The 72,089-nt window shown below is 39.6% G+C and overlaps 1 protein-coding gene and 1 pseudogene across 1 annotated transcript; both read left to right on the top strand.

Annotated features, from left to right (window-relative positions):
* Positions 1–17,109: 17,109 nt before the first annotated feature.
* LOC139474773 (pyrokinin-1 receptor-like) lies at positions 17,110–56,888 on the top strand. The gene is made up of 4 exons (XM_071257898.1): positions 17,110–17,559; positions 53,251–53,790; positions 54,930–55,061; positions 56,199–56,888. Exons 1-4 carry the CDS (start codon positions 17,226–17,228, stop codon positions 56,765–56,767), a joined length of 1,575 nt encoding a protein of 524 aa, XP_071113999.1. The 5' UTR covers positions 17,110–17,225; the 3' UTR covers positions 56,768–56,888.
* Positions 56,889–63,494: 6,606 nt separating this feature from the next.
* On the top strand, positions 63,495–64,375 carry LOC139474000 (uncharacterized; annotated as a pseudogene).
* The last annotated feature ends 7,714 nt before the right edge of the window (positions 64,376–72,089 follow it).

The following is a 72,089-nucleotide window of genomic DNA, read 5'->3' as shown; positions in this document are numbered from 1 at the left end:
ACAATATTACTTCATTCTTTTTAATGACACCCCTAATCATTGGAGCACAGCTCCGTGACAATAGAAATACATAAAAAACGTTTTGAATGCCTTCAAAAATGCTGAATGCTGTAACTCTGATCAAATAACTTTTGATAAAAGAGTCGTATGACATCTTCGAATTAAGAGCATGCTCGACAGAACATGGCTGTGTATTGTAAGGGGCAAACGACCCAGAAAGATGACACCGGTGTGTGGTTAAATATGGACGTTTGAGATCACTTCAACATGTCATTCCCTTATGATTGGCCAAACAGTCGTTTGTACGAAATAGTATGGTCCGAATCAATCTCCCATTGGCAATTTGAGGGAGTCCCCGCCTTGCCCAGTTCGAGTAACGTAGCCGGTGGTATATGAAGCCTGCGCACCTGTCTCTCGATCACGTCCCATACGTGCGGTATGGGGCAAAGGCCGGGACCCACGCTTGGCCATTGCGTTTTGATGATGTTTTCCTGCTAGGAGATACACAGTTGCGATACATGCACGGCGGGGAAGCGTAAACCAGCATAGCGCAAACGGGAACACATTACAACCGGTAGTGAAATAAGACAGTTGATGAGTTGACAGCCAACGACTTTGAAGGACGATATGGGTAAGGTGGGAAATTTGAAATTTGACCTTATTGAATCATAAATGCGTAACACTGACATGATTTTTCAAACATTCGTGCATTCAACGAGGCATTCTTGTATGAGTTTCCAAATGGTGATTTAAGGGAGTATGCCCCACTCATCTTGCAGCGCCTGGCTACGTTCCACCGACCTATGGCGTTGACGCACACGTTTCCCTATCCTGTCCCAGACGACGCGTTCAACATGGGAAAGGTGTGCGGTCAAAAGGTAAAAGAATCGACCCACACGCCTTGCAAACGGCACACAAAAGGTGTTAAAAGCGACGTTAAGCTCAACTCACTCACTTTCCCAATATGGATTAAACACCACAACTGATCCCTCTCCGTGAAGATCCGGGGTAGAATAGATCTTCAGCAACCAATGCTTGCCGTAAATGATGACTATGCTTGTCGTAAAAGGCGACTAACGGGATCGGATGGTCAGGCTCGCTGACTTGGTTGATGCATGTCATCGATCTAAAGTGCGTGGATCGATGCTCATGATAACAATCACTGGATTGTCTTGTCCAGACTCGATTATTTACAGACCGTCGTCTTATAGCTGGAATATTGCTCAATGTCGCCAAACGACCGCGCCTATCAAGAACCTCGAAAGTGAATCGGGACTGAAAACATGCACATGACCAGCGACGATTACCCTAGTTTGACGCTGTTTACACCATTGATAGCTGTAATAAACGAACTAAAAGCAATGTGTATCGCGTAGAATTTTAATGGACAGGCATACAGAAACACAAATTCTTTCTCATATTTGTTGTATTCGACACGCGGTTTGCCATTTGATTGTATGTACCACTGTTTTCAAACTTCAAGGGCGGTGTTGTAGTCTGGTGGTTTAAGCGTTCGCAAGTCATGCCGAAGACCCAGATTCGAATCCCCACATGGGTACAGTGTGTGAAGCCCATTTCTGGTGTTCCCCAGAACTCTTCGTACACTGCATCCCCACAACTAAGATTCCTTTGAAATAGTTTTTATGCTCCCAAAAGACTCCCCAAACCCCAGAAATATTGAATGGTCGCACCATGTCAGTCACATGACACAAAAAGGATAAAATTACAATGATGGTACCAGGTGTCACCTACCCAGTGGCAACCATAGTCTATGGAGGTGCAGGTAGTAATGCTTCATGACATACGACCATCTTGCGCTTTAGGTGATGGAATTGCATAGTATTGTTTTTAGGAAATCATTATCTAGTTAGATAACGGAAACATTGAGTGTCCAACAACAGTTACGCATATATTTGTACCTTGATTTGAGATATGTTCTACAAAGCATTCACGAGCCACGTTCACGGTCAGAGTCAGTGAGTGAGTTGCTGTTTACGCCGTTTTGAACAATATTCCAGTTATATCACCGCACGGTAGCTGAATGTGGGTTGAAGGCTAAATATGATGCAGGTCAGAGATGTGGATGAAACGCACGAGAAGGAATATTCGAAGCCACGATCATAGGTGTCCATTCATATAATTTTCACAGCTATTTTACCTTTACGCCAAGTGTAATCTGTTTCGGTAGACAATCTAGGCTGGTTATTCTCTTGCATTGACAATTTATATTTACTATCTTTACACATAATTTATTGGCTTGACGTCCATTTCAACGTCGCCAAACGACCGCGCCTATCAAGAACCTCGAAAGTGAATCGGGACTGACACATGACCAGCGACGATAACCCCAGTTTGTCGCTGTGTACACCATTGATAGCTATTATAAATAACACGCTATGCCTCATGTCTTCGCAGTATTAATTGAAGCGCTAGTAAAATATACGCTATTTTGCTGTTGGTGCCACTGTTCCTCGAACTAAAAGCAATGTGTATCGCGTTAGAATGGAATATGTAGGTGTTAAAGTCTACGACAGGCATACAGAAACAAAAGTTCTTTCTCATATTTGTTGTATTCCACATGTGGTTTGCCTTTTGATTGTATGTGCCACTGTTTTCAAACTTCCAGGGCGGCGGGGTAGTCTGGTGGTTTAAGCGTTTGCAAGTCATGCCGAAGACAGTTTGAATCCACACATGGGTACAGTGTGTGAAGCCCATTTCTGGTGTTCCCCACCGTGACCACCGTGACATAGCTGGAATATTCTAAAAGCTGCGTAACACCATACTTGCTCTCTCAAGCTGCCAGATATCCTGGCGAAGAGTAAATAATCCGGTCAGGTGAAACCAGTGACAATGAACATGAGCAGCGCTCCACGTCAATGAAGCACGAAGACACAGTCAACCAGATCACCGACTCTGGCCACCCGTTTTACTTCAGTCGGCACTTACGACGTACATTGGATACTGGGGATCTCTTCCGACACTGAATCCCCACAACTAAGATTCCTTTGAAATAGTTTTTATGCTCCCAAAAGACTCCCCAAACCCCAGAAATATTGAATGGTCGCACCATGTCACCCACATGACACAAAAGAGTTAAAATTACAGTGATGGTACCAGGTGTCCTGCCCAGTAGCAACCATAGTCTATGGAGGTGCAGGTAGTAATGCTTCATGACATACGACAATCTTGCGCGTTGGGTGATGGAATTGCACGGTACATGTTACGAACAACCTTTTCCGCCTGTTTAACAGTGTATTGTTTTAGGAAATCATTATCTAGTTAGATAACGGAAACATTCAGTGTCCAACAACAGTTACACATGTATTATTTACCTTGATCTGAGATATGTTTTACAAAGCATTCACGAGCCACGTTCACGGTTAGAGTGAGTGAGTGAATGAGTGAGTTTGTGTTCAAGTCGTTTTGAACAGTATTCCTAGTAGCTGAATGTGAGTTGAAGGCTAAATATGATGCAGGTCTCAGATGTGGATGAAACGCACCAGAACGAATATTCGAACCCACGATCTTAGGTGTCTGGCGTGCCCAAAGGACGCAACACTGCAAACGAATTGCGGCACCTTAGACGACGTGCTGCAGCAATGTTAATGCATGGGATACGAGCAATAGGCTTCACACACTTTACCCATGTGGGTATTAAACCATGCATGGGCACGCCACAGTCCTCAAGTGATACAGGACATAGGAAGAAAACTCACATACCGTAGGTGTAAGGAGCTTCTATGAGTCAAATCATGCTGGAATCGACTCGGTTGCTTTGTGACAAGCAAACGCCGTTACCGCTATACCACCATACTGCCCATACTTTCGTGAGTTATGCTTACCCTGTTCGCGAACACCTGGTCCATTCATATGATTTCCACAGCTATTTTACCTTTACGCCAAGTGTAATCTGTTTCGGTAGACTATCTAGGCTGGTTATTCTCTTGCATTGACAATTTTTATTTACTATCTTTACACTGAATTTATATGACAATTAGAAGGGTTTTCAAAATATTAAATATCACAACATGTCCTTTTCTGACATTTAAAGTGATAAATATATAACAAGGTCGTCATGGACACAGAACCGTTGCACAAAATCTATTATTTCTAGGAGAACACTGCGTCCAGAAACACAAATGTCAAGAGAGTCATCTATAATAGAACACAATCACTGATTCCTTCAGTTAAATCTCCTCAACCTTCCCATCCATGCAGCAAGTATGGATGATGCAGAGTAGCCGTCAGAGAAACAGACGGTGCATACTAATCTGTTTACATGTATGAAAAAGGTTTACATTAATCGCAACGGTGAACGTGTTATTTCAGGTGAACAATTGACTTGCTTTTGCATGTGCCACCGGTGGGATAGGATAGTATGGTGATTCATAGATGCATGCTTATGACATGGTCGGAATTGTACAATCGACTGTGCGTTTGGCAGATATTGCTTGTTAATATGAAAAGGTTTTTGTCGCATTTATTTATTAGATAGTCCATGTTTAGAACACTGGTACTTATATTAGTTTGAAACGGACCTATGACGATCCGGGGTAGAATAGGTCTATATAACTGGAATACTAGTTCTAAGAGGCGTTAATTTAAACTCACTCACTCGTTTTGGGGTATCCGTCACAGGTCAAATTGAAACCAGGTAAAAACTACTCTCTCGAATCACAGTGAAATTACTTTGTTGACACCAGTGTCTGCAAAACTGGCCTTGAAACGCCTGATCCCATTTAATATATTATCCCGGGTTATTAGAGGTCGTCGAGAAAGTCATTAGACAGGTGTATGTTACACCATTAAGTCTCCCTGCAATAATAGGACCAATTTATACTAATAGGACCGCGATGTGTAGTGAAACAGATGCTTTTTACGGACATTCTAGCTTTGACAATGGGCATACTAATGTATCTATGGTGGGAAGATCCTGTTAAATGACAACCTTGTTAAGTGTCTTAAAAATTTCACATATGTCGAAAAAATCAATGTCAAATTAGATGTTAATATTTCATCTAATAATGTTTAGTTTATTGACTGACTCCAATATTATCTTCACCATTTAAAGCTATTCGGCCACGCCTTGAAAGCTTAGAACAATTGCAGTTACGCTAAAACCTAGAACTCCATTAACTGGATATATCGTCTAAGCTACATACATGTACCTATAAAATTCTAGACGAACCCGTATCGGTATTATCGCCTACATTCGCTAACTACACGATATATATCCCATAAACCACTTCGAGTTAACGATATTTCACTGTATTTCGTATTAGATTTTGTTTAGGCATGTTATAGAAATTTATCGAACTTAAACTCAAGTCGCTAAAGGTGGTGAGATAACGCTGAAGTGTGGACTCTCTCATCAGTTTGTCATTGCGTGTTATCTGAAAGAGAGAGGAGTAAGTGAGGTAGTTTTATCGCAACTTTTAACAGTAAGCCCTTTAGATCACGGCGTGTCAGCTTAATTTGAGAGGAAAGCCCGAAGTAATGGAGGTTTTAGACGTTTAACTTTTTGGTAAGACCCCCAATCATGGGTATAGTTTTGACAAACCTAGAAACATAATCAGGACGAACTTTGAAACAACGATCATAGGTTTCTGGCGCGCCCAAGGGACGCCTTACACGAATGACCCACCCATGGCCCCTAATGTGCGAAGCAAGACCGATATTTGCCACTTCGGAGGAGTTCGGTTGACACACCACAGATAGTCATCAGGTAGTTATCAGGCCAAATCTGAGATTCGAACCCACGACCAACTGATAATGATACCTGACACAATTCTCCACAGCACATTTTCGAAATGCGCCCTACACTGGGGGGCATTTTAGAAATATGTTTGTAATAATGGTTCGTTTTTGGACTGTTTATCAATGTCAGTTTACACTATGACATCCCTTTATTCTTATAAAACCTGTGAAAGAGAGAACCTGAGGGATCCATTACCGATCCATTTGCTACTCTGCATGGTGTCGTTCGTAATGCTGTGACATGAAAGGTGTGATAATGCCATTTGGTTGACGCCAAGTCACTCCAGCCATGGTCGTATATTGTGCACAACCACAACCCACGACATCACTTCTGTCATTGCCATCTGTTTTTCTGTTGCATTTCTGTTCAGAACAATGAATTCTTTTAATGAAGGGTATCTGAAAGACTCTGACCAAGAAAACAGTTAAAGGAACTCGGTTAAGTAAGGATGTAATGGTTTCTTTACAAAAACAGCCAGGCAAAAGAAAGTACACACCACTATCAATATCATACTGGTGGCAGTTAAACTACGGTTATTCGAACTCAAAAGGACTATGTGACGTTAAATATTATTTAATTAACTCACTCACTCACTCACTCACTCACTCACTCACTCACTCAAAGGGACTACTAATTTTAGTTCGCAATAACCGTAGTTCGTTATAAACATATTCGATTGTGATGTACAATGTATTTGATATGGATACAATAGTTGTGTTTTGGACCTTACATGTGTCAAGCCTTGTAGCGTTTTGATAACGTTTGTAATGTTTTAGTCAAATCCAAATTTCAAACGTGTACATTTGATGTCTGGCAGTGTACTTACACTAGGCGATAATGGCACATACAGACGTTTACCACTTTCCCAAGATCACGGGTATGGTTCTGACAAACCAATAATCTAGGATTCGAACCCGCGAATCTCAGTACTTTGAATTGTGGCACTTAAGACTTCCGGACCACCCGTGTAGTTTAGATTGGGATTGAAACGGTTGCATGTGTTCTGCTAAGTGCAAAACACGTGCATGAGAGACCTGGCAAATGCGTTTCTCCTTGAAACACTCTACTTCACCACAGGCACACTGTGGTTAGTGCCCCTGTAAACTAACATGCTATTTCCACGTCACTCCTGAAGGTCAAACATGTATTCCACTTTGTTAGATCCGTGTAAAACTTCAGAACAGAATGACATTTGATGAAGGTACATGAAGGTAAAAGAATTGTACATCTTAAGTTATTTCGTTTTGAAAGCTAAAATGTCATGAGGCTTTTGAATCGTACATTCATAATAGTTAGTGACGGGGGATTAGGAGCGGGAGTCAGTTGTGTAGGCTTGGGATGTTTATTATGGATGCAATATTTACTTGATAAACAAAATCTCATAAATTGTAATGAACCCAAATTACCACTGAATCATCTGTATGGCTAAGATCGATATACATGAATCTAATCCGTAGACATAGGTACTGGTGTATTTGAGAAGAGTAATTCCCCATGTACTGCATTTTTGACGGTCTTGAGATCAAGATCATTTACTCAGCGAGTATGGTGACTCGTGCAAAAGACAACGACGTAGAGGGCTGTATAATGTCATCTCAAAGGATTATAATGTACTGACGTTAGTGGCGGAAGGTTGTACACGTCGACTGATGAGTTTTGTTCAGTTGTGCCGAGACTTTCAAGTACACTGCTGAGATTTGTCTAAAAGTGTCGAGATGTACAGGAACACGTGATGTGTTTGGTTCAAAAGTGATGAGTTTTACACGTACGCTGATATGTTTTGTTCTCACGTCTTGAGTCTTACACATACTCTGATGTATTTTATTCTCAAGTGTCGAGTCTTACACGTACACTGATGTGTTTTGTTCTCACGTGTCGAGTCTTACACGTACACTACTGTGTTTTATTCTCAAGTGTCGAGTCTTACAAGTCGACTGATGTGTTTTGTTCTCAAGTGTCGAGTCTTACACGTACACTGATGTGTTTTGTTCTCACGTGTTGCGTCTTACACGTACACTGATGTGCTTTGTTCTCACGTGTCGAGTCTTACACGTACACTACTGTGTTTTATTCTCAAGTGTCGAGTCTTACAAGTCGACTGATGTGTTTTGTTCTCAAGTGTCGAGTCTTACACGTACACTGATGTGTTTTGTTCTCACGTGTTGCGTCTTACACGTACACTGATGTGTTTTGTTCTCACGTGTTGAGTCTTACACGTACACTGATGTGTTTTGTTCTCACGTGTTGAGTCTTACACGTACACTGATGTGTTTTATTCTCAAGTGTCGAGTCTTACACGTACGCTGATGTGTTTTGTTCTCACGTGTTGAGTCTTACACATACACTGATGTGTTTTATTCTCAAGTGTCGAGTCTTACACGTACACTGAAGTACTTTGTTCTCACGCGTCGAGTCTTACACGTACACTGATGTGTTTTATTCTCACGTGTTGAGTCTTACACGTCGACTGATATGTTTTATTCCAAGTGTCGAATCTTACACGTACACTGATGTGTTTTGTTCTCACGTGTTGAGTCTTACACGTACACTGATGTGTTTTATTCTCAAGTGTCGAGTCTTACACGTCGACTGATATGTTTTATTCCAAGTGTCGAATCTTACACGTACACTGATGTGTTTTGTTCTCACGTGTTGAGTCTTACACGTCGACAGATGTGTTTTATTCTCAAGTGTCGAGTCTTACACGTACACTGATGTGTTTTGTTCTCACGTGTTGAGTCTTACACGTACACTGATGTGTTTTGTTCTCACGTGTTGAGTCTTACACGTACACTGATGTGTTTTATTCTCAAGTGTCGAGTCTTACACGTACGCTGATGTGTTTTGTTCTCACGTGTTGAGTCTTACACATACACTGATGTGTTTTATTCTCAAGTGTCGAGTCTTACACGTACACTGAAGTACTTTGTTCTCACGCGTCGAGTCTTACACGTACACTGATGTGTTTTATTCTCACGTGTTGAGTCTTACACGTCGACTGATATGTTTTATTCCAAGTGTCGAATCTTACACGTACACTGATGTGTTTTGTTCTCACGTGTTGAGTCTTACACGTCGACAGATGTGTTTTATTCTCAAGTGTCGAGTCTTACACGTCGACTGATGTGTTTTATTCTCACGTGTTGAGTCTTACACATACACTGATGTGTTTTATTCCAAGTGTCGAATCTTACACGTACACTGATGTGTTTTGTTCTCACGTGTTGAGTCTTACACGTACACTGATGTGTTTTATTCTCAAGTGTCGAGTCTTACACGTCGACTGATATGTTTTATTCCAAGTGTCGAATCTTACACGTACACTGATGTGTTTTGTTCTCACGTGTTGAGTCTTACACGTACACTGATGTGTTTTATTCACAAGTGGCGAGTCTTACACGTACACTGAAGTATTTTGTTCTCAAGTGTCGGGTCTTACACGTACACTACTGTGTTTTGTTCTCACGTGTTGAGTCTTACACGTCGACTGATGTGTTTTATTCTCAAGTTTCGAGTCTTACACGTACACTGATCTGTTTTGTTCTCACGTGTCGAGTCTTACACGTACACTGATGTGTTTTATTCTCCCCTGTCGAGTCTTACACGTCGACTGATGTGATTTATTCCAAGTGTCGAGTCTTACACGTACACTGATGTGTTTTGTTCTCACGTGTTGAGTCTTACACGTACACTGATGTATTGTGTTCTCAAGTGTCGAGTCTTACACGTACACTGATGTGTTTTGTTCTCAAGTGTCGAGTCTTACACGTACACTGATGTGTTTTGTTCTCACGTGTTGCGTCTTACACATACACTGATGTGCTTTGTTCTCACGTGTCGAGTCTTACACGTACACTACTGTGTTTTATTCTCAAGTGTCGAGTCTTACAAGTCGACTGATGTGTTTTGTTCTCAAGTGTCGAGTCTTACACGTACACTGATGTGTTTTGTTCTCACGTGTTGCGTCTTACACGTACACTGATGTGCTTTGTTCTCACGTGTCGAGTCTTACACGTACACTGATGTGTTTTATTCTCAAGTGTCGAGTCTTACACGTCGACTGATGTGTTTTATTCTCAAGTGTCGAGTCTTACACGTACACTACTGTGTTTTATTCTCACGTGTTGAGTTTTACACGTACACTGATGTGTTTTGTTCTTACGTGTCGAGTCTTACACGTACACTGATGTGTTTTATTCTCATGTGTTGAGTCTTACACGTACACTGATGTGTTTTGTTCTCACGTGTTGAGTCTTACACGTACACTGATGTGTTTTATTCTCAAGTGTCGAGTCTTACACGTACACTACTGTGTTTTATTCTCACGTGTTGAGTTTTACACGTACACTGATGTGTTTTGTTCTCACGTGTCGAGTATCAAACGTACATAGCTTTGTTTGGTTCAAAAGAGTCGAGTCTTTCACGTACACTGATGTGTTTTGTTCTCACGTGTCGAGTCTTACACGTACACTGATGTGTTTTATTCTCAAGTGTCGAGTCTTACACGTGCACTGATGTGTTTTATTATCAAGTGTCGAGTCTTACACGTACACTGATGTGCTTTGTTCTCACGTGTCGAGTCTTACACGTACACTGATGTGTTTTATTCTCAAGTGTCGAGTCTTAGACGTACACTGAGGTGTTTTGTTCTCACGTTTCGAGTCGTACACGTAAACTGATGTATTTTGTTCAAAAGTGTCAAGTTTCACACGCACACTGATGTGTTTTATTCTCAAGTGTCGAGTCTTACACGTACACTACTGTGTTTTATTCTCACGTGTTGAGTTTTACACGTAAACTGATGTGTTTTGTTCTAACGTGTCGAGTCTTACACGTAAACTGATGTGTTTTGTTCTAACGTGTCGAGTCTTACACGTACACTGATGTGTTTTGTTCTCACGTGTCGAGTCTTACACGTGCACTGATGTATTTTGTTCTCACGTGTCGAGTTTTTTACGTAAACTGATGTATTTTGTTCAAAAGTGTCGAGTCTCACACGTACACTGGTGTATTCTGTTCAAAAGTGTCGAGTATCAAACGTACATAGCTTTGTTTGGTTCAAAAGAGTCGAGTCTTTCACGTACACTGCTGTGTTTTGTTCAAACGTGTTGGGTGTCACACGTACATAATGTGTTTTGTTCAAAAGTGTCGAGTTTTACACGCACACTGATGTTTTTTGTTCAAAAGTGTCGACACAGACACGTTGCCCTCCTCGCATGTCGCTGGTGTGGTCACGTCTCAAATCAGAAGTATTTTTTTATGAAGTCTTTGGGGAATCCTATAATATGTATTTCGAGTTATTCATAGCAGAGTATCGTTGGAGAGATATCATGTAACTTTCGAGGAGTGAGAGCGTGTTTTTTTCCGATTTCTGAATCAAGAGGTGTTTTTTTTCTCAGAAAATAGGAACAATTCAATTGTAAACAAACAGATATAAAGTATTAATTGGTTGGTATCTATATGGAACAACACACAGATCAGTGAGAGTGTGAGTACGGTGTTAACCCTGCTTTTAGCAATATTCCAGGAATTTCACGGCGGGGGACACCAGAAATGGGCTTCACACATGTCGGGAATCAAATCCGGGTCTTCGACGTGACGAGCGAACGCTTTAACCACTAGGCTACCCGACCGCCCCTCACAGAAATAAGGAGTATTCCCGTACCACAACACTACATCGTCATAAATGATATATCGACTCCATGGTAACGAGGTTCCAGAAGTGTACAAGATTCGAATGGTGAATGTTCGTTAGAGGGGTAATGCGGGAAATGCCCGATGTGGTTTAAGTTGTCTCATCTTCAATTTAGACTTTTTATCCCTTGTGTAAATTGTCTATGAACACGTTCCAAATCCGCCCCTTCATTGGCAGATATCCCAATGACAGTGTTAGTAGCTATTTCGCTGGAGCTTGTAAATACGTCACAGGCGAATCTCATTCGGGTAAATAAATGCTGTGTTTCAATATGGTACACAGCTTACAACTACGCTATCGAAGGAGGGGTAGCCTAGAGGTTATTGCGCTCACTCGCCACGCCTAATGCCTGGTTGGTTTGTTTGTTGTTTAACGCCGCACTCAGCAATATTCCAGCTATATGACGGCGGTCTGTAAATAATCGAGTCTCGACCAGACAGTCCAGTGCTTGATATCATGAGCATCGATCCACGCAATTGGGATCGATGCCTTACGCCTGGGGTCGAGTCCCTTCATGCATATTGATACAATGTGTCAGGTCTATTCCTTGTTGCCTCCATCCTAATATTGCTGGAATATTGCTAAAACACTGCGTAAATCCATTCATCCACCCAGCAACCCAGTCACTCACACACGCACTCATATTTAAGGCTTCTTTCAACAATATGTCAGTTATATAACAGCAGATCTGAAACTTATAACTATCAGTTGAACCAACGAGCACGCTTATTGTGGCGACAAATCAGTGTGAATCTGGTCCAGGTAAGATAAACAGTGTTATATCATTGATATTATAATAACATCCCAATAACAGTGAAACACCTGCATTTAACGAAAGAAAAGGTGTCCCCAAGAAAGAGTGATTTCTAGAAAAGATCAATCATAAGATGAGTGCGTGAGAAGGGGTTTCCGCCGGTTTTGGCAATATTCCAGCAATATCAAAGCGGGAGACACGGGAAAGGGGCTTCATACATTATGCTTATTTTGGAATCGAACCTAGCACTTCGGCATAACGAGCGAACACTTTAACCATTAGGCTACACTAGCCCCCAAAAGGGGTGGAACGGAACCGTCAAAGCCGTACAACGAAATAGATTAAACTATTGCTGGATAATTCTTCTGGTCGTAAATCGACGTAAAATGTACACAATTATTGTGTACAAAGCTCCTCATTTTCTATAGCAAACGTTGTATTACTAAAGTTGTCAGCGTCACTCTTTGAAAGGCATTAAGAAGTTGGAGTACTAAGGATGAGCAACTTCAATATTACAAATAGGAGCGACGAAAAGGTTCACCATTATCAAGCAAGTGATGTCAGCGAGTGAATACATACAGTTGCTTTGCAGGGTTGTCCGATATATAAACCAGCGAGAGGGAAAGCTGTGAGTCTTTAGATCAATGAGTGATCAGATTAAACAGATTATATGCCAACAACAATCTCATTACACATTTGCCACTGCCCCGAAAACCATTACTCAACAAACTGCTTCAATATCATATCGACCGTATGTATGCACGGATAATATAGGATCTGACATTATCTTCAAAGGATGAGATAAAAAAATCTGCGTTAGAATTTCTCAACGTGATTTGTTGTCACGAAAATGTTTGAAAGTGTTCAGACTTTGTGCGACAAAGCCTCAAGCAAAAACATCATGCTCACGGGATCTTCGAAACGACATTAAAAGATTGAATTACTTACGGTATATAAAAGGCATACCTTCGGCAGAAATGTTAGATCCGCTTCTACATCCGCGGACTATTCGTTTAACTTTACCATACGTGACTAACATAAAGACTGGAATTTTCTTTCATGAATATTAATGCTCAATTGATACGGTTGTAGTCGCCTATTATGTATAGCCTTGAACTAGACGGCGATTACGTCTCACGAATACCAGAATACGTGTCTGACAGATACATTTAACTTGGGTTTAAAACCCAGGAAGTATTGCTAAACAGTCAATACCACGAAGCAGAGGAGCAGTCGACCCACAATCTGCTCACAGCTAATTCGGAAACGGGTACTTTAGTCACAGACTATTGGGAGTAGGGGTGATCTTTAAACATTAAAGGAGGAACGGGTAGCCCAGGCGCCGCGATTCGCTGTGCAGAGTTGCATCCCTTGGACACGCCAGAAACCTATGATTGTGGGTTCGAATCCCGGTTCGACCCATTTATGTTTCTAGGTTGAAACCCGTGCTCGTGGGTTTCACCGAATTGGTAAACGTCTGAGACCTGCATCACTTCGGGCTTTCCTCCCGCCGTGATATAACTGGAATAATGTTAAAAGCGGCGTTAAACCCAACTCACTCACTCACTTAACATTAAACAAATGCACTGATTGGGTGTCCTGATCCCTCAACCAAATATTGACAGCTTAATTAAAAGGTTACGACCATCCGGTCTTCAAACGGAATTTACCAATGGATTAACGATAGTGAATAACCCATCTAACGTTTGTGACAAATTTCGGTATCACTGGCTCTTTAAGGACAATTCCATGTCCTTATCTTAGAATACTCTTACAAAACACAGATTATTCCGAGACGAAATTAACACTGGAGAGGTATCGATGACGGTGCCCCTTTCGTTTGATAGATCATTGGCAAGATTGGTGGTCGATGGGTATATTGGCTTCGTGTAGCTCAGCTGCTTCAATATTGATCAGTTAACACTGATGTCATCTGTGTAAGTGGCTAAATTGAATGAGACTGAAAAAGGACACAAGGGACTCTATGTCAATCTCAGATCATGTATAAGACGCAGGACGATATTCTTCAGACAATTAAAATGTCGAATTCATCGTCCTTGATGAAATTTAAAAAAAGGTTCAGATGTCTTGGAACAAACAATTAGAATCCCCAAAGACCATTTCTGTAATTCTGTTGAATGTCTTCAGATGATTGTATGAGAATATAAAAATTGAATATGATTTTCTCGAAGAGTTCTAAAAAGGCTTCCAGAAGAATAAATTATTCAGAAGGATGCCAATCAAGCACACAGTCACGTTGCCGTTCCTGTGGTTGCAAGACCTTCTCTTGTGGGCATAACTATGTAAGGCGGCGCCAGAAAGAGACACAGTCTACTACGGTTTCTCAGTTTGGACATTTTAACGTTTTGTATGAATGAATATTAAAGTCTCAGTCTCAGTCTCACTTTCAGTCCTGTAGAGTAACTGTCCAGCGTCTTGTATCTGCGATCAGATCTTACAGAGTTACAGAATATACGGTGAATATGTTGGCACATGTATTGCCAAACTGGACTCAACTCAACGGCATTGAAGGTCTTATGGTAAAGTCGTTATGATCAGTCATATCAAAACGTAGTAGATAATGTGCGGCACGCCTAATGCACGCAACTCTGCGCAATGAATTGCGATGCCCAAAGCGACTGGGCCACACATTCCTTCCGTTATGATAAGTAAATAGGTAGCAGGTATTTGGGGATGATGTGCATGGGTTTATTGGATCTTTGTTTAACAACACTGTCATCCCTTAAGCTTTCACCTCTTGTAGGTTTTATTCGTAGAGCACAGTTTTAGTGTACTTTAATTACAATGTAAATGGGGGCGGTCGGGTAGCCTAGTGGTTAAAGCGTTCGCTCGTCACGCCGAAGACCCGGGCTCGATTCCCGACATGGGTGCAATGTGTGAAGCCATTTCTGGTGTTCCCCGCCGTGATATTGCTGGAATATTGCTAAATGCGGCGTAAAACCATACTCACTCACTACAAAGTAAATGAACGATAATATAGGAATTAAGACTATCATCATGTGATTCATGCATTTAATACCACAATTTTCACCTTTTCCTTTTCCGCTGATAATCGAGGCTGATTGTTCTCTGGCGTTGACGTATTGTATCTGTTATAACCATCAAAGACATTACCCTTTCTTAACAGGGAGCTTCATTTTTTTTTCACTTTTGATGACTCCAAGATCACCTTTGTTTCGTTTTCTTTATGCCTATAACGCGCTCAAGGGTCTAATTGAATTCCAATATAGTTGAGAGTAGTGTTTTTCTTCGCACAAATAAAAACATAAAATAAAAAGAAACTGAATGAAAATGTACGATGTCGGAAACTAAGAACCACGCCGTCGGGGCACGATGACACAACATCATCTCATCGATCAGCTTTTACGGCGAGAGCTGTATATCGGTCGTGGTGATGAGGAGGCTATTCTCCCAACGGGTTGAGTGAGTGAGTGAGTGAGTAAGTGGTGCTTTAAGCCGCATCAGCAATATTCCAGCTATTCGCGGCTAGAAAAACAAAATTACCTTCAGACAACATTATTTAAAAATGATGACGAAGATCACTAAAACTTCAGTCCTTTATCACAGTAAACAGTTAAAAACTGACAGTCAAATCTAAAATCTACAGCTTGTCATACAGTTTAATTTCTTTCAAATATGCTAAAACTAAGTGGTTGGAAATGGTATTGAAAAGTTCAGAAACAGTTTGAACAGTATAAAATCGTTGACGAATAAGTGCAAAATCCACACATTCCAACAAAAGGTGCTTGATAGTCAAAGGACTATTGCAAGGAATACATTGAGGAGGGTCCTCTCCCTTTAATAAAAAAGAATGAGTCAAATGACTGTGTCCAATGCGACATCGTCTGATAACAACTTCATCTTGACGACTTAATCCAGTAGGGCCATGATTTCCAATCAAGGGCTGGATGGCATGAAGCTTATTCAATGTTTGTTTATTCCAGTTTTGTTGCCACATACTTCCAACATATTGGCATATAGCAGGTTTTAGGTCTGTGTACGGGAAAATACCCGTCGAGAACGATTTCCCAAGAGCAGCTTTAGCTGCAGAATCGGCTTTGGTATTTCCACTACTGCCAACATGACTGGGGAGCCAACAAAATACGATGTCATTATTTGCCACGGACAAATTCAAGTGACATTGCAATATTTCAACTAAAAAGGGATGGTTATGAAACGGTTATGAAACCGAGGACATGACAATGTGGACGCTTTTGTCTTCTCGCGGTAACTGTACAGCTGCCACATTGTCCAATGATTCTGTTCCATCAATGTTTTCCTTGACAGGTATTTACTTGTGAACCTGATGATAGGGTTTGATTAATGAGTAATAAGAAATGGCAAAGATTCGGACATCTTGACAGATGCCTTTGAACACTGCTGCTGCCTTGGTGACATAGTACAATTAGGCTCACATCGGTAACTGTTAGCTTAGAACAATAGCGTGGTGGTCGAAGCCTGAAACGTTGATGCAAAAAAGTCTCATTTCGTTATTAACATAACATCGCTGTAGCCAAACACTTATGCTACGATCAAATCCACACCGCCTGCTCCAAGGCATTTTGCACTCAATAACACACGCTACTCGTATATACTCTCCTGTTGCACCATTCATCTGGTGTGGAGAGCCGACTGATCTCGCGAAGACTATATAACCAGCGTCCCCGCTTTGCAGTCGTTCGTATTGATCTTTAATGGACCTAATTCAGTCAGAAGCCATGCGTTGTCGCCAGTTCTCCCATGGATTAGACTCGGAGCGGCCACAATTGGAATAAAATCCGCTGCCATCGTCCCTGTACTCCACAGGACGGAAACTAATTGAATGCTTCTGCGCATGTGTGCTATGGTGGGAGTTCATATTCATACAGACGCGCAGACCGGTCCAAACAAATGGTGAAGTTGCTTAAGGGGGCGAGAAAGTTTCACAAACTTGTCTCAACGGCCCGTAAATGTTTCCAATGCACACACTAATTCTCGAGCCGTCTTAGGCACATTGGATGTACACCATGGAAAGGATAATTGTGTCTATGAATGGAAGCAACAGTTCGGAGCAAAACCTATCCAGTCTTGATTTAAGTGGATTACTGAGCATCGAAAATGAGACTCATTTCACGTACGTGGAGAATGTTCTCACATCAATCCTTGGTGCCAAGAGAAAGGATCTTGCTTCTGTTACAGTTCTGACTGTGGTGTATTGTGTGATATTTCTAACAGGAATGATAGGCAATGTGAGCACCTGTATTGTGATAGCAAGGAATTCCTACATGCATACGGTTACCAACTATTACCTTCTCTGCCTTGCCATATCGGATGTGTTGACACTCATCTTAGGTAGGTATTGGGTTAAGTGTGAGCAACTGTATATATTTATCTTTGAAATGAAACCGTTAATCCGTAAGATGCCTTTCTGAGAGATGTTGTCCGGCTTAACACATTTCCGGACGGAGTCATAAACACCTGTTACAATATGTAATGGTTTGCGGGATTTCCGGATTAACTGGGTCTGGACTTTAGCTTTCCTTGTATATGCTCTTGTGTGTTTAATGTGTTGAAGGATCATATTGTTTACCTTTCTCTTAATATAGTCAGTCAATGGTTCATGTTTCTTTGAAGGAGAAAAACGGTGTGTATTGAGATGACATCAATTAAACAACTGCTGTCATAGTAATGTGACACGCCACCGTAATCTCATCATTACATTGATGTATTATATTTACATTTATTTCGTATGTGAGTAAGTTAATGTAATCTACAGACATGTTTGGTGGTTGAAAATGATCAAGTATCACTTTGCTTTTGCGTAATACGAAAGGTGCAACATTTGTCGACATATTGCATTTTGATCGGTATAGCACAGATGTTTCACTGTTATGAATACATGAATGGACAGTTTAAAACGATCGATGATTGCGACATATGTGGCAAATGTGTTTTGTGGCAGCATGAGTTGTTTGGTAATTACATTTTCACCTCGAATCTACAGCTGGTGGACTATATATCGATTCAGAGGATGAAACAGTTGGCCATCAATAGTAGCTTGAAGACGTCGTGGCATGTATGAATGATTAGAAATATGTTACATCCCATTAAGTTAATTGGGGCTTTTGTTCTTAGATGCATCTATTATTCGGCAATTTACATCAACATTTATTAACTGTTGCCATGTACATACTATATCAGGTAGCCGCCTAGTTAAAGTGTTCGCTCGAGACGCCAGTCAATATGTTCACACACTATTCCCACTAGATGTATACGGATCAAAGAGATAGGTTTACTCTATCAGCATTGTGAAAGAACAGTGTTAATGTACTTTTGTATTTGGCAGTGTTGTAAATTTGTTAGTTCATATATATGTATTTACATAGCAATAAAGATACATAGTAGGACTTTTTAACTACCGCCGATCCACTGCGGCTGAGTGTATTATTGTCCGTAGATAGATAGTGCTAACAGTTTTCGCGTCTAGGTGTGAGTTTCACAGCAAAGGCATCGCGCTTGCTATACATTTGTACGGAGATGTGTCCGCGCTTTTAGTTTACTCCGATATCACAAGCAGTCTTTCATTATTTCATTTATTTACTTGTTATTTAATACTTTATTATTTAGTAGCATGTTGGAAGGTTGGAAATATTGATAGTATGTGACAATGTACGCAACACTCCCCACAATATATTGGATGCCGATCAATATCATTATCATACCTGTATGGAAATCATACGTATAAACCTTCATGGGTAAGATCTGTAGTTTAGCACTGATGTTGGAGAATGAGTTTTTTATATATATTTTATAACTGACACAGTGTAATTATGACTAAAGCGAACATGGACATATATCATATTTCAAGTGTGATTAAATAGGTGTATACTGATAGTAGATGAGACATTCATTTTAATACCATACGTTGTCTTCTTAGCATGATCTTTATCGTCTTTCTAAATTTATACCTTCGGGATGAAAACCCCATCAACCGAAATACATGTCTATTGTCATTTCAGAGACATTGACTAATGAATTATTCGTGTAGATCTCAAGTGTATTGTGAAGACTATTCATAGCAGAACAAGTGACAATGGAAATACATTATTAACTTCTAACACAATAATCAATGGAGACTGAGATACCGAACTAATGTCTTAATGGGTTGCTGATGCGAATAAGGTCATGATACCCGTATGAGACGTTTGTAGAATACGAAGTTTGGATTAAATTGTTTGATACTTATGCCTTTTATGTTGACGGGTGACAAGGTAGACACAACTTATGTCAAGCAAGACTGACAACGGTATAAGGATCTATACCGAAACGTCGCCTTCACAGTTATTAAAGAAGTTGTTATCCATAGAATTGTGTCTGCTTTAAATATTGAATTGCATCATATATACTAGTTCCACAGTTATATCTACATGGAAACTGTAGTATCAATAAAGACGGTGTTAACGTATGGGTTTCAACTTCATTATTCTTTCAATAAGACGAAAGCAGCTGTGCCGAAACGTTGCATTGAAAGAACAAATGAATCCTTCCTTGTCATAATTATCGTGATCACTGTAAAAGAAATCCTTTTTAGGGATCAACCGAGCCTAAATGTGACACATGCAAAATGAAATACAAATGTTATTCCCATCGTGTCAGGTAACTTATTGCAATAATGCAAAAAAGAACAATTGTTAAAGATAGGTAAACAGGGGTTTGAAAGTGTATTAGTATTCAACACCCAACGCCTACTCAGTAGACCCGTGAAGATCTGGGGTAGAATAGGTCTTCAGTAACCCATGCCTGCCTTAAAACGCGACTATGCTTGTCGTAAGAGGTGACTAACGGGATCGAGTGGTCAGGCTCACTGACTGGGTTGATGCATGTCATCGTATTCCAATTGCGTAGATCGATGCTCATGATGTCAATCACTGGATTGTCTCGTCAAAACTCGATTGTTTACAGACAGCCATCATATAGCTGGAATATTGCAGCGTGCGGCGTTAAACAAATACTTGTAAGATGTAACTTTTGAAAAAAAACAGGTTTTCGCAACTCTATTTATATATCGATCACTATTTTGGTTTTGTAAACGCGTCAGTCCCATCAGACATCCTGCTTCCGTCACAGTCAGTGATTATTAAAGTCCTTTGGGCCATGACCATGACATTCATCACTGAATATGAGAGTGCAGATATTTATCTGGGAATACAAACAATAAAACATGGAATGACAGATACAAATGTTTGAGTATTTGATCCCTTGTGGTCTTTCATAGCCATGATACGTCGTGACGATGAGGTAGCACTTATGCTGTTGTTCAACAGGTACCTTGTACAAATACCAGTTTGTCGGAAGCCAAGTGCGTCAGATTTGCCAGCTGCTACTGTTAATATAATTGTCAGTACTATGGTTACCCTACACTAATGGCTTCTGCATGTGATAGTGCACTTAATGCCATTAGCATCTCCACGTGGCTATGATAGAGGATCCCTAGACTCAGGAGTTCGTGTTGGGTGGGACGGAGGGGGAGTGTTGATGGCATCTCATGATGAGGTTGTGTAGACCTCATAAAGTTTAATGAACCTTTGGGAAGAAGATAAATGATATCTGTGTAATTACAGTTGATGTGTTTGCGCTCGTTCGGCTCGTTACAGTTCAATTTCAACGTGCAAGCATGTTTGATGTTTGAATTTGTTGGGCGCTTCCTATACAGTATCAAGTATTAATAGTGCTACTTGAACAGTAACTTGAGCAGTAATTCAGTTAATATCACGGTTATAACGTGAGGTGGCTATTAGAAAGTAGGATGTTGACAAAGAAACCATCTAAATTTAGGCGAAGCAGGGATTCGTACCTACAATAAGCCACAAGATGAGAATCCCAAAACATTTTTTTGCCGCACTCAGCAATGCTCCAGCTATACAGCGGTCTGGAAATAATCGAGTCTGGATCTGACAATCCAGAGATTGACACCATGAACATTGATCCACGCAAATGGGATACGATGACACGCATCAACCAAGTCAGCTAACCTAGCCACCCGATCCCATTAGTCGCCTCTTACGACAAGCATGGGGTCTAACCCTGATCTTCACGGGTGTCCCCGATACAGAACATAACGATTCAATTATATTATCTGTTCATAAACCCACAAAAGTCATTCATGGATAAAAATATACAATAATGTGTCTTTCCACAAACATGACTGAAATGTTTTAATGGGCGATAGTCTCGCTTTTCGTGCACATGGATACATTGGGTAACTTGCACCTCTATCCACAACCATGAACAGGTCAATTTACACTAATTATTCCAGAGAGTGCTTGTTCCATTATACGCTTTTAACCTAAGGGTTCACAACAATTGATTGCTGGAACAAACTAATGGCATTAGGCTTACATTTAATATCATACTTGCAAACATTAATTCAATAGCATAACAACGTAATTACTCATCAAACCCGATTTCCGCTATGTATTGAATATTAACTTCAAACAGTAATTAACGAGCAGAAAATTGCATTAAGGGGAAAGTGGATATCATTTTATTCAGTTGAAAACTAAAGGAAGTACATTCTGCATGCAGGTGATTGCTTTACCGGCGAATGAATCAACACTAAATACAACTAACAGGCTGCCATTAAAACACAATATTATCATCTACACAATACAAATTATTAAACTATAAATACATTGACATGTGAATCAAACAAAGTGATCTATTGATACCGCATTGAACTTAAAAACCAATTATAGGTTACATCGCACATCAATTTCGGATAAATGTTTTTCAAAGTGTTTTGAATTAATTTGATAGTTTAAAATTTGGCCTGTACTGTAACGTAGCTATTTGAAATTCATTAGTATTCAACACCCAACGCCTACTCAGTAGACCCGTGAAGATCTGGGGTAGAATAGGTCTTCAGTAACCCATGCCTGCCGTAAAACGCGACTATGCTTGTCGTAAGAGGTGACTAACGGGATCGAGTGGTCAGGCTCGCTGACTTCGTTGATGCATGTCATCGTATTCCAATTGCGTAGATCGCTGCTCATGATGTCAATCACTGGATTGTCTCGTCAAAACTCGATTGTTTACAGACAGCCGTCATATAGCTGGAATATTGCAGCGTGCGGCGTTAAACAACAAAAAACAAAACACAAAGCTTACTCTGTTGATACGTGTGTGTGCCATGGATGACATATCATTAGTTACAGCAGCTTGTACATCTAGCTTTCTCTACCAAAGAGCGAATAATATTATAATCGGTTCACTCCAAAATACAAATGCTACTAATGTTTCCCAGTTCCATAAACTACATAACGTAATGTTTCCAAGGCCACCTTAGCGTAGAAGAAAATAACATGTGTTAACCATCCACACGCTACAAATGGAGGGCTGATCCAGTCTTCCTTGCGGCAATTAGCGAAAAACACTTGTGTATAAGGTAATCAGATTTTAGATTTCTCAGGGGAAATGGGGATTACGGACTCCAGTGTGATGTCTTCATACTGACGTATTGTTTAGTTCTATGAGCAACTGTCATTCTGTATGATCAGGCTCGAACGCAGCGGTCAATTCTTGTGCAAAGAAGGCCCAAGAGTAATGTTTGCTTTCCTAATGACTGTTTGCTCCAGAGCTGTGAACGCCTGCCGCTAAGGAAGCATGGTGTCCGATGGGGTTCCAATGTTAGATACTTTGGTCTGAATCTATACACAAATTTGGTACTGGCTCGCTACAGCAGCTGCACGCAAACCAAATGTTCTGCCTCTAAACAGGCGATAATGGCGTTTTGGTCTGCGAGCTGTTCAAAGGCACAACGTGAAGGTGATGGACCATTGCTGATGTGGTTCCGGAGACTGGTGTAAATTGCCCTCTCTTTGACAGCTGCATGCTTAAAGGAGCTATGCAGTAACCAATGATTGCAAAATGATTGATTTGCGATGTCAGCAGGATTTCGTAGGGCCAGACGTTTCTGTTTTAGTGGCGGCAGCTTAAGTTTAATCATTTAAGGAAGTTCACATAGGTTGTCTTGGAATGGCAACAGTTTCGTTCTCTTATGTACCAGCACCAGAACCAAATCGATGCAACACAGGTATGATAAATATACTTAAGATTCAACACTTGAGATCCAATTGTAAGCGGAAAACCCATGTGTATTTTGAGGATTTAAAGTGGTTTTATCATACATAGCCACAACAAATATACTATATGAGTTATTATTTAACATAAGTATTACTTCAGCTATATGACGATAAAGAGTAGTGATATATACTGAATATTATTGATTGAGACATAATGTTTACTGAACATGCACTTTTGTTGTTTTGTTTACTTTGTATGCCCAGATGCTATGTTGTAGTAGATACAACGCAACGACATATTAGTATGTGATTTAGAGAATAATCAATAACGACCATTTATTCATTAGATATTCGTAATGATCAAATTTCCTGAAGGTTATAATTTATATTGCCCTTTGTCAATATTACAAAAAGTCATGGGAAACATATATAAACACTACGAAGCCATTTCATTGATGTCAGCATATTGAGTCAATGAAGAATGAGTGTGACGTCATAATGTTGACTGTGGAAATAGGTGACTCAGTGGTATACATAGGTCACCAGCTATTCGGTGGCCGTATTGCCGCCATTATGATTTCTGGTTTTGTACTTTGGCGCATGTGGAAGATAATGACCTTAGTAGGTTTCATTATCAAACGTCTACATTCTGCATCTCTTGTTTTGCGTCAACGAAATCTTTCCACGCGTATAATGCTAAAATTAACTCACTCACTCATCCGCCAACCAACTCACTCGCTCACTCACTAATATCCTCTCACTGACATAAAATACATGTTTTTCAAAGCCATCGATCTACCCTTACGGAAGTATGGTATAATATATTGCACCAAATTCCAGTTCAAAACCAACATGTTTGCGACTGACATGGAAAAATGCATTTACATCCCACGAATAGCGTTTCTAATAATAGTGTCTCTCCGCCAGTCAATGGACAATTAACTTTTCCGCGTCAAAAGATTTACGACACAGCCTGGTGATATATATAGCGAATGCGCCTACTCTTCACGACAGGACTCCAATCCGGTCAACTCTTACAGGACACATCTTACGAGAGACACAAATGGACCCTTATAAGATATATATACTGAACATAATAGTTAGGGATCATGAATATTTTTCGGGATATTTTCTGGCATTTGTGTGCTCAGTCTTCACAACAAAACGATATCCCCAAAATATTCATGATCCCTTATGTTTTTGCTCAGTATACAATAACTGACCATCAAAACGGTAAAATATGTATTTTGATGTCAGGAATGTCTAATTAGATGCAGAATACTCCCTTGTTATCCAGGTACGTGTCGTGGGGTAGTTTGCTCTTCACGCCAAAGATCAAGGTTCGATTATCCTCATGTGTACATAGTGTGGAGCCCATTCTTAGTACCCCTGCTCAATTTGACTTTCATGGAGCCTAAAGCGGCGTAAAGCCAACGTACTCACTCACGGAACAGCTATAGCTATTTTTGAATCAGCAGCAGAAGAAGTATACTTGTGTTACTTATGGCCTTCAGGTAACTGACTTACTTTGAATTTTCTTTGTTGATCTTCATGATCCTACTTCGACAACAAGACAAAAATGGTTCCGGGATGAAGTGTTATTTCAATGCACTCGAGAAAAAACCCACAATGTTATTCACCACGAATAAAATATTTATTTCATTTATTTTATCACTAAGTACATATTGAATTTATATATAGTGGCGTCTCTCCCGTTATATTTTTTGTGTGAAAATGTGAAATAATGATTGTATGTGGTTAATTTACATACATGTTTAAAGACCGACCTACTGATGTCACAAATACTTATGTACATATATACCTATATGTACCTACATGTATGTACGCGAAGCCTGGGTGTCCAACGTTCCTCATGTAATGGCTAACCAGCATAGGGATTGGGTGGTGATTGTGGCATGGATCTTTGACTACCATTATCACTACCACTAAGCAAAGAATTCCTATATGTGACAGTCACAAAAGTTGAAACATATTGAATGTCCAAGTGTCCAATCATTTGATCACAAATGACATTCATTAAAGTAATAAACATACATGTAATTTACAGAACAATGGCGCAACACGTTGACTATTATTTTCGCAATGCCATTTCCTTTAGTGCTATGAAGTCAAGTAAAGCTGATTTCTCAGAATCCACCAGGCGGAATACCGGAGTTGTAGCAGGCAGTTGAGAAAAGCGTGGTGACTTCAACTTTTCAACAGCCAACTTTCCTTTCATGTCCAGTGATATTCCAGCAGCGCCAGCCTTTGGTGTTTACATTTCGCAACTTTTGAGATACAATCGAGCATGCTCTTTCTACCAAGATTTCAAACAGCGTCATACGACTCTTGCTCAGAAGTTGTTTGATCAAGGTTGCCACATTCAAGGCCTCAGTAAAGCTTTCAAAACGTTTTATGGTAGACATGTGAAGGACATTTCAAAATTTGACGCATCAGTGACAAAAATGATGTCCGATGCAATTCCCTATTTTGATTTGTACCATATGTATCCATGTTTTTATGAGGTGAAAAACTCTGTTTGTGACGGGTGCAACCAGTGGAGCAGGATACGCTTAACTTTTCGCGAACACTGGGAAACATTACTATTTGATAGTGATTCATAAACACATGTTCATGATATAGTCGGAATAGAACAATCAACTCTGCTTTTTTGCAGAGATATCTATTGGATATGGAAAGGGTTTTGTCGCTTTATTTACAAGGTAGAGTCAACCGATGTTTTCTTATATGTATCTTATATATGTTTATATAGCTTTTAATGTTAAATATTTATTGCTTTACGACTAATAATGCTATTAATTAATACAGATTAGGCCAAAAGGAGACTCAATACGTGTGGAAAATACAATATCTGCTGTTGGTGAAGAAGACAAAACCGAGTTGATATATAGAGGGACACTTAGCCTGTCCCGAAATAACACGAGAGGACACGAATCCAAACAAATTACAGTAAAGTACGGTTATAACGAACACGCTTTTAACGAACTGACCGACAGAACAAACTTATTTTTTAGTCCCCACCATTTGTTGTATAAACGCTGTATATATGCTTATAACGAACTACGGTTATAACGAACTAAAATTAGTGGTCACTTAGAGTTCGTTATAACCGTAGTTTACTGTATATGTTTTTTTCGTATGACGTCGCATCAAAAGTTGTCATGATAAATCTCATGATTGATGCTTATAGTCTCATATATCAATATCCGAAAGGCAAGGAAACGTATCTATTGATATATGTTATTACTTCTTCCCCCGGAAAATCTGGTTCACATTCTATTCGACGAGAAGCTTACAGCTGTCACCTGGTGTATCTACCAGGAAATGTGTGATACTGACTGGAAACATTTGTTGGCTACAGTAAGGGCAGATCGGATGTGACTTCCGATGGATAAATCGTTTGAACAATTAACCTCTGTGGTCTTTGAGATCCAAAAGTCTGGTTTTCGTCAACACAATGACTTCAAACGGCAATAACATAATGAGAAATGTCGGATCAGTTCTTCACATTTGTCATACAATGTCCTTTTAAGGTGTCCCTTAAGCTTAATGGAAACAATTCAGAAACTCGTGAATCATAATACCATTGTGACTGAATTCACTCGATAAGATACTGAATCAGTGGAAAGCATATTAGCATGATTTTTTTATAAATACTAAACTTCATTGGAATCATACGGCTTGTTGGCATTCGTTTGCCAAATGATGTGCTATTGTCCCAACACGTCAATATTGAACAATGGAAACCCGTGAGTATGAATGACACATTTTGACGTTCATACGTGTTTCACAAGACTATATTCTTGAAATGACGTCAACACTGACATTTTAACGCCTTATTTTACACATTTTTGATGGGGCAACAACGCGACGTATTTTCATCTTGAAAAATGTCGCGTTGTCGCGATGTCGCGCTTTGGCTTTTTTTGTTGCTTGTTTTTGGAAGGGCGACAATGCGTCAACGCGACAATGTCCCTTGTAGTATTTCACAAAAAGATGTTCATGTGGAGTACTTTGAGCATACATACTCTCATGTCACCTCTCCTATTGAGGAAATAATATATCCCGCGATACAGCTGGTTGTTGAAACATGTAAATTCTGTCAGTGTTAACATAAAGTTTCACGTACTAAATATGATTGTGCATACACACTACGAGGTGTCAAAAAGTGATATCAAAAGTATATCAAAAGTATTCACTCACACAAGGTCAAAATCAATTCTTGAGTCTTTTCGACCCGTGAAGATTCCGGGGAAAGAATAGGTCTTCAGCAACCCATGCTTAACGTAAAAGGTGACTAACGGGATCGGGTGGTCAGGCTCGCTGACTTGGTTGATGCATGTCATAGCTCCCAATTGCGTGGATCGATGCTCAGGATATTAATCTCTGGATTGTCTGGTCCAGACTCGATTATTTACAGACCACCGTCATATAGCTGGAGTATTGATGAGTGCGGCGTTAAACAACAAACCAACCAACCAATCTTGAGTCTTTTCATCAAATTCAAGTTGTTATGTTACAAAGACAGGCTTTTGTTAGAGTGAAAATAACGCCCTGCAGTCTTCATGCATATTTAATGGTAAGTGACAAGTCGTAGTTATTTGAAGCATAGAAACAAAGGTTGTTATTGCAAACAACGATCGGAAATGGCAAGTGATCTTCCGAGGCAAACACAGGTACATTGTCGTATAATGAAAATACAATATTTATGCACTCTATCGAAGGTTAATTAGTTATAAAACTAACTGTTATTGACAAGGTACGACAAGAAAACCAGGGACGCATATGGTCTGTGCGAATCTTGTTACACCAGACAAAACGAAAATGTATATGATCGCATGTTCGCTGAGTCAGTGGGTGAGTGAGTGAGTTGGGTGTAACGCCGCTTTTAACAGTATTCCGTTTATATCGCAGCGTGTCAGCTTAATGTGAGAGGAAAGCCCGAAGTGATGCAGGTCTCAGACGTTTACCACTTCGGTGAAACCCATGAGCACGTGTATGGTGCTGATAAACCTAAAAACTTAATCGTGGCGAACCGAGATTCGAACCCACAATCATAGGTTTCTGGCGTGCCCAAGGGGCGCAACTCTGCACAGCGAATCGCGGCGCCTTAGATGACTGGCCCACCCATGCCCCCTCGCTGGGTACAAGGTGATTGGGTAGGCTCGTGGTTAAAGCGTTTTCCCGTCATGCCGAAGACCCTGAGTTAAATTTTCCAGATGGATACATGTGTGAAGCCAAATTTGTGGTGTCCCCCGCCACGATATAGATGGAATATAGCGGCTACACACCCAAATCACTCAAAATTACGACATACATATTTACTAATAGTATAAAAAATCTGTCATCGGTATGAAGCAATGGAACGTAAATAAAAAATGTCAAATATTTGCAAAGTCATATCGATAGCTAATAGGTTCATTCCCAGTTTACGTCAGATCGTTAACTGCATATGAAATAGGAAATTGATACACACACCTACTTGCAAACACATATGTGCATATATAGACAGTGACAGTAGCCTGGAGAGTGAGAGTGGCGCTGTCTCTTTTTACAGTATCGTCCACGTGACTGTCGTTTGTATTGCGCACGTGCTCCATGTTGAAAGGCAAATGACATTAACATTCCAGGAATCGTCCTCGACATATAATAAATAGTGTGCTAATTGAAAAATTGGGCAACTGTGATATTTTCAAGCAATCTATAATGTTTTGCATAAATATCGAGTAATGACCCCAAATACCTCATGTATTATTTGGTTCGATAAATATGTGCCTATGTCATGGACCGTCACGGCTTGTCTAAGTTCCTTTATCTTAATCACATCGAGACAGCGAAGCCTGATCCTTTACCAAAACACACTCGATATATTGTCTGATGCTTGTACTTGTTATTAATATCAATGCTCAATTAGGCAGAAAGGAGATCGTATCACACCCTATGCTCGACAAGCTCAGTTTCCCTGATCCTAGATACAATCTCTTAATGGAGTATGTTTAACTCATGATCACAACTCGTCTGCCATTATTGTTTTCGATGATAATACAGTTTCCTGAGATACTTGGGTATAGGTGGAGCATGTTGCACTTGCAGAAATATTTCAAGTTCCCTTTGAATCATGAAGATCATAATTTGATTAAAGGAAGCTTTGTTCTCAAGTGTGGTCTGAGATAGTTTAGAAGGATGTACTGCCAAGACGATAATAGATAAATGAAAATAATGGCGTTGTGTAGGTGTGGTTTGTTTTGTTGGTGCCAGATAGATTATAAAAGTGAGTGGAATCTTTTTTTTAATGAATTGTTTGTTCAGAAATATATCCCAAACAAATAGTTTGCTTTAGTAGCATAACTGAATAGATTGTTTGATGGTACTCAGTAAGTTAATAGTTGGATACAGCTGGGACAAATACCAGATTGTTCTCAAAAACTCCCCCACCCAAACCCCGTACATAGCAAATCTTTGACTCAGAACCCTTTGAAACTGTACGCTTTGCCATTCTGCAATCACACAATTGCGATCTGAACCCACTGTGTTCAATGATCAAACAATAACATGTGTTTATGCCATTCCTTTGACATTGGAAATGTAAATTAAATCACACGATTTATAATGTAATATATGAGGGCACAGGTGGTACAATCGTCCCAAAATAAGGGTGCTTGTGAGATAGAATACCACATTATTTTTCCTGATTTGTTAGCACCAAAATCCCAACTCACTCACTCACTCATGTCATATTTCTTGCTTCTTTGGTGATTCAGGAGAGCGTCGGTGATTCAGGAGAGCGTCATCTGACTCTTGCTAAAAAATTGTTTGATTGGGGTCAAAACATTCAGGGCTTTAGTGAGGCTTTCAAAAGGTTTTATGACAGACATGTGGAGGGAATTTCCAAATTTGACGCATCAGTGACAAAAATGATGTCTGATGGCAATCCCTATTTTACTTGTAACAGATGTTTCCGTGTTTTTTTCTCAGGTGATCGATTGACTTATATTTGCATGTTGTTTTGTGGCTGGAGCCACTGGTGGGGCAGGATACGCCCCCCCCATTTTTGGCGAACATCGGGTATCACCATCAGTGAAATGTGTTTATGATATGGTCGGAATCCTACAATAAACAATCTTTTGCCACTTTTATTAATATCAGATACTCTGGACGAAATCCAGTTTACGTAAAGGCTGGCAACTAGTAATGGTGGTTCAATGACGCTGCGAGTGATGAGCACGACGTTGGGTTCAATTAGATAGCTCTTATAATAGAACGTCAATGTCTTAAGAGTGTTTTTGTACACTTCTCTCTATGTGCCAAGAAAACAAACCGCTTCAGAAGACAAAAGCGGCCACAAATTCTGCAAAATATTTCTTCAAAAACGAAACCTATTGAATAAATAGGTCTGGCTTTAGTAAACTAATCACAATATCCTTTTTTACGGAAGTTGGTCAACGCGGCCAACGCCAACTAATATGAAATATGACGTTTGACATTTCTGTTCCCATTAACATTTCCTACAAAACAAATACGATATAATATGATGGACTTGCTGTCCACTTTAATGACATTGGAATGAAATTATTTTGAATTCGATATCATCGTTTCAAATAAAGATTTCTGATTTTCCTTTTTTGGTGATTATGTTGACAACATACCATCTGCCAATAACCGTTGTTGTGTGGGTGATTTGACCGGACATGGCGCCAAACGTTTTCCTTTTAATAACACTCAATATAGCTTACAGATGTACTTCATATGAAGTCATAGGACCTTTTCAATATCTTCTATTGATATTCTGGGACATACGTAGGATGAACATAAGACAATTAAATTTAGTAAGATATTGTGAAACGGTTCACTAACGTCGACGTCAATCGTAGGAGTTGATCCACGTCTCGCCATTCCCATTTATTTTTACAGAAAGGTGGGAAAAATTCACCTGATCTCCATTTTTCATGTTGTTATCCACGACTGAAGGTTTTATTCATTACCTCAGTGGCAGGAATAAAAAAGTCGTTTTTACATATTTAGACATTTCTGAAGAGGTTCAAGCAGAAAGACAGTAAGACACTGACAGAAAACATGGATACATGTAGAGAGACACTAATAACGGCGGGTTATAGTGGTAAAGATCAATGGCTGACTGAACAGACAGATTTGTACCTCTTAATAGAATTAATTCAATAAACTACGGTAATTTGGGATAAAAATCAAGTGTAAAAATATTTTGCCGCCCTCAGCACTTTACCAGCAATATGACGACGGCCTGTAAATAATCAAGTCTAGACCAGAAAACCCGGTGATTCACATCGTAAGCATCAATCTACGCTATTTGGATGCAATGACATGCATCAACCAAGTAAGACAGCGAGACTGACCGATCATGTCAGTCGACTCTTGGGACAAGCATGGGTTGTTGAAGATCCGGATCGTCAAGGGGATAATCGTATGTGATTATTTTATGAGTGAGTGAGTTGGGTTTAAAGCCGCTTTTAACAGTATTCCAGTTATATCACGGCGTGTCAGCTTAATGTGGGAGGAAAGCCCGAAGTTATGAAGGTCTCAGACGTTTACCACTTCGGTGAAACCCACGAGCGTGGGTATGGTACTTACAAACTGGTGCTGATAAACATAAAAACTATCATACGTTTCTGCCGTGCCCAAGGGACGCAACTCTGCATAGCGAATCGCGACGACTGTGCCACTCGTGCCCCCAGGGTCCCGACCCCTGAGGTGGTCTGACAGGTCCGATGTCACAGACCAAAGTCCGATTAGACAATCGAAGAGGACGGGTCCGAGTATTCAATATATTTTTTTGATCGAAATTCATTAAAGAGAATCATTTTACCTGTTGGTGTTACTGCTGTCTCTGTTATCAGGCATTTCACGGAATTTGACAAACACTTTCGGTTTCTTTCGGCCAGCATTGAAACGTATTTCCACAAATGACGACACACAGCACAAGGCAAACACTTTCGTAATCATTTGATAATTGCAATATTTCTTTAGACCGTGGGGATTCCGGGTTAAAATTGGTCCAGAGCAAACTATGCTGGCCGTAAGAGGCGAACTAATGGGTCGGTGGTCTGACTCGGTGGCGCGTCATCGGACACATACGACGTGTTGCTAATACTATCACTCACTGGCTTGTCAGTTCAAAATAAGAATTATTTACAGAGTGGGGTCATATTGGTGGTACATAGTGCGGCGTTAAACAAGAAACCCGATGATATCTTTGTGGTGCACATGTGTCACAGAATGATATACAAACGGAAAGTTTGTGTGTGTGTTGGGAGCATGATAATCACACACATGAATTTTGAATGTGAACAGCACACAATAAACTCATTAAAACACCTTTGTTTACTTAGCCGGTTGAGGTAGCGCAACATCTGGTCCCAACGTCCACCCAAACGTCCTATTTTGCTTCCACATTACGTCAGGAACGCCTAGCTTGATGTTGACAGCATCTGAGGTCAAGGAGACAAGATTTGGACAGTATACTGTTCACTGATGAGTCCAGGTTTCGCCAGGTGGTCGGGCAAGTGTCTACAGGCGCTTGAGTTACTCAACGTCGTCAGTTTGGGGGTGGAAGGGAAATGGTATGGGGTGGCATCACAACTCATGGGAGAACACAACTCATCGTTGTTAATGGCAATTCTAATGGCCTACGCTACCTGGACGACATCGTTCGAGATCATGCTCTTCTCTTCCCTTTGTGCAAATGACCCGTGAAGATCCGGGATAGAATAGGTCTTCAGCAACCCATGCTTGTCGTAAAAGGCGACGAACGGGATCGGGTGGTCAGGCTCGCTGACTTGGTTGATGCATGTCGATCGATGCTCATGCTTTTGATCACTGGATTGTCTGGTCCAGACTCGATTATTTACAGACCGCCGTTATATAGCTGGAATATTGCTGAGTGCGGCGTTAAACAACAAACCAACCAAGACCAACCTTTGTGCAAATGCAGGGACGTAACGTCACGTTGCAGCAGGATATGCCCGCCCACACGTTGCACGTTTTGAGACAGCATAATATTGCTGCACTGCCATGGCCGACTGTTTCTCCAGACCTCTCTACTATAGAACATGTCTGGGATAAGATGGGTTGACGTCAAGAACCAGCCGATAACGCTAGTTCCGTTGGACCGATGTTTGGTTGGCATTTTGAACACCATATCTCAAGTTGCTTTCAATGATTTGGTGTCTTCATTGCACCGCAGATCGTCTTTATCACCACAAATGGGTTTCACGCGCGATATTGACATTGTTAATTGAGCTGTTACTCCACTCCTCTTTTAGTGAGTGAGTGAGTTTGGTTTAACGCCGCTTTTAGCAATATTCCAGCAATATCACGGCGGGGGACACCAGAAATGGGCTTCACACATTGTACCCATGTCGGGATTCGAACCCGGGTCTTCGGCGTGACGAGCGAACGCTTTAACTACTAGGCTACCCGACCGCCCCCACTCCTCTTTTAGGGTGTGTCACTTTGTCTCCTGTTACCAAGTGTGCTTTTTGTCAATGAATTTAGTATGAGACACCCAATATTGACATTTTTAATTCAGTTGTTATACCATGGCTCTTTCAGGTCATGTTACTCTGTCTGCTGTTATCAAGTATGGGCTTTGTCGATGAATTTTTGATAAAACATTGATCAGACGAATGAATACATATCATGTAGTTATTTTCAATAACATTTACACCACATTATAAGAAGCACATGTACTTTGTTTTCCGCATATAGATACATGTACCTTGGTTGTACGAAACAATGTACATCATGTATCTAAACAGGACATCTTACATGAAGACAATGACTTCCCTTCGAGGCATTTAGAAGTCGGAGTACTAAGTAAGCATAAGATAATCTTGATAGACAGACAGACACACAGATATTTTATTTTCTTCTCACCGTTGTACATTATAAAAACATGCATAAAATAGACGTTTATACATAAAACATAATAACACAGCGTCTCCCATTGGCGTTATGAGAGACGATACACAGAACACGATGATATATACAGATAAAAAACATTTTACCCATATATCAATAGTTTCTTTTGTTGTAATATTAAAAAGCAGGTTTTGGCAGTGACATATACCTCATGTTTAAAAATGACACACAATTTCTCATTGTTTGATAGGTTTAAAAAGGTGGACATTTTGATAACGGTGTTAGAACCTACACCGGAAACGTCATCCATGTTTCTTTTCCTCACTTATGAAGAACATGGATGAAGTATTTGTAGAACTCCATGTTTCATACGTACACTTTGTTAACCATGTAAATAGTACAGCTGTTTCTGTCATACCACCATATGGGGTACGGATTAGCTGGTGTTCGGAGAGGCAACAAAATGCGATGTGCAGCAGGGATACACATATCGTGGCTCATTTCGATTTTTAGATCCGTGGTCAAGACCACAGCTGTGTTAAAAGATTACACCAAAGGGCTTCACATCTACGCCATGTGTTACCTATGGCTATCCCACATTACAGGGAGCAAAAGAGGTCCAGCGGACTAGGCGCCGAATTCCTGCCACGCCAGGAGTTCGAACCCCAATTTTCCTTGGTTTGTTAGCACAATACCCAACGCGTAGGTTTCACCAAGGGATGATTACGACTGCATCGTGTTCAATTTTCTAAATTATCTTTCTCCTTCCTAATTAAACATGACCCGCAGTTATAGACCAGGCAGATACTGTTCAGAGGCTTGTTAAATCCAGCACAGTTACCTACACTCTGGCATAAGTAAGCGGATGCAAAAACATATCCGACAGCTCATTTGATAACCCATTACACAACATTGTGCATACATCATAATGACCTCAATGTTACTTAAGCTACATGCATAAATCTTACGCTTTCAAGAAGATAAATGATGTCTCGAAACTTCAGACCCTGTTAAAGATAATGATATCTCGGAGCGTAGCCTTTGCTACGGGTTAGTTTCGAACTACATGACGTTTCGGAAGGGGATGCGCATTAATCATTTCTCTGCTGGACAAGAATGTTTGTGATAAGATATTGAAGTAGCGGGTCTGTGCTGTCAGCACAAGTGGTGGGCAAGTAAGTACAAGGCTGTCATAATTAAAAGAAACATTCTATCCCTGTGGCTCAGCTTATAAAATGCTACTCCAGGTACTTAGGTTTGACGATGCCTATCACAACATATGATTGTTTATTTTTTTTACGGGACATATACAGACGCCAGTGGTATGGTTAAAACCAGGGATATGTGTCTCTTAGTAGGGGAAAGGTGAGCACAGTACAAAACTAGAGACACACTGCTGAGCATTTTAATTGACAGCTTCGGGAATCAACACACTAAAACCTGACTCATTTGTTTCAAAGCCTATGTTCTTTACAAAATCACGATGCCATGTTTTAGGATGTTTTAGATAGTAACGCTGACTGAATTGTAATGCACACAAGAATTTGTTTATATTAGAAGTTTGTCAGTAACTTCAATAAGGTGATAGTGAGTTACATAAATAAATGTTTCCCTTTTGTTTTAGAATTGTCGTAGGCACGTATGATTAATATGGAATCAATCCTGAGCCAGGATGATTCAATTTGAGTAGGTATATTGTAGATTGTATTCCGCTTGTAACTATGGATGTATGGTATAATGTTGACAAAGGCATATTATTGCACTATCAATGTATAGATGCCAAAGTAACATATATCGCGTCAAAGTTCCAGTGTTATTTTATGCAACAATATTCTAGCTATGTCACAGGTACCTGTAAATTATCGAATCTGGAGCAAGTAAACCGTTGGTTCTTATCATGATATGAGTGATATGATATAATGAACAAGGCCCCAAGCCTTAGGGATACGATGAAACACAAAAAGCATGTCTTCGATCCTGACCAACCGGTCCAGTAAAGCATTTTAAAACAATTTTATACAAATTGAATGTAGATTACTTGGGTCCAAATCCATCCACGGGGTTGATCTTATGAGACCAACAATCCACTTCAATGGCCCGTGTATGATTACAGTAAACTACGGTTATAACGATCTCAGAGGGACCACTAATTTTAATTCGTTATAACCATAGTTCGTCATAAGCATATGAACAACAAATATACAGCAAATGGACGGGACCAAGTAATAGTTCGTTCAATCCGTCAGTTCGTTGTAAGCGTGTTCGTTTTAAAGGTAGTTTACTGTATTTAAAATGATGAATGGTTGTATGTCGAAATCTTAAGATTTGATTAGGAACTTTAAAATTTATGTGTGCCAAAATAACCTAACCCAGATGAATAGATATTTCGTATGTATGAATGAGTCTAGGATTACTGCTATTATTACGTGTAGTTCATGCAGGCGATATAAGGCACAACTCAGGGGTAACGTTAGCAATCAGGTTTTTATTGTTCTCGCTGAGCGTTCCGATTTATCAATATGAGATGGAAGCAGATTGAATATAGCTACACACGCCTAGTGGTTAAAGCGTTTTTTCGTGACGCCGAAGACACGGGTTCGATTCCCCACATGGATACAATGTATGAATCCCATTTCTGGTGTTCTCTTCTGTGATATAATTGCTTGAATAATTATTGCTAAAAGCGGCGGAAACTCATACAACTCATTCTCCCCAGGCCTAGACTGTTCAGTTCAGTGTGTGTAGCCATTGTCTTTGGTTTGTTTAGGTAAGAATTAACTGGTATAACTTGTTAGAAGATACCAGATTGGTGTTTTTATGATTTGAATCAAATTTGATTGGACTTGACATTTGCAGGCCTAATCCCTTTCAAGTATCACAAGCAACAACTGTTAAGTCATCTGATCTGAACGGTTGAGTGAGTATGGTTTTACGCCGCTTTTAGCAATATTCTATCAATATCACGGCGGGGGACACCAGAAATGGGCTTCACACATTGTACCCATGTCGGGAATCGAACCCGGGTCTTCTGCATGACGAGCGAACGCTTTAACCACTAGGCTACCCGACCGCCCTCTGAGATATATAAGATATGTAAGAGAACACTGGTAGTGTAAATGACGATCACGCACACTCTACAAAAACCAGAGCAAATAGATTAGCAACTACCATCTGTGGCGTGACTCATTAGTTGCAAGAACGAACACACGCCGGCTTCCATCGGCTTGCTTGTGCAAGTAATCGCTAGCGTTACCAGAAATGTACAAGTGCTTAACGAAGCGTTCGTCTGTTTATACCGACCGCCGGTCTGTATTGATTTCAGTAATCAAATTGAAACATTCTTGTTTCCTTGGATGTTAGTTATTGATACAGACAACTGTTTAGAATACAACTAGAAATATCAACCATGGAAATGTTACAGCAGTTCTTTGATAGATAACAATAATAGTCTCTATTATCTTTTGAATGATTATCCATTATGGCCTTGACACGAAATTTGCATACCTCCTTACTCAGCGACAAGTACTCTACTAATTGTGTGAGTGGCGAGTGCTTGTGGTTGAACGGGGTATGCTTAGCCTTTCGCGAACTTCTGGAGTCATAAATGATTTTCAGGGATTGTTCATATATTTTTCACCATTTTGCCGTTTACACCCTATTGAAACTATTTCAGCAGATCTTCCATACTGATTTCCTGGCGTTGATGTTTTGCATTTGATCGCTATTTCTATGGATTCCTTCCTTATTACTTTCATGTACACACTATGTTTTGCGTAATCGTTTGTTTTAAACTGCGAGTAGATTTCTCGCTTAGTTGTTCGCCTTTAATCGATAACGACACTTATGGGACACATGGCACCGACATAAAGCAATCTGAATGTAGATAGAAGTCTGAAGCTGCCATTAAGGTCAAATGTTAAATTGATCCTTGGATTAAATCAGTGTTTTCAATGATTGTCGTATTTGTAGAGATATACGCAAACTCGTTTGTTTAAGCGATTACACGCATGGAACAGGACTTAATTATATCGGCACTGTATATACATCTACATCTACATCTTCATGTCGACGTACATAATTACATGATCTCAGAGGGGTACACTTACAGATAAAAATGGGTTTAAAAAAGTGCCATTTACTGTGTCGGGAGAAATTCTCATGTCGATCTTTCTGAGGAACGATTCCTTAAAAAACAATCGTTACTGCATCTCAACAATCTTTTCTGTGGTCGGGCAGGTATACATTTAAATGAAGGAAGCGAAAGTATGAGCTGTTTAAGTACCATATCATATAGAATAATATAATCTGTTGCATTGGTCGGTGTGGTGATGTGAAATTGGGTTTAACGTCGCGCCCGAGATCATTGCACTTATATAGCGACGTGCATGCACGTGTGTGTGTGTGGCTGCTTGTACTGGTCAGAACTGATGCCAATTTATAGTGCTAGCTCACTGAGATACCATGCCGCAGTTTAACATGAATATCCAACTCAGGCACAGTATACTGACTCCGAGCCGACCAGTCCTTGTTTTAAGCCCCTTAATGCCGAGCGCCAGACAGGGTAACAACAAGCACCATCTTTTAACGTCTTTTAATATGACGCGACCGGGGATCGAACCCTGGACCTTCCGCTCTCCGGGCGGACGCTCTACCACAAGACCACGGAGGCGGTCTCATTGGTCGGTTGTACATCAAGTACATTCATTACTCACTATAGTAGAACATTGCTTACTTGTTTGGCCTTAAGAGACTCCCCCACATAACTCGCCATAGAATCACTTCATTTACTTGTGCGGACTACAGGAACTTTAACACATAACACGTGAAGACCTTACCGGTAGGGCAATATACGCTCTGATGTTCGCGAACACCTGGTGTCATAAAGACATGCTCATGATACAGTCGGAATCGGACAGTGGACTCTGACTGCTTTTAGTAGTCCCCTCCTCGCCTGAAAACGGATTCTCAAACGCCCTTTTCTTTACTTATAAGCAGCACTTGTACACAACAGACTTACATGAATCTTAGCTTCTTTAGTTTCAACAAAACTAGTAACGGCGCTATCATATCACTGGATTTCTGGTCCATCACTTGAATGTCTGTTTGTTCCTGCATGGCAGGATTACTGATGTGAGGTGTCGGGCAACAAACACAACATTGTTATTTAAATCATGTAAGTGGCTGGTGATTCCGGTAGAGCAGGACATGCTTACCCTTTTCGCGATCACATTGTGTCATCACTTACTTACATGAATTATTCCTAATGATGTTCGCTGATGATATTATTTTGTTTCTTATCGAGTATGTTGGCCACAAGAGCAACTGAATATTCAAGATAATTATTGTTCAGCTTAGAAGTTAAATGTTAACCTGTCAAAAACTAACATAATTGTTTGTCGTAAAGATGGAATCGTTAAACAATGTAAGAAATGGTATTATCGTAATGAACTTGTAGAAGTGTCAGAATATAAGTACCTTGGACTAATGATGACTCTTTAAATCTGACAAGAGCAGTGACACACTTGGCGTTAAATGAGAAAAGGCCACTAATAAATATTTTAAAACTGGTTTGGACATTTGGAAAAATCCAACTTACAACATTTCTCAAAAGATTTGATTAAAAAATAAAACCCATCTTTCTTTATGGATGCGAAGTATGGAGACATAAAAGATAAGAGGCCTTTCAAATGGTCCAACATTTAGCATGTAAATATGATCTTTGTAAAGGAATTATCACTCCCAACGTAATGGCTTTTGGGGAATGTGGACGGCACCCGTTTATAAACAGTTCGGGGAAATGCACTAAATTGTGGCAAGAACTGCTTCTTATGCCATCAAATAGATTTCTGCGTAAGACATCTAAATGTTATTTAACCTCGATTCAGTAAGAAGACAGAACTGGTCAAGTAATGTTAGACTTATTTTGTTCAGTTCAGGTCTTGGGTATTTTGGGGTTTAACAAGGTGTTGGATGTATGGTTGGTGATCTTAACCTTTTTCAAGCCAGATTGAATTGTATGTACAGCCAAGAATGAATCAAGAAAGTATCATCTAGTTCTAGATATGAATATTATACACTTTGTAAGATAAGCCAAGAAGCAGAGAAATATTTGATGGATTCGACCTTGTGTCCTCTTGCTACCGAATTTGCTCGTGCTCGAGTTGGATGTACCAGGCTTAATATTGATACCGAGAGATACCACAAAATTCCAAAATCTGAAAGATTATGTACGTATTGTAATCGAAACAATATCGAAGATCCGTATCATTTCACCTTAATTTGTGCATCCTTAAAAGATATTCCAAAGCAATACATACCAAATAAATATGTAAAATGACCGTCATTCGAACAATTGTTTCGTGTCATGGCAACCTCAAATTATCAATATTTAAAATCCGTTACGTTATATTTCAAATATGCCTTCAAGACCAGAAATGTACAGAAATGAAACAAATGATTCTATTTGTAATATGATCCTGTACTGTATTGTATACACTTCAAGTATATGGGCCTGGGGCCTTTCATAAACATTTGAAACACAGTCATAAAATTTTCATTGCTATTTCGCCCAAAGGAATCTGTTTCGCAAGAAAATCGAGACCGGTTAATCTCTGGCGTTGACATTTTATATTATGATTATGGAAACGGTTTTGTCGTTTTTATTTACTCATGATTCTGCCTAAATGACCACTATATATCCATGCAATGCCAGAATACAATTACGTGTGCATAAATTAACAAAACCAATTCCATTCGGTTTGACGATCGGTGATTATTAAATACTAGGTACCGATAACATTTATCATTTCCAAGCCATGGAACGGTACACTTTAGTGAATCAAAAAGTAGTTGTAGGAAGAAATAGTATCGTTTACTGAAGGGTAGGGAAAATGCACTAAAAATGCAGCTCATTAGAATATGGTTGGACTAAGTACATATAATCTATGGATCAGTGTGGTTGTTTGGCGTGATTGTTTGAACAGGTAACTGATTACTTATATTATCTTGCAATCGGAATGGCAAACATGTATTTACTCTAGTTACTATTTACTAGTCTCGCCGAGAGAGAGAGAGAGAGAGAGAGAGAGAGAGAGAGAGAGAGAGAGAGAGAGAGAGAGAGAGAGAGAGAGAGAGAGAGAGAGAGAGAGAGAGAGAGAGAGAGAGAGAATATTTATGCCACAGAATAATCACGATTATCCGACAAAACAGAATATATCCTGCAAAAATGGCATAATAGCGGTGACATTTTTTTATATAAATGATCCCTGACATCAGTGATAACACCAGGTGTTCGCGATAAAGATATGCATGTCCTGCACTTCCGGTAGCTCCCCAACACCCCCCACTCACGCGTATGGATATGTGTTGATCAGGAGAAAAACACCATATATATTAAATCAATGCATAATGAAAGTAATCATGTCTATTAACAAAATTACCTTTGACTTTCTGTTCTCGTAGCATTGAGTGTCGTATTGGCTGTATCATATTCCATTTCTGTAAATCGAGAAGGTAGTGTTTATAGTTGACTCGCTGTTGTCAGGGTTATGTATATAAGCTGTTAGCTGACAATGCAGTAGTATTTATGCGTTCAAATGGACTAGTATCATGTATCCAAATGGCGCGACTTCTTTTAGAGAATATAGTGCAAACTTCAGAATAATATGTTATATATGATCATTGTTTCGATACTACTGTGTACCTTTGATGGAATTAACACCGTAAGTGTCAAATTGATATTATAAGCAGCTTCAATAAGTAAAGACTGATCGCATTCTTGATATACTGAAAGTTACGGCCACCAAGGACCGATAGGTAATGGGTTAATCAAACTCTTATCCTCCGGGGAGCTCGTAATGGACGAGTAACCTATTCGTATTGGGGTCATAAGACCAGACCTCTACAAGCAGAACCTTACCCGATCTCATTGCTTAAATACCACAGAAGGTGATAGAGTTGCTCATAGGAGAGTGGAACCTGATAATATAACTAGTCTGCAAGTGACAGACGAGTAGGATGCGAGATAAATGTCATCAATAAGCGTTTACAGACGATGAAGCAAGACCTGATTTCAGACATTCATTATCTCCTGGGATACAGAGGAAATTCAAACGCTTCTCTCTTCTTTATTGACACTTCAAATAGCTGAACTGAACAACGCATTGGTGTATCTAATCTGCTTAACTCCAACTGAAGCCTAGTGGAATCTAGTAATCAGTTCTCGTGACGCGAATGATTTGCTGAAAGTAAATAATGTGAGCATCATACATTACTTCTGTCAACAAAATCAGAGTTTATTGGAATGACGGCCATGGCAACGACCATTGCAGTCTTATATCAGTTACCAAGACGTGTCAAGATGTTAATGATGTCGAAATCATGGGTATTTAGTATGACAGCAAATGCATTCAATATTTAACACGCTGAAAGATGATACTATCATTTGGCCAACGTTTCATGATCAATGTCTAAGAACACCGCCGTTTATGTTGCATATGTAAATATAAGTGACAAAACCCTTTCCATATTCATAAGCAATGTCTGGAAAAAAAATTCTTTTCACTGTCACTGAGACGTCATTTATTTGAAAATGTCTTGCACACGTCTACCATAACATTATATTACAGCGCTTTACCGAGACCTTGAATGTTGTGAACATAACCATAGTTTTCTTAAAATGTTTTATAAACTAACATTAACAAACAACTGATAAATGTTTTCACATGAACTGATGTTGGTATCAAATCGTATATCTGATTTCCGAATGCAAATTAATATTGTTGGTTTGGGAATACGCGTGTTATTTTCGTCTATAAATCCAATGAAGTTATTCATGAGTGTTTCAACAAAACATTGATTTAGAATGTGAATACGATTATTTTCGATCCACCGGTCTGACATCCTGTATATTATTCATCGTCTGTCTTCGTCCCCATCGTGGAACGTTTTGTATTTGTCACACGTCTTGGGAACCGATCATAGTCATTACAAATATTGCTTGTCTTCCTGACGATAAAAGGACTTCAGTTTGTTCAAGTCATGAAACATGAATATATTTTTTTCTGAATATTAAACGTCAACAACAGAGAACAACCAACTGGAATATCCGCCGAAATAGATTCCATTAGGTGCAAAAGGCAAAATAGCAAAATTACAAATATTAATGGATCACTGAAAACGAGACACCAATGACACCAGATGTTCCCGAAAAGGGAAAGCAGGATAAAAAAACCTATTTCTTCGAGGAGCTCCAAACCCATGGAAGTTGAACTATAATGGCTATTGCACATGCTTTTGTCAAAAATGTTCTCGGAAACAGGGTTTTCAAGAATAAAAATGGATGATGATTGAACATTGTGAGCGATTAAAAACATAATTATGTTTGGATACACACACGGCCAAGAAAACAAACCTGGGTATAACAAGTACAAGAGAGTAATTTGGATTAAGAATTAATGCGTTAAACACATACCACACTCTGGCATCCTTCCATAACTGTTGGTCTTGTTTCGTAATTGTGTAACCTTGGAGGGATGTAATTTCCAGCCACCTTCTGGAAATCATTAAAAAGAACGCAACAACCGTTATATGGGTCATTTTGTTATTACAACGTTTCCGTTGTTTTGTGAGTGTCAGTATACTTTAGCTTGCAGTGTAAAGGTAGTTCTTTTCAGAGAATTGGATTCTACACTTTCAGCTTGAGTGATCTGCAATTCGGACTCACCCTTGCGACTGACAAGTGGGACAGCGTTGAAGAAAACATATTGATCTCTTGGATCAATACACACATCTTTCATTGCATTATCTTCTTTATTACGAAGCTTTTCAAACTCTGTTCGTCAGTATGCGATGATTTCCGGAATGTGATGTTTTTATTTGATCGATGAAAGATTAGGTTCAAGACATTCTCATCAGGTCATACTTTCTTATTTGACTTGACATGTGCATTTGTAACAGATAAAGATGATATAATATTATTAAATGAACGAGAAAAATTAAATATAAATTGCAGAAATCTTTCAATTCGCTTTCCTTCAACGACAGAAAAAACCCAAAACAATCATTCAACAGCTGCAGCTGAAATATCAGCTTCAATTATTTCGATAACATCTTTATGTTTTTATAGATCGACAGTTTGATTAATTCCCTATCGTCAATATTCTGTCTTTTCAACACCAGTGTACGCATATCATTTTCTGTTTGCTTCAGACAGGAACACGGGTTGATGTGGGATCGGCTGTTAGATATTGTCATGGGAGAGGTGGGTGGGTGGCGGCTTGGTTTGGGTTTGGGTTTGGGTTTGGGTTTTGGTTTTGGTTTGGAGCTGGGATTTTCTTTCTTAAACATATTGTACTGTCAGATGGATGATGGACATGTGGTCGTATCCAACATACCCACGTTTCACTGTATAACCATAAAACATTGTAGAAACAGACGAGAAAGGTGAAACAAGAGAGCTTTTAAATTGTGTTACAAAAAACCCAACACCCTTTCCATAATCATAAGGAATCTTTATTATGAACCGAGAGTCTATTTTACGATTCCGGCTGATAGTATATCATGGACATGTGTTTATGAATCAATATTCAATAGTGGTATTACCAGGTGTTTGGGAAAAGGTTAACGTATCCTGCCCCGGCGGTGGCACCCGTCACAAACACATGCAAAGGCAAGTCACTTCATCTGAAAAATACGATGTCTGTGAAATGGTGACCGTATCCTACTCCACCTAATACATATAAAAAAGTACAGTTTGTTCCTCTGAAAGGGGAAGCAGAATGTTTTCCACAACTAAATTGTCAGCATGTTGTCGCGAACATTGTGGGTTTAAATGAGATAAAGTTGTTTTTAGTACTTTCCGTGATTTAAACAAACAAACGAACAAACAAACCAATAAAACGAATAGAAACAAATACTGACTGAGCATTATGTTGTATACATTACATATAATATCCAAATTTACTGACCGCCTCCATGGTCTAGTGGTAGAGCGTCTTCCCGGAGAGCGTAAGGTCGGGGTTCATTCCTCGACAGCGTAATACCAAAAGAGCTTTAGAGAATGGTACTTGTTGTTACCCTGCTGGCCCCCGGCATTAAGGGGCTAAAACAAGGACTGTTCGGCTCAGAGTTAGTATACTATGTCTATGTTTGGTATTCATGTTAAAGTGCGGCATGGTATCTCACCGAGCGAGCACCATAAAATCGGCATTAGTCCGGAATAGTACAAGAAGCCACGCACGCACGCACGCACGCATGCACTCAGAGATACGCAGAGATACACACACACACACACACACACACACACACACACACACACACACACACACACACACACACACACACACACACACACACACACACACACACACACACGTGCCATGTCGTCGCTATATAAATGCAATAATCTTAAACCTATTTAACTTCACCTCTTTAAGTTAAGGTACATCTTATTACGGAGTCATTATTATATGTGGTATTCATGTTACAGCGCATAATGGTATCTCAGTGGGCTAGCGATATAAAATTGGCGTTGGAGCATTTCACCAACACACACACACACACACACACACACACACACACACACACACACACACACGTGCCATGTCGTCGCTATATAAATGCAATAATCTTAAACCTATTTAACTTCACCTCTTTAAGTTAAGGTACATCTTATTACGGAGTCATTATTATATGTGGTATTCATGTTACAGCGCATAATGGTATCTCAGTGGGCTAGCGATATAAAATTGGCGTTGGTGCATTTCACCTCACCTTAAATAATATATAGGGTGAAAGTGTTTACTCAGGAAGTCAGAACAGACGTTGTTGGCCTGATTTACCGGTACTTTCTGTCAGCGGAAGAGGAAACTATTACCACGCTAAAGAATCGTTTCAGATGTCTTCAGCTTCCATGTGCATGTCCTGTTGCCTGAACAATTAACGTTTTGTTATCTTCGTGTATACGGTGTTTGATGTGCTTGAAATATACGGACGCGTGTTCTTTCGTTGACAATTGTTCATACCACAATCCTGTTTACGTAAACCCCAAGTATTATTTCATGATAAAATTTGGCTTCAAAGAGGAGAGTACAATATATACAATAGCTTGTGCATGTTTCCTTAATATGTTTTGCTCGTTATCACCCAGCTGTTGAAATGTATGCATCGTCGACACCTCTGCTTCATACTCTAAATACGTTACTGATACATAGTAGACTATATCGGTCATTGGCACATTCAGCACATGTCCTGGACTAATAGGAACCTTCAGCACTATGCACCTGCGTGCCAGGGAACAAAAGGTATAGTCCTGTTTCTCATCAGCATAACTTCAATAAATCTAGTTTGTACATGTATGTGTTTGGTATGCCTGAAGCACAAGTTCTCCTAACACCGCAACACCAACATGTCATGCATATGGTTCCTATTGCACTGCAAAAGAAATGTCATAATTGATACAGTGCTAAAGTTGGAAGAGTTGTTTATAAACAACACATTACAAAACATATGCGAACTGAGAGATATTTATGGGTTTCTGTTTTTTGCTAAAGTAAGCATTTTCAACAGAGAAATTCCAATGAACTATACACGCAGACAATGTTACATAGCTCCTCTTAGGCATATTCGGGATTCTTGTTTGACAAGCTATAACTCACCTTCAACAATAATGACTTTGTGGCAGTGACTGCGTTCAAGACTGCATAATGCATTCATGATGCCCAAGACGTGGTGTGATAGTAATGGTTTTAATATTATGAGTAGCTGCACGAGAAATCTCTGAAAGAACGCTGTATGGAGGTTACATAAGGCTTCCGTCCAGGTGATTAATGTTTTAATTTGGTTCCCGTAAGCAGACACTGTTGCCCTTTGAAAATGTGGAAACATATGGCTATAGGCAAATTAACTCCATTAAGTATAGACACATATTTTCCAGAAGCCGTTCTTTGAAATCGTATGTTGTTTACTGTAACGTGTGTTTGTCTGTCTATGCCGGAGCTGTAAATATGCCACACTAGTGGTTGACATTATCAGCAACTTCCCACACCGTTGGATTAAGCTGATCACAAGTACGCATCACAAGTAACCAGGCCTGATCAAGCGATCCATTAAGTCGGCACGACAGGCATAGGTTGCTACAGATCTATCCTGGCCCGGAGTCCTAAGAACCTGAGTCGTGTTATGTGGCATTCATCTTATAGATAATGCAAGCATACGTCTTCCTGAGCCACAGATAGTAAATCACGTGTACAACACCAGCTCTGATGTTATTTTTGTTTCACCTTCATCTAACCAACAGATCAATTTAGCTGTAGTTTTAGGTCTAATCATGTTGTGCTCGTTCTAGTGTTCTGTAGCATACCTGTACGTGGCAATCTTAGAGTGCAACTAGTATCTTGTAAGATGTTGTTCAAGTGAGTGAGTATGGTTTTACGCCGCCTTTAGCAATATTCAAGCAATATCACGACGGGGGACACCAGAAATGGGCTTCACACATTGTACCCATGTCGGGAATCGAACCCGCGTCTTCGGCGTAACGAGCGAACGCTTTAACCACTAGGCTAACCGCCCGCCCCAAATGCTGTTCAAGAAATCCAATGAAAGCCTAGTGTCTGATGAATAAAGTGACAAAACCCTTTGCATAGCCACAAAGAAATCTCTGCTAAAGGCAGAGTCGCTTTACGAATCCAACTGTATCATGAACATGTGCTTATGAATCACTATCACATAGTGATGATACCAGGTGTTTGCGCAAAGATGAACGTATCCTACCCCACCGTTGGCACTTGTCACAAACACATGCAAAGGCATGTCAATTGTTCACCGAAAGCATTGTCTTTCGTCTTTAACACCATGGTTATATGAAGTGTAATTGTGTAGCTAACCTGTAGGATACTTCATTTTCTCATTAGTTTGTTTATACATTCCAACATATGTTTATTTGATGTTGGTTATAGTCCGAATGGATGAACGTGGAATTAGTTCTAGCCCTTCACGATGTAACATTAATCAATTTCGGGTCATCATACTGTAGACATCATATACCTGTACATGCCTTTCTTCCGATTCATCTGTACAAAAATATTTTGAAAAAAGGTAATTGAATGTTTAATACTTATACATGTACACGATCAGAGGAAATATGATGACCGACTCGTCAATGTGCAAATAAATATTACAAGACCCCGTCCATATCCATCAAGAGATCTTTGCCAAAAGCAGGGTTGATTGTACAGTTCCGATTATATATGTCATAAGCATGTATCTAAGACTCACTATCAAATGGTGATTGTACCAGATTTTTTTATTTCGACTGTATCATCTATATCCGCAACCACAACGGTAATGTGGACACACCACGGGAATATACCAAACGGTGCCTCTGTTAAATACTTTCCTAAAATGAGGAAATTTAGAAAATAGGAAGTAGACTCTTGACATTGTATCAAGATGTGCGAGCCTCACCCACCGGTGAATTGTCAGTGCAATGAAGATATTCCTGAAGATCACATAGCTTGTTGTTCGTTGTTTCAATGTGTGTGTGTGTGTGTGTGTGTGTGTGTGTGTGTATTTGTGGGTATGCATGTGTGTGTGTGTGCGTGTGTGTGAAGAGGTTATTGAAGGTCTCATAGCTTGTTCATTGGGGTGTGTGCGCGTGTGTGCACGTATGTGTGACAAAAGACAAATTCTAACACGGAATCTACACGGGTTCATTTTATATTATTTAACGACACAGGTCTCATTTACAGTAATTGGTCAACAATATGTATGACGGTGGTTTGTAAATAATCAAATATGGACCAGACAATCCAGTCATTGATATAATGCCCATCGACCTACGAAGTAGGGATACAATGACATGCATCCACTAACCGATTCCGTAAGTCGCTGAAGACAAATTCTAATGTTCACGGGGTTCGAATATCAGATTTTCACAGATTATGATGCTACGTGTGAACGCCCTGCTCATAATACCGGCTTTCAACAAAATAGTAAAGGTTTACGACTTTGGTCTCGCCATGAAAACATATTGCGTTATTTGAAACATCAAAGCAATACTAATATAAAATTGCGACCGGTGTGTCAGGATCCGATCACCTTTTCGCGAACACCTGTTATCTTAAGTATTTGGTAGTGATTCACATGCTCTAAAATATAGTCAGAATCGTACAGCTGACTTTTCTTTTGGCTGAAATTTCGTATGAATATGGAATGGGGTTTGTCGCAGTTATTTTTTCAATAATAATGGTAGACAAACATGATCTTGTGTCTGTGTTGATTTACAATTCAATTTGCTTTTTGAGAATACTTCATGTTGATGAGGTGGCACGGGTTATCCCAGATTCCCCCTGATGATGGTTGTGCATCCATACCTGTGCTGTGCGACACACGTACATGTAACGGTAGAACGTCCAAGTACCACTCACTCACTCACTCACCAACCCACTCACTCACCAACCCACTCACTCACTCACTCACTCACTCACTCACTCACTCACTCACTCACTCACTCACTCACTCAGCGTCAACTGTGTCCAGGCCTGAGTGTGATACACCTGTGTGTTTAGAATGTTATCATATGCATTTGTGACTAACCACAGCAGCAACTGTCTCTAACAGATTAAACCCATCCAATCCCATCCGATTCGCCATAAATGACACGAATGGCAATCGTTTTGGCTTCCCAGGGCTGGTTTTTTTTGGCACGTCGAGCATTGAGTACGCCATGTTCGTTTCAAAAGGTCATTTATATCCCTTCTCTGGTTACAAATACCCTCTTTGTCCGACAAATCCATAAAAATTATCCACATCTGACAATCAACATTCCTGTCAATAAACAATCCTAGTTGATATTGACAACCGATGTCCGGATAAACAGTATTGTCCATGTTGCGGATGGGTTGGTTTTCAACTGACATCGATAATCTGGTATTCTAGATGTCAATTTCAACTTCAATTAGGTGATTTGGCCACCACCTGTCTTATTTACACGAAATGAGTTTTCGATTCCCCGTGGAGATTACAGCTATATGAAACCTGCACATTGTATTGATAATCGATTCTATTCGTTCTCTTTTTAATTTCATGCAGATGTAAGAAATATATCCCAGAATAAAGTGTACTTTACAGTTACAAAATCTAAATAAGAAGTCTGAGAAGTGTACATGTCCACTGGCAGTGTTGACGGCCTAGTACCAGGATCATCCGTTGGCAAATTGATTTTAGTCGAACCTCGATGTACCAGGATCCGCTTGTTGTGAATCCGTAATCCAAGCTTGCCCGGGTACGATGCCTGGTGTCTGTTTCATGTACACGTTTGGTACCCGCTTCGTTCTAAACCTTTCAATGCATGACCAACATAATTAATGTTATCGGGAATACAAAATAAAAATAAAAAGGAGTACACATATAAGCCATTTCTTTAATATTTCTTATTACCCTTATGCAAAATCACAAACAGATGGTACTTTTACCCTTGACCTTCTTAATGCTGTTCCAGTTGGCTATAGACCAAGCCAGAAACAATGGGGCGCATTCTCTGACATACGAGTCGATGCCAAGAAGTCTAGACTAATACAATTTAGCAGTACATTTGCTCCTTGTACTCGATCGACCACCACACACACGCCTTGCATTAGTAATTGTTTCGGTTATCGGCAAAGGATGAGGTGAGGAGATTATAAGACTAATCTTGACACCTTATCAATGGAAGCAATCCACGACGTAGAGTTGTTCCGTCAATTCAATTAAAATTATCGTATGTACATGTAAAATAGATTTTCTATTGATGTTTCTTTTTTTATCTTGACTGATTGTTCCGTCTTTTAAAGGTACCGTTTTATTTTTATATCTATACCGATCATCTAGCAAATGGTTTTTGAAATACCTTTCTTGATAAATAAACAAAAAACAATAAGCAATGCCTTGAAAACAACACACACACACACACACACTCACACACACACACACACACACACACACACACACACACACCTAGATCATGTGCTTTGTTTTGAATAAATATCTGCCTAGCAACACATGTATGTTATCCGTTGTATTTGAGTCTCCATTTACTTAAACACTTGAATGTCTTTTAAGTTTATTTTATATTTTATTAAGTATAAAAGGTACTGGAAACCATTCCATTTAAATTTTTTGTGAATAATCATTTATTAGCATTTATCACCCTAAAGAAAGGTGTTCGAGCAGATTTATACCTGTCGCTTCAACATATTCATCGAAGACACCGAAAAAACGAGGTATATTTATAATAGGAAATTACGCCCAACATATCTATTATTGCAACTGCTAGAACTACTATTATTGCTACATACGAATGATGCTTTACGCAAAAGTCATTCACTGACATGTCCTTGAACTTTTCACCTCAATGAGGTATTGAGTACTAATTACTGCGTCTCCAGCCTGTGTACATGCTACATGATTTACAGTGAAACCATTCTGCTTGTTATCAACGCCACATCTACGATGCATTAGTGACAGTTTCATTCATGGCATCCGCTGCTAATCATACAGATGACACCTCGCTCCTGGTTCAGAACCCCGCGGGAGCGGTGGTATTGATTTCCAAACTCCATCCCATAGTATATTGTGATGAATACAGATGTGTAGATATGAATGCAATGTAATATTAATAAATGGACACCCGTCCGCAATAAAGGAATTATTGACATGGATCTGTTTACAAAAGAACAGGAAATTGTCTCTGTGGGGGTCTCGTTAATGTTAGAATACAGTTCCCTTCTGTCCTTGGCATGTCCACGAGACACCAAAGGCCTTCACAAGACTATAGTAACGACAATCCCTGATTACACGTGAAAGATATATATAATCATTTTCGTAATATATGATAGCATGCAGTGAACAAATGTATCCTTTTAAATCAAATTTATCAACTTTAAGAGTTTCTACTAACTCAGGTGTTTCATATTAAAAAAAATATTGATGCTAATATAGACGATGTGGCTGAATCTGATCAATACGATCAACCGCAGGGCACACAAATAACAAATATACTGTTCGTATGTCTAACCTTCATTGGTGGACGCTTTGGTAGCTGGTGTCAGACTACATTGTGTCACTGTCATCCTTGGGCATAACTAAATGCTTAACGTTAGCTTGGGTATACATGAGCTCTGTATGTTTCGTGTAGTTTTCCACATAGCTTGGATCAGTCTATGGTTGTTGCAGACAGACTGCGCCCCGTAATACACTACAGTTTAAACCGAAACGGAGTATAATCAAACACAATAACCTGGCTATTTTCTAACGGTATCTAACTTTGGTTAACACTGGGGTAGCCACCCGGAAAGATCACCTAGAGCGACGACCGTGTATCTTAACGGGATTGATCGATGTTGATCAATAGCGCCTCATTTCATATTTAGGTTTGTTTGTCACCACTGAGATGACAACGACTTCATGATGTCAGATGTCTTGCCTGGAGCACTGAGTTAATAATTTTAAAGTTTTATTTGAGTGTTCTTGGAACATGAGATGAAATGGGATGAGGTGAGGTGAAATGGGGTTAGCGTCTCGTTCAAGGTTATTGCACATATAAAGCGGCTTATAAATGCACGTACTGACTCCAAGCCGACCAAATCTCGTTTCATCCGCTAATGCAGATCGCCAGGCAGGGTAACAACAATAATCTTTTAACGTCTTTTGGTATGACACCATCGGTGATGGAACCACCGAACCAAAGAGCTCTGTACCTCATCAGCCACACAAATCCTTTCATACACCCATCCTCATCCTATAAAAACCCTGTTCACCAAGGACACGTTATTCCAGAGACTAAACTTTCTGGGTGATTGCTTTGTGTGAAGTCCAACATTTAACAAAGAAGTTGGTTATGCAATTCTTGATGCTGAATTTTAACGATATCGCGATACCCCAACAATTTATGCTTTTTGTAGTACATTAAAAAGGGACACCCTCAACACACTAATGTCTACAACTTTGTATGTACAATGTTAATTAATTCAAATTAATAATTACAATGTAATCTACCTTTCTTCTTTTTCAGCTCTGCCACCGGAGCTGTATTCATTCTGGGAAGCCTACCCATGGCGATTTGGGGAACCATTCTGTATTTTCAAGTCTTTTCTCATAGAGATGACCTCCAATGCCTCAGTGTTAACAATTACGGGTTTTACAATAGAACGGTACATAGCAATTTGCCACCCCATTCGGGGACAAAGGACGTTTGGCTTGAGTCGAGCTGTGAAATGCATTTGTGTCATCTGGATACTGTCAGGGGTGTGCGCTCTGCCCTACCCAATATATACCCGTGTGTTCTACTTTGTGACCGACCCAAGAACAGGAGAGCCGATCAAAGAGTCTCTCCTGTGCAACATACCCCGCCAGTGGCAGACAAAGATGACTTACATGTTTCAGGTTTCAACGTTTGTGTTTTTCGTCCTGCCAATGACTGTGATAACGATGATGTACATAATGATAGGAATGAAGTTAAGGAAGTCGGAGATAGCATCAGCAATGTACATGCAATCACATTCGGGGAAAACAGCAGCTGCCCGGGCGAGGAAAGCCGTGCTCAAAATGTTAGGTATGGAAATGTGTTCGGTTTAAGGGATATATGCTGGTGAGTTATATGCGTGAAATGTCCGTGTTGCAATTTATATTATTGCCTGGGGAAGGTGTTTTACTTGACTGTGAGTTATTGTCTGAGATAGTCGGGTTCACTTGTTTGATTACAGTCTTTGATTTAAATAGAGAGAGTATGGGCCATTTTGGGATTGCGTTCTGGCAGATCTATCGAGTTTGTTTCAAGTCTTGCAACCGTTATTCTGTTTGTCTGTTCACTGAGTTTTTGTCATCAAAACAATGAGACAATATTTCAGTGTCTTGACACAGACTCGGGATTGAAGGCGGGTCTTGAGACATAGCTTCTCTTTACGATTTAGTGACTTCAATCATTCAGGCAATATTCATTGAAACCTCCTGGGAACGATGCCGATATTGAAGACCTTAAAACAAGATATTATACCATAGGCCATAGCTCGCTGTATTTGGTGATAAAATACGATTGTCTCAGAATCGTTTATTATTATAAATAATACTTGAAGAGGAATCGCAACTTATTATAGCTCGTTTTACCGTTAGTACCTCATAATCTTTACAAATAGGGACGGTCGGGTAGCCTAGTGGTTAAAGCGTTCGCTCGTCACCCCGAAGACCCGGGTTCGATTCCCGACATGGGTACAATGTGTGAAGCCCATTTCTGGTGTCCCCCGCCGTGATATTGCTGGAATGTTGCTAAAAGCGGCGTAAAACCATACTCACCCACTCACTTTACAAATAGACATTACGCATGTAAGCTTAGGTTCATGAATTATAAGCCAACCACACTTTTATGTGCATCGCACGTTTGTCAATAGTATTGGAAACAAATAGAGGTTCTGTCAACTAAACCTGTTGCACAATCAGTGTCATGCCGAAATATTTCTGGATTATTTTTGAAATGGCATTACACTTTACCAACTCAAATCCTTTGTGAATAATCTTTTCATCAAAGCGAAACGCTATTCGAACGTAGTAAATTTAACATGTTTTTGGAAAAGGAATTCTTCTAACTTCTAAATGCCTATAAAGACTCTCATCGTTAATTATAAATGAACTTTGTTTTCAAACAATTGTACTTTTATGACAGGATACATTGCATTTAAAGTATCCTCTGTGTTTTAGTTGCCGTGGTAGTCGCCTTCTTCATCTGCTGGGCGCCTTTCCATGCACAGAGGCTGATGACTTTGTACATCAAACACGAGCAGTGGACCCCAGATTTGCTACTGGTACAAAGCCATTTGTTCTACGTCTCAGGTACGTATTGTTAATATAGACACATAATCAAAAGGACACACGAAAATACACGAGGAATATATATATAGATTTCTTATCATAATTGGAACGCTTAAATTGCTCACATGACGATGTGGACGATTGGAAATTGGAAACTCAGTTTCACTTTACTAAATTAATAACAGATAAACTTTATTTTATTACTTTCTTGGGAATGATTTAAATTATAGCCTCCTTCAACCATATAACGGTATTATTTCTTGGTTTCTTAATCTTAAAGGCGTACAGCGCAAAATGTAAATCACTATTTGTGTGGTAAACACATAACGGTTGTTCTTCTTATTGTGGACCGCCTCCGTGGTCTAGTGGTAGAGCGTCCGCCCGGAGAGCGGAAGGTCCGGGGTTCGATCCCCGGCCGCGTCATACCAAAAGACGTTAAAAGATGGTACTTGTTGTCATCCTGTCTGGCGCTTGGCATTAAGGGGCTAAAACAAGGACTGGTCGGCTCGGAGTCAGTATACTGTGTCTGAGTGGGGTATTCATGTTAAACTGCGACATGGTATCTCAGGGAGCTAGCACTATAAATCGGCATAAGCCCGGACTAGTACAAGCAGCCACACACACGTGCATGCACGTCGCTATATAAGTGCAATAATCTTGGACGCGACGTAAAACCCAATTTCACCTCACCTCTTCTTATTGTTTGCACTACCAGGGCTGCCGTTGTGATACGATTGTTTCACTGATTGTTTCACTGATTGTTTGCTGATTGTTCACTGATTGTTCACTGATTGTTCACTGATTGTTTCACTGATTGTTTCACTGATAGTTCACTGATTGTTCACTGATTGTTTCACTGATTGTTTCACTGATTGTTTCACTGATTGTTCACTGATAGTTCACTGATTGTTTCACTGATTGTTTCACTGATTGTTTCACTGATTGTTCACTGATTGTTTCACTGAATGTTTCACTGATTGTTCACTGATTGTTTCCCTGATTGTTTCACTGAATGTTTCACTGATTGTTCACTGATTGTTTCACTGATTGTTTCACTGATTGTTTCACTGATTGTTCACTGATTGTTCACTGATTGTTTCACTGATTGTTCACTGATTGTTCACTGATTGTTTCACTGAGTGTATCTATCCCTTTCAGGTGTGCTATATTTTCTCAGCTCAACCGTCAACCCCATATTATACAACCTTCTGTCTAGAAAGTTCCGTCAAGCATCGAAGCGAACCCTCTGTCGCTGTTGCTTAGATTTGGAGTCTCTACCAGCCTTTTATAAACTAAAAGCAAAATTCATTGGACGTGCAGAAATCACGACATCGTCGAAGAGCGAAAGGAGATATCTGGATCCAGAGAAGCCAATCCGGATGGCCAAGTTTACAAACGTTGAGTATAGAAAGGCAAATCCTACGCCAGGATACCCTTCCACTAAAGAAACCTCTATGCGGCAATACACGCCTTCCACTTCCTCTTCCTCTGGGCATGCCCATTCAGATGGGAGACTGTATCTGCTTTGTCGCCATAAGTATTGTTCAAGTAGAAGAGCTAGATTGAATATTGAGCAAACTAAACACCATCGAAGGTTTAATGGTTCCTATCCCAATATTGAAGAACAGAGGGCTCCTTTGGATTATCGACGATGTCTGTTGATGTCGTCGGCTGTTGACAACTGGAGAACCGAGCGTGATAAAGGCAAAGATTTGTTTGTTTTGTGAACGGTGAATATGTTCAAAGTGACGAATATTTTATGAGAACGGGCGCTGACCAGTGACCAGATTACATTCCAAATATATATTTTCCTTTCTGACACTGTTGCTGATTGGTTACGCCATGTAATTCGTGTTATGCTTGAAATGGCATTGTTGATTTTTTTAACAGAGACATTTCTCAGAATGTAAATGTGTTGCGTACTTTTTCTCCATGAATTCCGTTATTGAGTAGGTCGTCAGTACCCCCATGCTCGTCCCAAGAAGCGACCAGTGAGGATCGAGGGGTAACAATGCACGAGAGGGTATTCATGTTAAATATGCATGGTATCTCAGTGGGCAAGCATTATTAAATCGGCATTAGTTCGGACTAGCACACACACACACACACACACACGCACGCACGCACGCACGCACGCACACAAAGACACACACACACACACACACACACACGCGCACATACACACACTCAGAGATACGCAAAGATACAAACACACAGATACGTGCAATCACGTCGCTATATGAATGCAATAATCTTGAACGCGACGTTAAACCTCATTTCACTTGACCTCTTAAAGTTAAGGTATACCTTATCATGGAGTCATTTCGGCGGTACATTGAAAGCGCAAGTAATCTGAAACGACTTTGAGCATTTCATCTTATACAAATTGGTAAAATAATATCTGCTGTCATGTTAACTCTTAGCCATAATTATAGCATACATGTACGCCCTACATTACAGGTAACCAATTTCCTTGAACACAAAAATAAAAGTGTATTACGCTTTATACCTGTTAACCATCGTGATATAACCACGTTATATTACGTTTCTAGCTGATTTTGTGACACACACATACTTTACCTCTAATTTTAGTTTTGCATTTGTTTCGTAAACTTAATGAGAAATAGAAGACCTGGAGTGACTTTGGATTGACGCTGTGTTTAGCTATATTCCATCAATATCACTATTGGGGAGACTAAAATTGGGCTTCAGATGTTGTACCCATGTGGGGAATCGAACTCGAGCACTTGACGTGACGAGCGAACGCTTTAACCACAAGCTGGGTTCACCTTCCGACCCTAAAAGGTCCTGGGAGTTTCCATGCGATTGAAGTGAAATGAAAGAAGCACTACGATACATCACTTATACAATTACAGTTTTCCATCCCGAAGTACGTATGACAATTAAGCAAACCAACATATTACATCAACTTTCAGACTAATAACACAGATATTGCCCACCCTATGTGTTGTCTAATAACGCCGAATTTGCCCAAACTTGTATTGCATCAAACACTCGAGAGCAAGAGCCCTCGCGGTGGTACTATAATAATATGTATAAATATGCACTTGCAAACTTAATTTCTCACGTTAATGGAACAGTGTTAAAATGCGCTGACAAAGTTAAAACACAACTATTCATGAATCCATGAGTGCGCTTTATATCATACGAACCTGAAATACACGGGCAGCAAAGTCCGTGTGGTCTGATTATACTGATGTTTTCTATTTGCGACACAAACCACCCACGACCCATGAATCAAGACTGCTGTCGTACACAAGTTAATATGAAGAACATAATATTGACACGACACTCATAACCCACTTGTAGAAAAGATTGACGTGAATATTCCTCTTGTGATAATCTTGCCATTCATCTGATGTAACCCACCGTCTTGCAATGTCCGCAAGTATCACGCTGAATTATTTTCACGACGTTTCCTTCACCAGCCTGACAGATACTCATTCCTTATTGTGACCGGTATTACGGATATGACATGTAAGAGAGTTCTGTACAGGCCGGTTGTACGCTGAAGGACCTATTCAATTCAGTTCGAAGTCAATTTTGAAAACAAAACTTTTTTTCTGTTTACACTAAGTGGAAAATGGAGAAATTCAAATATACATAAGTCTGATATGATGACGTATTATTTCTTCTAATGCAACCCCCAGTCAGCAGGCTTCCAGCTGTATCACAGCGACCTGTACATGTCAGTATTCGGGTCTGCGTTAGATTCACCATTGGCTGATGAATGAACAACGATCCGCACGTCGGGTACTATGACACACAATCAGTCAGACCACCCGTTCCTCTTGGCCATTCACAACTTTCATGATTCATAACATTCATACAATAAACAACTGACTTGCGTTTGATAATATTTGTGACGCGTGCCACTCGTGGGACAGGATATTAATATCCTAGGTGAAAGGTATTGATTTGCTGAAAACACATTATTAATAAGTAGTCGGAATCGTTCAGTGGATTTCTTTTGGTTTTCTTTGCTGTTTATTTATGTATAACAACCATTGGTATGAATAACAACGTTTTTATCAAATCAGATTCACAAAGACCCGCCTTTATTAGTATATCTACCTCGAAAACTGGTCGTTAATCAGGGTATCCTTTGTCTGTTTGCCATGACAAAGTAGGTATTGATTTGCTGAATTTTCATTAATTTTTAAGGACGAAGACAAAATCTTTGTTGTGCGCTGGACGATGGGGTATATTTGGCAGATGCTATTAATCCATCACACTGTCATTCGTTTAAAGAACTGAAACAAACACCTGACAAAAGGAAGTAATTATTGAGCCCTACGAAGAAGACACAGTTCACATACTAGGGAACCTTGAACTTTTAACCTCGCCAGCCATATCACTAGTTGGATTGTTTTTACATCCTATGATTGTATCTAAGTGCACTCCCACGCACTCAGTAATCGAATTCTCGCAGATTGTATCAATGGACGTGACATGCAGCTGTGAATGACTATAATCCTGAATGGCAGGTGCTGAGATATCCAATGATGACGCGACACGTGTTGTCGGCTAATTGATGCTATTAACAAGCCAGGGGCGTGTAATGTAAAGCCATACAATTTAATTGTGTTGTCAGTATTCTATGGTATCGGGCATCGGTCATGGGAGAACGTAGACATTCATTTAAGTAACAAATATCAGAAATATCGACCTTGTTTGACCTCATCAAGTTTGTCGTTCATGGAAGTCATATACTTCAGATTAATGATCAAGGCTGGTGAACTTCAAAGTTGCGGGATGCATTCCTGGTTCAATGGCTTTTATTGATGCTGCGAGATGCTTAAAATAGAACATAAAGAATGCGAAGATCACGTCATTACCATTCCTCAAAGGCGATGACCAACAGAGGAGTGACCTTTCAGTTGTTGGAAGAAGAGGATCCACAAGGAGAAGAATAACACTGGTGCTGGTGTTATACCTGAATGTTTCTGTTTCAAGTGACACCTGATCTCCTTGGAGAAAGTCGTGATTGATGTGTAGGTGTACTGGTTCACAGCATATGATACAAAGAGGTTTTATTATGTGAAATGTGGTTTAACGTCGCGTTCAAGACTTTTGCACACTAACATAGCGACGTGCATGCACGTGTGTGTTTGCGGTTGTTACAAGTCTGGACTAATGCCGACTTCATAGTGCCTAGCCCACTGCCAAACCATACCGCAGTTGAAAATGGGACACCCCACTCCGACACAGTATACTGACTCCAAGCAGACCAGTCCTTGTTTCAGCTCCTTTATATCGAGCGCCAGACAGGGTAACAAAACTATAATCTTTTAACGTGTTTTGATATGACGCGGCCAGGAATCGAACCGCGGACCTTCCGCTCTCCGGGTTGATACTCTACCACTAGACCACGGAGGTGGTCATATGATATGAAGAAGCCGCGAAAGCAAGCAAATAAAAGGCTCACAAATATTTTTGCCATTAAAAAAAGATAAAAACATGCTATTGGATAATCGCTTTCGCAAAAGCAAATGTGTTTTGCACAATATTAATAGAGATGACCTTTTTCGAAAGTGTCTATTTACGGAAATACACAGTAAATAAAAAAACAAATTTCATTTATATACATGTATTTACACCCCGGACCTATGCGTCATAATACGTCTGCTGTTACATCTATCGGTGTATATATTGATATGATCTGAACTCGATTTTCTCATTCCGTTGAAATGTCATGTCCGAGAGAAGGTCATATATTATTAGTTATGGTGTCTTTAGCTGCCGTATACGGTGTCATATTAGGTTAGCTCAGCCTCGCCCAATATTTTTTCCTAACCTAACATGACACAGTATCCGGCAGCTAAATACACCATTACGAATTCATTATGCCGAAAATGGTATCTGTATCGCACGTTATATGAAAATGAAAACTTGACACTTACAACCGGTATAAACGTTTAAACACATATTATAGCTTAACTGGAAAGAATTATCACAAATATGCCCGCATGTGATCGGAAACTGGAGGCCACTGTAACTTGATAGCAATCCGCTTTTCCCTAACGACGGACTGCTATCTTTTCTGTTGCTGTTTGGCGTCATTGGTGTCACGTTTCTTGTTTGTGACGTCATCCTATATTATGCTCTATGACGTTGCTATTTGTCATTCCGCGACCTCCGGATATATATATCCTCACCATGAAATCATCTTGGTCTTTTGTCATCAAAGACATGGTATCGGTGTTTGTTCCTGTGGTTCGATCTTGTTACCCCTGTACCAGCACATTGAACGTCGTTTTAACATCATTTCAGTAAAATCACGTCGTGTCAGCTAAATATGTTGGAGGAATCTCGTAGTGTAACTCGATTTTTGCTTTGCATGAATATTAAATATTATCCTTTCGCTCTTATCACTCCGATAGCAATATTATGTGTCATATTGCAACAAAATGTCAATGTTAGAAACACTATACCGTACTGTGATTGCACTTTTTTGAAGATCAAAATCAAAGATGAAATATATACACAAAGGACAGTCTGAAATACTAGTGCCATCGGTCCGATGGTTTTTGTCAGCTGTAAAGCATTAACGTTGTATTTATGCATTATTTTGTTTTGTTAGAAATCTTCAGTGTAAACTTTTGAAGCACTATACCAAAGCAAGGATGACAACCATCACATATGTATTGTTTGCATCAACGTTGGATTCACATCGTTCTGACAGCAATATCGTATTGTTTTCGAAACAAAACGTCAATTGCAACATTCAGTAAGGACCTACTACAACGTGAACGCACATTTTGGAAGATCAATAGTATGAATATAACAACATTCTACATGAAATATCGATGCCTGCACCCATGATAACAACCGTTGACGACATACAGAAGTGGAATAACCTGGGTTTTCTCACTTCTCCAAGGGGTTATACCTACTGTATACATGTTATGTTTCATAATAGGGACTGAACAATTAACATCCGGGCGAATGGGATGTAGGTGTACGGCTGGGGGTGGTGTGTGGTCGACCACAAGATGGCGGATGGGCGAAGTCTCGCGTCGAGAAAGCCCTCGAAGTCGAAGTAATACTTGAAGTCCTACTGTGTTAATTTACCCATATCGCCCCTGATAGGTAATTTAATCTGTTCTACCTGCCGAGCCGACTAATCAGTGGTCACAGCCCATGTAAACAGTCATGGCGACCAGCGGCCGCACCGACCACCAAGACATGAGACTATGCAGAACACCAGGGTGAAACACAACCATGCTATAAACAGGTATCTTTTCACGGCCTACCTACAAACTTACGTACCAGTAACTTTGCACAGACACAGCCAGCTCAAGTGATGAACTCAGCTACCCCAGCATGGGCACAGACCTTATTTGTTGAAATGAAAAATCTGACCACTATGACTCATGGTATTGTGGCAAGGACTTCTGATATTGAACATAAAACAAATGTGATCGGTGTTAGAACTGAGAAGATAGAGAAGATAGATCAGAAGATTGCTAACATTGAAGGAAATCTAACTGAGTTAAACACCAGACTCAACTTGACCATGGAGAAAGTGTCCTCAATGGAGGGTCACGTGAACACTTTGAAAAGTAAACTAGATAAATGTCAGACAGATTCTGATGAGACATACTATCAGGTGCATTTACTGGCAAGGTCTTGTCTTAGTCTTATAAGTTGCCTCGGAAAATTGTTTACTTCAGTTATAAATAAAAGATTAAACGATTATGTTGAAAGTAATAACATTCTGTCGGGGTTTTAGACATGGCTACTCCACAAATGATCATATTTTTACCCTTGATTTATGCAATTATTAATTTACTAAAAAAATAGAAAGAAAAATCGTACCGTGGTTTCATTGATTTTCAAAAAGCTTTTGACAATGTTTGACGTATAGGTAAATTTTTAGCACAAGGTATTGATGGAAAACTAATTCGTATTATTGTTAATATGTACGATGGCATTAAATTATGTGTGTGTTCAAACGGTGTATATTCAGAACAATCCCCTTGTCTTATTAGGGTCCGTCAAGGAGAAAATCTGTCCCCAATATTGTTTTCATTGTTTCTAAATGACCTGGAACCGTTTTTATACTCTCAGAACTGCCCTAGTGTTTCTATTGAATCTCAGTCACTTAATGGTCTGTTAGATCTCTCCGTTGTTTTGTTCGCATCACTATATGCAGATGATACAGTTTTGTTAGCATTTAATCATCAAAGTTTACAAAACATGTTTGATATTTTTTCACTTTACTGCAGAAAATAGAGATTGCATATCAATACTAGTAAAACAAAAAATATGGTTTTTGGTGGTACAAAAAGAGACAAGAGTAAACATATATTATTAAATGGCTCACAAATCGAATATGTCACTGATTATAAATATCTTGGAATTCCCTATACAAATAAAAACTCTTTCAAAACTTCTATAAAAGCAAATTGTGAATCTGCTAGTAAGGCCATGTACTTTGTTTTACGCAATACTAAAACATTTAATCTATCCATAAAATGTCAATTATATCTCTTCGATGCTATGGTTGTGAAATCTGTGGTTTTGAAAATTGTAAACAAAATGAAACTGTTCACCTTAACTTTCTACGTAAAAAACTTCCCATTAAGAAAAGTACACCTTTATACATGTTGTATGGATAACTTGGAAGAGTACCTTTAAGTAATTCTATCAAATGCCGAATGGTATGTTTTGGGGCTAAGGTCCTATCTGTCAGAGAACAAAAGTTATCACGAATTCTATATCAAATGTTATACAAAGAAGTCTGTACAAACAATGGCTGTAAAAAAGGGATAAAATGTTTGGAAAGTATTTTCAATGAAACGGGCTTCAGCCTCTATTGGTTAAGCCAACAAGCCTCCTAATGTCCTTAAATCTATCATGTCGTTAAGATTATCTGATATAGCAACTCAAACATGGAATGCAGAGATTACACATTCTTCTAAAGGTATCACATATCGCATATTTAAAACTGAACTCGTCCTTGAAAAGTATTTATTAGTTATCCCTTTCTCGTTGGCTGTAAAATTCCTTCTGTTTAGAACCTAATGCCACCATTTACCTATTGAACTAGAAGGTGGCACAAGATCCCTGTCAATGAACGAACGTGTAAACTCTGCGACATGAACGATGTTGGTGATGAATATCATTATATTTTTGTTTGTTCTTTTTCCAAACCCGAACGGAAAATATATGTTCCAATTTCATATGCTGCTAAAAACCCAAATATGTTTAAATTCAAAGAACTTTTTAATTGTAAAAAAATAAATGTAATTAAGAAACTCTGTACATTCTGTAATGTCATTATGAAAACTGTAAAATATTCCATGTAAACCATCCCGCCATCTTATGTATTTACTGTTTGCAAATTTGTACCTCATATGCCGAGGATCCCGGTCTGAGCGTAAATAAAGTTCTGTTCTGTTCTGAGGGTGGAGTGGGGTCAGGGTGGTGGTGGTGGTGGGGATGTTGGATGTCCTGGATGAATATGTGTTGTGGTTCAAATGTAAAATGTCCAACCCGTCCTTCCCCAGTTCCGTGGATCGATGTTCACGATGTCAATCACTGGATTGTCTGGTCCAGACTCGTTTTATACAGACCGCAGTCATGAAGCTGGCATATTGCTGAGTGCGGCGTTAAACAACAAACAAACAAACAATTTCTCAAATAACCCCCCAGCGACCACCACCTCCCACCCCATTAACTCACTCAGATTATTATTGGAGGATCCCATAGTCCATTTGTATCTCGGTACGTCAAGGCTAGTTACAATTTACAAACACCAAAGCGGATTTTAGCCCCCCCCCCCCCCCCCCCCCCCCACACACACACACAATATTGTCACCTACATGCAGAAAAGTATGTATGTTATTTATAACAAATCAATATTTTCTTGACCGTTGACCTGATTAATAGCTATCACATTATTTTCCTCCTTCATTTAACTGAAACCTTTTTGTTTGCTTGTTGTTTAAAACCACACGTAGCAATAGTCCAGCTGTATGACGGTGACCTCTAAATACTCGAGTATGTTTAAGACAAACCAGTGATTGGTATTATGAGCAACTGTACAGGCCTGCGGGGTAGGTCGACACTCCATCAAGCAAGTCGCTGAGCCCGAAATCCTCAGTGGAGACTGACACTATTTCTCAAAGCACCATTAAACCCAACTCACTCACTCAGTCACGTATACATAACCACAAAGCGTAAAGATTGATTTTTATCCCAGCGATACACACAGGCTTTAAAATAGCTTGGTGTAGTCTCTTGCACCACTGACTTTGTATCAATCAAATACTCGTAAATATTCTAAGATGGATGTTCATCTAACTTGAATGATTAAGATGTTGCGCCAGAATAATTGCTCACAGGGGCTAACATTGTGTTTACACACAAGCAATATATTGCCATACAACGACTCAAAAATGAACAAGACAGAGATCAAATCCGTAGTCATAATGTCTGGCGTTCCTTGTGTTTGGGAATTATTTCCTGAAGCATGTAACGCTGTGTGAATGATTAAAATATGCTATTACAGCGACGAAGTTGTTGGTATTGCCCGAATAATATACACAGAGTGATATATGAATGATGTTCGTACGGATTTGCGAAACGAGTTTCAGAATATTTTCATACATGAATTGTGATACGAGTGTCGTCAGTATGATACACATACGAATGTGACCATCTCTTTATCGGGAGAGAAGAACAGTATCGATAAACTGTCGTTGTTCACTTAAAAATTGAAAGTGATGTCATGATCTTCCGAGACGACACGATATATCACGTCAAGAAGACGTCCGTATTACGATATTAATGCCACGATGTTATCTGGCTCCGTTTGAATTTATCGAAATAAGGAAATGTATCAATGACAAACCTGTTCGTGTATTTTTTAAACAAAGTTATGACCCCATTTGAATTATACAAGTATCGTCGAGGTGTTGATAAAACGTTAAGATAAACAAGTACTCATTGCGTTGCATAATTCTATTCACGCACCCGAAGTATAACACGCACAGTAGAAATGAATAGTTGGGTAAGTATTCTCCTGGTAGTGAAAGCACCCCCAATATGGATGGATTTATATGTTAGAGCAATCATTCGGTACCTTCTTCACAATCAGTTAACTCATGGATGCCAAGACTGTATGTCATGTTCTGTGCATTTTCATAGACCATAACAAAGGACGGCCTACTTCGGTAATTTACAGAGAAGTATTCTTCATATGGAGTAGGACACTGAAGGACTGGGCGTCTCTCCCTCCTAAATCCCGCTCGGTCATCTAAGTACTTAGTCTAGGCGCTTTTCTACATCTCTAAATTGAGTCTCCTGAGAGAGGGCATTGAGCTTGACACATCGAAAGGTTTCGCCAAGTGATGACTGAATGCGATGGTCTCAAAGGCTTATCCTATTGGCAGTCACAGCAAGTTAAAGTCAAGTCTTTCGACACAAGGACATTGACATAGACAGTGGTATGAACAGTTGTCCAATTAATCAATGATATACTACAGTTGACATTTCTAATAGTATATAACCACACTTACTGCGTAAGCAAGTCATAGTTCTTGATGTGTATATTTTTCGTCAGGCATGATATTTCATAAGTAGGGTAGGGTATGTTTCCATTCGGGAATGCTATCTCATTGGTGTGAATGAGTGATTTCAATTCACTTGTACAAGATGTGTAGCTGTAACTCTGGACACGTCAATAAGACATTGTGCGCGTGAGTTTTACTAATGATTTAACGCATCAAACGATAGGCTACATCAGCATAACTGCATACCCCAATATCTTACAATACTGTACGAATACATTTTAATAACATATTCGCAAAACTATACTTGCAAATATTCATTAGAAGAAGTAGTTTTTAAATACACAAAACGATTAGACAGGTCTGGACTGTTACAAGCAGTCAACAAGACACACACGTGCATGCACGTGGTTATATAAGTACGCAATAATTTTGGACGCGAAGTTAAACCCTGTTTCACCTAATACACCATTCTTTTCCCGTCCCATTTAATCACACCACAAGAGCTTTGTGTTCCACTCAAACACAAAGGATGAGGCGAGGTGTAATGGGGTCCAAGATTATTGCACTTATATAGCGACGTGCATCAACGTGTATGTGTGTGTTTGTGACTGCTTGTACTAGTCCGGACTGATGCCGATTTATAGTGCAAGCAAACTGAGATACCATGCCTCAGTTTAACATGAATACCCCACTCAGACACATTATACTGACTCCGAGCCCACCAGTCCTTGTTTTAGCCCCTTAATGCCGAGCGCCAGACAGGGTAACAACTAGGACCATCTTTCAACGTCTTTTGATATGACGCGGTCGGGGATCGAACCCCAGACCTTCCGCTCTCCGAGCGGACGCTCTACAATTAGACCACGGAGGCGGTCCAAACGCAAAGGAAGCGAAGTTGGTGTTGTCTCATGAGCGTTTCTTTTTGTGATATAAGAATCTTCGACACTTGGAGGACAGGAATCTACCCACAACCTCCACCACATATGCAACTCTATTTGAACAACGACTGCTTTCGAACAGTAAGAAAAATGAAGGATATTAATTTAATGACACTCAAAACCTACTTGTAGTACACATTGAGGTGAAGATTCCTCTTACGATATTCTTGTCATTCGTGGATTAAATACATAACCTATTATCCTGAGTGGAGAATGCAAGAAAATTCAATTCACATATGTCCTCAATGATGATGTAGCTTTCGTGTCAAGTATTCCAGTTCAATGGCCTTCGCATAATGGATCCTGCATCAGATACACCAGTGACCAATTAAAGAACAGCGATCCACGCTGTTAGGTACGATAATACAAAGTCAGTCAGATCACTAATTGTGACCACTCATTCCTTCTGACGATTGAAAACTTTATGTTGGCAATAACAGCCATTGGTATGCATAGCAACATCAACTCAGTATCAGATACAAGCATCATTTCAAGTGTAACTGCCTCGAAACGTTGTTGTAAAAAAAGATACCTTGGATACATATCGTGACAAAGTAGGGATTGATTTGCTGAATTATAATTTTTTTCGAGTATGAAGACAACAAAATCAAACGTAGCAACCGAGGGGTGCCCATTGGTTTGCTGGATGAAAGGGCTCCACAAGGTGAATAACAGTGATTGACTTGTATTTGGTTTTCAGTGACCCTTGATGGTAATCATTCTGCGCCCGATCGTCGCAGAAATGTAAATCACCTTTTCATTTGGCGTCATGTCCGAGATAACGTCATATAACCCTGACGTCATTCCCGCCATGAAATTATCTTGGTGTTAGTGTCAACAAAAAGGATAATCACCGTCTTTGTTCCTGTGGTTCGTTCTTACCCTTGTTACCTCTGTGTCTGCATGTACTGACATTATTTACTGGTCTTTGTAAGGATGGCCGAACCCCTCTTTGAACACTATTTCAGTTGTATCACGGCGTGTAAGCTTGCAAATATGGGAGGTAAGCCCGTCATGTAAGCCTTTTAAAAATAAATATGAACATCATCCGTTCTGATCGTTCCAGTAGCAAAGCAATGTGTCATATTGTAACGAAATTGAAATTTTAACAAACTTAAGGAAACTCTATACCAAACTGTACGGAAGGGCCACGGTGGTTTTTTTATGTCTAAGTATCTCCTACGTAGGACTTAGTATCTCCTACATAGGACTTATTATCTCCTACGTAGGACTTATTATCCCCTACGTATATCTATATCTAATAATATAGAAATGACTTATAATGTCTCCTTTGTCGCCTCTCTGGCTGCTTGTGTTCCAGAATAATATTCAACAGCATGTATTTCTGACTGAGTGTGAACTATTACAATATGCTTTTTAAGCGTCGAAGTTGTTAGTATTCTCCGTATAAGATACAGAGATTGATAAATGGGTGAGTACCATACGTATTTTGCGAAACGAGTGTCAGAATGTATGAACACATGAATTCTGATACGCGTTTAGTTAGGATACACAAACGAATGTAATTTATAGATATGGATTATGGCCTCCTTTAGTTTGAACCATGTGTAGTATAAATTAAGTCGTTGTGAAAGTGCTGTATAACATGCCAGTTGTTTAACATTGTTGTATTTATGGTGGTGTGATGTTTTGTTATATTGTCAGCAATATTCCAGCTATGTCCTGCAGGTCTATCAGTAATGCGCGTCACTGGTTTGCTGAATTGTGTACTCGAGGCCATGTGAGATTGACATACTTTTGTTACCTATTTGAAATTATCGAAATCAGGAAATGCATCAATGAAATTTCGGTAGAGTTTATAAACAACGTTATTGTCACCTTTGTATTTATACAAGCTATAATAAAGGTCTTGATTAAATACGTTGAGGTAAAATAGTGCTCATAGCGTTGCATCTATCTATTCACACAACCTAATATAACCCGCACAGTAGATCAGATAGTGGGGTCAGTATTCTCCTGATAGTGAAAAGCATCCGTGATACTGATGGATTGATATTATGGAGCAATCATCAGACTGTTTTGTACCTTCTGCACTTTACAATCAATGAACTAATGGATGTGCGCCATGGTCTGTGCCTTCTTATGGAGTATAAGGACAGCGTAATACGGTGAAGTCTTCTTCATACAGAGTAGGACACCGGAGTACTGGAAGCCTCTTCCTCGTAAATCCCGCTCAGTCATCAAAGTACTTTGTCTACTTTGAGACGCTTGACAGAGGGCATCTAGCCAGACACCTCGAAAAGTTTCGCCAAGTGGAGACTGAGTGCGATGGTCTTACCCTGTTGGCAGTCCCGGCCAGTTTGACTCATGTCCTTCAACCTCCAAACTGGTTTTCTGATAATTTACATTTGATTATGTAGATCAATCTTAAGTTTATAATTACCATAATCACAGACAATGTCCCAGTTGCGGACAAGATAATAATTACAACGTCACGAGCTAGCATGTGCAGCATATTCCCCCTCTAACTCCGCTTTATCAAGTCGTGGCTACTAGGTTGTAAAATGAGGTAAGTGTCATCAACAGGTAACAGTTGGCGAAATTCATATCTGTTGTCCTGCGCCGTGATACTTTTGAAATATTGCCAAAAGCGGTGTAAATAAAAGCGAAAAACCTTTTCCATATTCATAAGAAATCTATAACAAAAACGAAGTCGATTGTACAATTCCTACTTTATCATAAGCATGTGTTTATGAATCACTATCAAATAGTGGTGATACCGGGTGTTCGCTCCAAAGCATAATGGTCCCCAGTACCCAACTCCTGTGTGACCAGGATTATACGCATTGTATGATAAAATTGTGTGACAGGTGCTAAAAGGGGAAGTGTACAAGCAAAAATCACTTTCTTTCTTATTTTAAACAAAACGGAATTTTAGAATTAGTTAGTGTCATTTTTCTCACAGTCAATGTAGCGAGCTCACTATAAGTGTGAAAATGTCATGCCGTTATGATGCCTTCGTTTTCCGAGCTAAACAGGCCTGAGTTATCCCCCTTAGATTATGACGTAATTGGTGCCAATTTAACTGGGTCCCTGTCTTGTCACAACGCAAAAGATATCAAGTACCAGTTTATGGTGAGACAAAATGGCATCCGATACCTTGCCTGGTCCGAAGACGTTCCCTTGACCCTTCAAGAAATCGCCAAACCATACGATTTTGAACCAAAACGAGCAAGCTTCGCGGTATGGAAACGATGAAAATCAAGTGGAAACAAGAGAAGACCCACATACATTATTTGCATATAGTATTTACATTGTGTGATTATTCATTGTCAAAATATTATGTTGTACCTCATACTGTGAAGCACGGTGTGCCATGCTTCTGGTGTACATTAGACAGCGACTTTACACCATGATGGACTGGGGACCTGTACGTTCTGGGCATCAGTGTCTGGCATGAGTTGGCTCGAAACTTCATATTTGAAAGATACAACATAGAAACATTAACACTTTTGTCATCTATATCTCACGATCACAAAATATAAAATGGTAATGGTAACTTGATTTTTTTCATGTATAAATGTGCTATAAATAATTGTATATGTGTGTAAATTGCATTGAACATGAAATTTGAATATTTTGGGTGGTAGGTGGGCGATGATTTTGGATAGTGACTGGATATCTTGTTAGCTACAAACCAGCAAAACCAGATATCTTTTTTGATAAAAAATATATAAAGCCTAAATATAAAAAAATAAACATGTTGCAACAATGTATTTTTGCGGATTTTTGCTTCAACAGTCTGAATCAAAATTATTGTACATGCTTATTTAAGGATTAGGTACACACACAAACACACACACACAGAATTTCAATGAGTTTATATAATTTATAATTTGTTTTCCTGTGTTATTATAAAGTTTATTAACTACCGAAATGAGATGATTTGTGTTAATTCCAGACGGGAATGGCTGTAAAACTAAAACATTACGTAACACAACTTACTCCATCAACAGGAGTTTGCTGCATACTGCAATGATCAGCTGATGACGGAGTATCGACATAACCATACAGGAAGTGAACATGTGAACGAGACAACATCGTGTATATTCATGATTATCAAGTGTAACTATGTACAAATATCACCCCACCCCTGCTAAAATACATTTCTTAAATACTACTGTGGTTAGAATAAACTAAAACAGCAAACTTACCTGATCGAGTTACTTCAACTTTACGGGGTTTGTTTACAAAAACATCCCAGTCAGGGTCTTGATGAGAGTGCTGTCCCTTTAGCCAGTTTCCATATAAGGATTGTACGCCATCCGCTTCCGATCAGTTTTAGCACAGGACCATATTTAACTAATAATTGTAACAAAAACGGCTTTCGACCTCGTCTATAATTTTTGGCGAGTTTTTTTTTTATTGTTATTATTAGTTACATATGGTCCTGTGGTTTCAGAACCAGCAGGTATCTAAACTCTCACGGAAGACGACAGCAACTCAGCAAGAGCCACTATGCGCAACACAAATGAACGAATAAGCGCAATTCATACAACGGACCCTTCCAACCATAATCGCGAATCTTACAGTATGTTATCAGTGCA

Source organism: Haliotis cracherodii, unplaced genomic scaffold (assembly GCF_022045235.1).
Source record: "Haliotis cracherodii isolate W230 unplaced genomic scaffold, xgHalCrac1.p SCAF_3, whole genome shotgun sequence".
Classification (NCBI taxonomy): Eukaryota; Metazoa; Mollusca; class Gastropoda; order Lepetellida; family Haliotidae; genus Haliotis; species Haliotis cracherodii.
The sequence above is the reverse complement of the archived record's forward strand: the minus strand, read 5'-3'. Positions and strand labels throughout refer to the sequence as shown.

Coding starts and splice junctions, on each gene's coding strand:
- LOC139474773 (XM_071257898.1), top strand. CDS start 17,226: ATGTACACCATGGAAAGGATAATTGTGTCTATGAATGGAAGCAACAGT. Junction 17,560..53,250: donor TGTGTTGACACTCATCTTAG/GTAGGTATTGGG, acceptor CTTCTTTTTCAG/CTCTGCCACCGGAGCTGTAT. Junction 53,791..54,929: donor AGCCGTGCTCAAAATGTTAG/GTATGGAAATGT, acceptor TCTGTGTTTTAG/TTGCCGTGGTAGTCGCCTTC.